The sequence below is a fragment of the Rhodamnia argentea genome, chromosome 7 (genome assembly GCF_020921035.1).
Source record: "Rhodamnia argentea isolate NSW1041297 chromosome 7, ASM2092103v1, whole genome shotgun sequence".
In the NCBI taxonomy this organism is placed as follows: Eukaryota; Viridiplantae; Streptophyta; class Magnoliopsida; order Myrtales; family Myrtaceae; genus Rhodamnia; species Rhodamnia argentea.
The window spans coordinates 8,560,262-8,617,772 of NC_063156.1; the positions used below are offsets into that span (position 1 = coordinate 8,560,262).

Consider the following 57,511-nt stretch of genomic DNA (forward strand, 5'->3'; position numbering starts at 1 on the left):
TGACAACAATGGGTGAGGACCCAGCAATGGAAGGGCAACAGAGAGAGTGTGACGAGGACTTGAGAAAAAAAAAAAGAGCTTTGGTAAGTTATTTCTCATATTTGTTTTTGGAATAGAGAAGTTACAATTTTTAGCTTCTTATTTCTTTTTCAAATTTATTTTTGAAACAAACATTTATTCCAAAAATAAAAAATAGAATTGCATTACTAAACGAATGTTTGTTCCAAACATTTGGAACAGAAATAGAGAAATAGAATGGTTGTCATGCGTGCTCTTATTGTGCATTTTTTTTTTGGGCATGCTATTTCCACTCCTTTTATGACTAAATCCATCCAATTTTCACCAAAAAGACAAAATCACCCTTTATCATTCAATTGCAATTTAAATTGGTGGTTCAAAGTTTATTAACTTTCCTTTTTTTAGTCTTTCTCTATCTATGTAGGATTTACCTACCATAATTAATAATTTCGTATGTTTAGCTTTTGCTTATTGTAGATTTTTTATATATATCAAAGGCACTTAGTTTTTTTTTTTTTAAATTGTGGTATATTGCTTCCATAAGAATTTTCTTTTGGTCAATTTCTAAGAAATCCAGTTCTTTTGTACGTTATCCATCAAATTTATGGATAAAATGTTAAGTAGATGAAATTTAATTAAATCAAAACATTATACAAAGTAAGAATTTGTTTTTTGAAAGTTCCAATGAAATATCATTACTTTGGATTGACAAAAACTAAGTTCATCTATGAACTATTCACAAAAAAAAAAAAAAAATACCTCATTGTGCACAATGTTTTTAGTGTATTCCTATATATTACTCTAACAATTTACATGCTCTGTATAAAAGTTAGGGGTGAGCATGGGCCTAGTGGGTAGGTTCCAAACCTAGATCCTAAAACCGATCATGTTATAACTAGTTCCAAATTTTTGGAACCTAGAACCTACTCTATTTATCTTGGAACCTGTTTTGGAACCCGCCCTGTTTTTTCGGTCCTATTTTTGAATCTACCCGAGAACCTGTTTTTTTTTTTTTTTTTTTTCAGCAAAATAATACGAGTAGCAATGAAATGATTCAAAGTAAAAAGATATAATAAAACTCACTATCCATCAAAAGCAACAATCCCTAATATAATTAATAGAAATTACAATCCACAAAAAAATAGATGAGGTGAGGTGAGCGAGACTATGATTTTTTTTTTTTTGAGTTGCTAAAAACCGGTTTCAAAATCCATCCGGTCCCTAGGTACTTAAAATCGAGAATCGGTCCGGTTCCAACTGGTTCCCAAATTTAGAATAGGTTTCGGACCGATTTGAATGGAAACCGATTCCCGGACCAACTTTTCGGATGGTCCGATTCGAGTTTCGGGTAAATCCGATCCGGTTGCACACCTCTAATAAAAGCATCTCACCAATATAGTAAGGAAAAAAGATAAGTTCTTTGATATGGTAAATGAAGAGACTTGATATATATATATATATATATATTGTAGAATGATGAAATTAATAAAAAGTTCAAGTGAGCTTTTGAGATAAGAGGAACAATAGATAAGTTGTTATATGAAAAGACTTTTTCAGTTTTATACTATATCATAAAAGGTATTTTTCTATTACTATTAGTGAGATAATTTTCCAAAGAACATGTAAAACGTTATGGGAATATCTTAGAGTGCACTTTCTTTAATACGTTAAAAAAATGTGCAATGCTTAATTATGGTAACTATCCTAAATAGAGAGGAGGGGGGGAGGAAGGGAGGAGGGCCATCCCTTTAAGCTACAATCGAAAGATTGAGGGCATATTTGTCTTTTTAATGTAAACGAGAGAGGATTTAGTCAAATAAGTTTTCTGTTTTCGTATATTTTCAGTTAATATAACAATATATGATTGAGAAGTACGGATTTGCTAAAGTGATCGCTAAAAAGCGAAATCGTCGGGCAAAGCTTTCATGTGGACGTGCCACGTGGCTCGCGTCATGCACATCTGGCATTACTTTGAATATAACAATAATATGGTAGTTGACCAGTCAAAATCGAGATAACAACTCGGATCCTATTCCTATGTTCGGGAATCTGAATCTTTCCGAATTCCGAGCATTTGCTTGTTACTAGCAGCGCGCGTTCCGGCTTGTTTGCGACATTCGAAATTTGTCGGAATGTGAGATCCTCGAACTTCCCAAAGTACTGTAAAGGCAAAATTGACACGAATAGTCCTTAAATTTTAATTTAATATGTAATATGGTCCACGAATTTTTAATTTGACTAATATGATTCATGAACTTTAGCCTAATATGTAATATGATCCATGAACATTTAATTTATTTAATGTAATTCCCGAACTTTTAAAACATGTTCAAATTGAATTAATGGAAGGATCGCATTGAACATATTCTTATAATTCAAGGACTAAGTTGAATATGTTTCAAAATTTTATGGATCATATTGATCAAATTATAAATTTAAGAATCACATTGCTCATTAGGCTAAAGTATAGAGAACGTATTGATCAAATTAAAAGTTCATGGATCATTTGCATTATTATCTTTACTACAAAATACATATTTTCATGTGAATTTAATTAAATAGAAATAAACAAAAAAAAATCGGGCATATCGAAACTCTCATTTTCTCGAGTTTTTGGCATGTTCCAGGATATGTAGAAGGCAAAGGTGATGATAGAAAATGAAATAGAAGTAGCAGAAAATAAAGAAGAATAGAGGACAAAAGCTGTATTGTGTTATATCTTTTACATGAACAAGACAACATATACATATTTGATATGAGAAACTATAGAGTAGGAAAATGATATTTTGTTCCCTGTTTGCGGACTGAGGATCCAATCTTATGGATTGATTGATTGAATCAATCAATCTATCGGTTTAAGTTTTGTCGCGATCAATCTGAAGGACCAAATCCCATCTTCAACGTAAGATTTCACCCGAAATTCAAATTCGCTCTTTTAAATTTTTGAATTTCAGAGCTTCAACAGACGTAATAGGGCTTAATTCTCCTCTCTCTCTTTTTTTTTTTTTTTTTTGCTTCTAAGAACAAATAAATTCTTGGTTTTTTTTTATCAAGACAAATAAATTCTCGTTATAAAAGGGAAAAAGAAGGAGACACAGCTGTGTTTTGCTTCCTTTCCTTTGACCACTTCCCCAGGTTAATTCAAGAAAGAAGCACGTGTGCGTGTGTTTTTGCCATGCGTGATGATACAACTCACGAGCTCAAACTGTCTCCCCCTTATTTTAAGGACGATTTCCGTTGCAACAACTTCCTCGAAAAAGATTCCCACCTGGAATCTCCACGAAAACATTCGATTTCGCCCTTCTTTACAGCGATTCTGTTCTGTTCCCTGTTGGATTCCCTATATATACGGTATCGCCCCCGCGCTAGCCCCCCCCCCCAGACTCCTCATCGCATCTCGATCTCTCTCCTCCTTCCCCAAATCCACCTCCGGCGATGGCGGCCCTGGCCTGCTCCCCCGCGGACCTCCTCCCCCTCCTCGGCGGCAACGCCACCTCCGCCGCCGCCGAGTACATCTGCGGGCGCTTCGATGCGGTCTCGAGCAAGTTCGTGGACACGGGCTACGCTGTGGACAACACCTACCTCCTCTTCTCCACGTACCTCGTCTTCTCCATGCAGATCGGGTTCGCCATGCTCTGCGCGGGCTCGGTCCGCGCCAAGAACACCATGAACATCATGCTCACCAACGTCCTCGACGCCGCGACCGGCAGCTTCTTCTACTACCTCTTCGGGTTCGCCCTGGCCTTCGGGACCCCCTCCAACGGCTTCATCGGGCAGCACTTCTTCGGCCTCTCCAAGTTCCCTTCCCAGTCTTTCGATTACGGGTTCTTCTTGTTCCAGTGGGCCTTCGCCATTGCAGCCGCTGGAATCACGAGCGGATCCATCGCGGAGCGCACGCAGTTCGGCGCGTATCTGATCTATTCCTCGTTCTTGACGGGCTTGGTGTATCCAATTGCCTCTCATTGGTTTTGGTCTGCGGACGGCTGGGCAAGCCCGGCGCGAGCGGATAATCTGTTGTTTGGATCTGGAGTTATTGACTTTGCCGGGTCGGGGGTGGTCCACATGGTCGGCGGCATCGCTGGCCTTTGGGGAGCCCTCATTGAAGGCCCGCGTATCGGCCGCTTTGATCATTCTGGTAAGCCGGTGACCCTCCGTGGCCACAGCGCCACATTGGTGGTCCTCGGCACGTTCCTCCTGTGGTTCGGATGGTACGGCTTCAACCCCGGTTCGTTCCTCAACATCCTAAAGGCCTACGGAGTGAGTGGCTCCTACTACGGCCAGTGGAGCGCCATCGGGAGGACTGCCGTCACCACCACCCTCGCAGGAAGCACCGCCGCCCTCACCACCCTCTTTGGCAAGAGGGTGCTCGTTGGCCACTGGAATGTCACCGACGTGTGCAACGGCCTCCTCGGCGGATTTGCCGCCATCACCGCCGGCTGTGCCGTGGTCGACCCCTGGGCCGCCATACTCTGTGGGTTTGTTGCGGCGTGGGTCCTCATCGGGTTCAACAAGCTGGCGGAGAAACTCAAGTACGATGACCCGCTGGAGGCAGCGCAGCTTCATGGCGGCTGCGGCGCATGGGGTCTTCTGTTCACCGGACTGTTCGCGAAGCAGGCCTACGTGAACGAAGTGTACCCAGGGGTGGAGAACAGGCCATACGGGCTCTTCATGGGCGGCGGGGGAGGCCTGCTGGCGGCGCAGGTGGTGCAGATCCTGGTGGTGGCAGCATGGACGAGCGTGACGATGGGGACGCTCTTCTTCATCCTGCACAAGATGAAGCTCCTGAGGATCTCGCACGAGGAGGAGGTCGCTGGCATGGACCTCACCAGCCACGGAGGGCTTGCCTATGAGTTCGAGGCTGAAGAGAAGAAGGAGATTTCATTCTGAGCGAAGATGAAGATTCCGAGCGTGGGCGTCTCGATGCCAAGAGAATTTGTCTCCTCTGCTCCAGACGATTGACGGATGTTACTTAGCGGTAAAGCTTCCATGTACATTCATCTGTCCAGAGCTAGCGCTGTTCCATTGCTATTCCTTTGTATGTACATGTCTTGCTGGGTTTTGCGGAAAAAAACGTCATGCCTATGGATATTTTCTCAGTTCTTCACCAAGCGAAGAAACAACTCATTCCTCAATTTGTACTCATAATCAATTAACGAACAGTAGTCTATACACAAGAAAAACCCGATGCCACAGATGAATTCCTGCTTCATTTTCGCGCAGCATGAAATTCGAGACAATTTGGCAATATTTGGATTCACCTCCAGGTGTTATCATTCATTGTACATAAACCTGAATCTCCAGCAAAGATCATCATAATCGGAAATCAAAATCATCTCTCTCTGATAGTCAGACCAATTCGGCCATAGTTGAAAGATCTATAGACTACAGTTTACCACTCTCAAGAGCTAGGCAATTAGGAAAGGCGCCAACAAGTAACATGGCAATTAGGAAAGGCGCCAACAAGTAACATGCCATCGATGATACTCATCTCACATGGTAAAAATAATTTCCCAGCCTTCTTATCTTGATCGGCACAATGTTACAAGCAAAAATCCAGCACTCCAGTCAATATTTCATGATTCACAAGAGCTGAATTGAAAATTTGACCTTCTGGTCCTATCCTGGTAACAGCCTAGACAAATCGATGATTTCCATTTAGGAGCACCGATGATAAGGCGACTCCTGATTTTGCGTGTCAATTGAGCAGGAAGAGATGCGAGAAAAGAACAAATCAATCACAAGCACCATGCCTACAGACTTTAAAATCAGGAGTGTGTGGGGGAATCTAGCGAAAGAGCCTGGGTACAGTTCTCTTGGGCACCTTGCCTTCGAGCTTCAGTCTTCTATATGCTTCTCTGATGTGGCACGGCCTGATTGGGCCTGATTCCTTCCTCTCACTCATGACAATCCTGGCTGCTACCACATTGTACGTCAATCAAGACAGATATGAGGCTAAGGTAATTCATATGTACCAAAACATGCTTCCAGAGATAGAAATGATACAAAAAAACAATTGAAATACCTGTTTCCACAATTTCTCCAACAAACATCTTTGCAATTCCCGACATCACAATTGTCATAGGCATTGTAACTTTCTGACTTCCCGTTATGCTGACCAGCAGCTGCATGCCAAAAGAAGAGCAAATCATCTCTTCAGGCTCTATTTCCAAGTTACAAGCAAAAGAGTGCAGATCAAACAAGCTGCATGAATTACTATAACACTCCAACCAAGAAAAATTCCTTGAAGCAAAACTCCCTTCACCAAGACCGGGTGGTGTCAAGAGACCAAATGTCGTACAGCATTGCCAAGTTTGGATCTATTTTTCCAGCATGATTATGCTTTTGAGAATTATGATATCAAAAATGGAATAAGAAAAAAAAAAGTCCTTAAGCATAGTAGAAGCTCTTCATTTAACGTCAAATTTTACAATATCTGAGCCAATGTGCAGTGATAAAGAGTGAATTTTATTTTTTTTTGGGTTGCAAAAACAGTTTAAGTGAAAGATGTGATAAAACGCAGCCAAAAATCACGAGTATAAAAAGAGTTTAGAAACTATACTCTTTTCATTGTAGCCTTTTGGAATCCTGATCTCCGAAAAGACTCGTATCTGTTCATCTGTTCCACTGTGAATTGTGACAAAATAGCCCTGAGAAAGAGAGAAGCGATAATCAATGAGCTGCAGAGGTACAGTAACTTAATAAGCTACTGGAGTATCAAGTCAGGAGACAACAAACATTCAAGTTACATTCTCACAAAACTGCATGGAGAATAATTCCTATTAATCCTACTTAGGAGATCTCAACGAATGGATTTCTTCTTATTAGTCTGGTGACAAAACAAGATAAATATATTAAATATGATACCACTAGTGTTTGCGATTGGTATGAGGAAAACATATTTTCTATACTTCATCAATAGCGAGGCAAAACATTACATGGGAAGAGTCACTCACATAGGATTTTATTGCAAACTTACACTCGAGTTATGGTCAATTCCTAAGGAAAAAAACACAGTTAATGCACAGAATTATCATCCTCATGAAAGATGATGATCCTTGAGCCAGCAACTATTACATGATTATTAGTATCAAAGTGCAAACCGGTTCGACCAACTTCGGATGACCCGGAATTCTATGTTCTGCAATTCTGTATCAGTAACTCCAGCAACAGATGTTTACTTTGGCCTGTTGCAATCTATTCAAAGCAATTATAGTCTAACGCCGAAAAGCAAAGCCAAAAAGCCGATCCCTTTTGGCTTGTTGTCAAATAAAATGTTCAACAAGCCAAGCCCTTTTGGACATAAAACAGCTTCAGCCAAAACAAAAAACTTCTGGCTTCGGCAGCTGCTACTAATAAATCGGCTCCTGTTCAGGCCACCCAATTGTCAGACCTAGACATGTTTGCTTTGTGGAAAACAGATGCTCTTGCTGAATGATTTAAAAGAAAGGCAATCTGCAGACTACAGTCTAACCACTTGAGGCTTGAGGTAACAAATGGCTTCAACTTACGGCAGGATGAAAGAAACTCATCCTCCTGCCATAGTGCCCACAATTCCAGAAGCTGATGCGATAATTGTTCCACGCCATATGCACAATTATTCAAGCCTGTTGAGATGTAAACTACAAATTACACCATTCCCTATCAGCTTTACCAGTTTGTACTCGATGTGAGAAGACATTCCTAAGCTAGAAATTCGTCCGACAAGATTCAAAACAACATCTCCCTCGAAGATTTTCTTTCTGTCCTTCAAGACTAATATCCAATATCACCTCACCGAAAACAATCCACCATGACCCTAGTGAGGTCAGAGATGAACTCAGGAAAGAGAGCACGTTTTCCTCTCGAGCAGGCAGAGAATTGGTTTGCAACCTAAAAAAGAGCTCACATTTTGTTCCCCTTCAGGAGAAAATTCTAGCATATTCTGAGAAACAATCTAACTCTAACGACCATATGCAGGCACCAGGAAAACCCAAAAGCAGGACTCGGAAGAACGAAGCACGGAGAGAAACTCACTGCATCTTGGCCATCTTATCGGGATCGCCACCGGGAGCGAGCTTCCCGAGCTCGACGTCCATGTTGTCATCCTCTTCCTCCTCCTCGTCCTCCCTGTTCTTGGCGGCGCCACTCGGGGCGGCGGCGGCGGCGGAGACGGCAGAGCTCGTGGGGAGCGCGGAAGTGGAGGGCGGGTCGAGGAGGTTGTAGTCATCGTCGTCGTGTCCGGCAGCGGCGGCGGAGGGGGCGGCGGGGGCGGCCGGAGCGTCGGGATCGTCGGGCGGGGCCGGGGACTCGGGCGGCGACTGTTCCTGCTCCTCGAAGGCCGCCTCGAATGGGTCCTTGAATTGCTTCATCGCCTCGCGGCGGGCGTGCGATTGGGAAGACGATTCGCCCCGCGAAACGACCGTGTGGATTTGCGTAGCGAAGAGGACGTCGCGAGCGAATTTGTGGAGATGTTAAAAGACCACGGTTTCCCTCTTCTTCTTTTTTCCCAAATAAAGTCCTCGATAAACTAAACTCGCATCATTAATCATTAATTAAAATGAGAATAAAAACAGAAAATTGGTAATTGTTGTTCTTTTTTTTTTTTCGGGGGAGAAAATGGGAAGAAAATTCAAATGAGGGCCCAAAAAATCCTCATTTTCTCAAATATGAGATCGAAGTGATCTTTATTTTAAATAAAAATCTAAAGTGTCATCATTATTTCAAATAAGTATCTAACCTCGTCGACCAGCCAACCGACTACATATTCCAGCCTATCGAGGATATTTTCGTCAAAATATAGTTTTAACTTAACTTTTAGTTAAATTAAATTAAGAGTACAAAAAAATTAAAAATTAAAATACAAAAAAAGGGAAATATTGGCGAGAGGCAATCCTAACCAAGAAATATTAAATGACGAAAATAACCCTAAACAACTGGTGAGAGGTCCTTTTTTTTAAATTGATATGGCCATTTAAGGCTCTTATTTGAAACGATATCCATTTCAAGCCCTTGTTTGATAAATGAAGGCACTTTAGGCCCTTCTTTGAGATAATATCCACTCCATGCCTTTATCTGAAAAAAAAAAAATGAAGGCATTTTAAATCCTTATTTGAGATAGAGCACATGAGTGTGAATTATCGTTAATTTTTTTTTTTTTTTTTTTTTGTGGGAGTAATTTAGGAAAGAATAAAAGGTGATTCAATTTCTGACTTAATATAGGCAGTACGATATTGGACGAACATGAAATTTCCAACAAAATAAAAATAAAAACATGCAAAGGATGGCTTATATAGAAAGGACATGAAAAAAAAAACATATTTAACCTTGATTAAACACGAGTAAATATGTAAAACCGGATACAATATCCAAGATAATTATGTCCAACCACCAAATCAATATCTTAGTTTGATTTACATCCGGTAGTTCCGTGTAATCTCGATTTGAACGTACATAGATGTAAATTTGGAACATAACCTTAGTACGCCGTATGGGGCATTTACATGTAATGTCGTATTTAATTGTAGCTGTTGTTTGGCCTGAACCGATGTGAGTCGCCCTAATCAGGCTTTGCTTCTCACTTCAATTGGACCGACAGCACCTCATCTTGCCCAGACCAGAACAGCTTGGTTGGGTCAAGATTTTGGGGGACAAATCGCTTCAATGACACCACGAACGGTTTGAGTCTGGACTTGTGGAAATGGAAACTCGCAATCACACGACAGAGCAACCAATCTGTAAACAGAGCCTCTAGACACCGCACCACATCCGCGGCTTATTTCCCAACGAGTGCCCTCTTTCGGATCATAACCCTGTGCGCCCCCAGATGATAAAAATTTACGGTCGCCACGGGACTTGATGGAAACATCACATTCCAACCCACAATCTTAAATGCAGCCATGCCATTGCCTCAAACTAACCCAACCGCCAAGATGATGCGCAAGATTGATCCCAGCGCCTAAGCCAAAGCCACCAGGTCTAACGCCTTCATGCGCATCTGCACTTTCTTCAGAAGAAAGAAATGACAACGGCAAATACAGGCCGGCACAACGTTCAAGCACTAAAAGCAGCAGGAAATTGCACGTAAGTTGCGTGCGAAAGCAGCAACACCAGCAGCCGATCCTCCGAGAATTACGTTAACGTTAAACACGAACCCCTATGTACAGGGGGAGAACTGCAGGCTTATTTACAAAGTACGTAGACCTCAGAGCATCCTATACAATTGCAACATTCCTAAGAAACCAACCTTTCCTAAAATCACTAAAAGGGCATGTCAACCAGCAGAGGGAAGGTAAAAAGAAAACCGAGCTGATGTACCTACTACTGTAAAATAGCAACTACTTTAGCCGGCCTTGCTTCCCTTCCCAAAAAATTTGAGGGGGTGACCACTTATGATTGCGTGACACTATTCCAGGAGGTCTCGAAATCAAACAAGAGCATACCAGCATCTACGGCTGTAGGCACAGGGGAAAAATTATTCTCCGGGGGTGGGTTCTCCAACCACCAATTCTCAAAGCCGACACCTGCTGCACCGATGTCGAAACTTCCAGTGACTGTGGTATTAAACTCTCTTGCAGGCTGTGCCTCATGGGCAGGCTCTGTACTCGGAACATGAATGCTCCCAACTGCAGGTGGAGCAAGAGGCTTGTCATCTGCTTCTAGGAACTCGTTAATCCAACTGAGGCTATCTGAGAAATTTGGAAATGTGCTAGGTTGGCTGTGATGCTGATGGATGTTTTGCCCACTGAGTGATTGATTACTACCCTGACCACCACTGCTGCCTTGAGGAGGAGTCATACTTGAAGAAACACCAATTAAGTTGGGTGAACAGCTGCTCAAATTAGTAGAAGATACTAGATTCAAACTGGAAGGAATATTCTGCCTTCTGATATGATTTCTATTAACTATAGTGTTGTGGATTGAATTTGTCGAAGACGGAAAATAAGACGGGTAACTGATGTTGTTTGGACCATATGCAGCTCGGCCTACTGCCAGAGAACTACTGACAGTCCCTGTCCTCTTATGTGACGTAACGGGTGAAACATGTTGAGACCCCAAGTAACTATCTCTATGCCTTCTATCCTTCTGAATGACAGGATCTACCCGATGCAACTGTTCTGATGACGAGAGTGGCTGGAATCTGCTTCTGGAGACATGCCCCGGATAGGGCCTCCTGCCATTTTGTATAGCACTTGAAAAACTTGATCTAGTTGGGGATGAACATGGCTGAAAAATCACTGGCCTTGACACAAGATTTTGTGGTGGAGAGTTGGTTGGCAGTTCGGTGTTTATAGGAGGCAGAGCTTGAGTAGGTTGTGCAAGCACCGTAGAGACAGGGTCAGGAAGACAACTCAAAACGGGAATTGGAGTAATTTTACCCTGCCTAAAGTCCTTTCTACAGACTTTCCATTTCTCCCGTTTGTCATTGGCATGACAATGGTCAGCTTCTGTCAAGCCTTTTCCCCAGTAAGCGCATGGTGCAGGTGAATCGCATACGTAACAATGGCACTGCATTATGCAATGCAATACTGTTAGTCGCAATGAAATGAATTAACAAATGGTATATGATAACTCGAGAGGGGCTATGAAAATAGTATCTGACCAAGTTACAGTGCTTCTCATGCAAGGTTGAGCTGAAAGGAAATAGAGCGCAATCATGCCTTGGATGAGGATAGTCTCTACATGCAACCTGCAACAAAAACACATTTACAGTGTTAAGTCAGTGAAAAGGCATGCGAATCTTCCCACTTGAAGCAATATGAGCTGGCATATTCCCCAAGTAAAAGGAATGCTATTTAATACAGTACAATGTAAATGGATTAAATATACACTGTGAATCAAACTCAAATACTAACCCATAAACCTATAAATGGTATCCTAGACTAATCAATAGAGCTTTTCCTCAGTATTAGCCATGATAGAAGCCCATCGATTCCCCAATCATATTCCATCCCCAAGCAAAGCACTTCATAACTTGCTCAGTGAAGCTCGACAAAAACACAAGAAAGGCAAGAACACATACTTCGTGAGGAAACTCCAACTACCGACCTGCTCTCGGCAGTATCTAATATGATTCTTCAACCCATCAGTGGAAGAGGAGAAACATAAATAAATAGCCAAATAATCATCAAAAGCGCTTATTCCACTACCCTTTATGAGCTGGCAGTCATGGTCTCTGCTCCCTCATAAGGGAATAACTACATGTGCAACAATACATTGAACTGCACAGCATGCAGCGGATCACAAATTTAATGCCATCTCTAGTTCTGCCTTGAGCAAACCATCCTTCCCTTGAGATACTTGATTTTCAGGAAGATCATCACTGTTGCTTTGGCTCTCATCTATTACTACAGGCATAAAGATGTTTGAAGTAATAGGTTGAGCATTTTGCAATCCCCATTCCACCACCATCAGGCATCAAAGAAAAATTCCGGATTCATAATCCAATCCACTAGCAAGAAAACAGTTAAATGCTTGCCAATCTACCGAAACAAACACCACGGTAATTCACAAACTAATGTTACGTGTCCCCCATAACCATACTTGATTATGCAGCACTTAATGAAGAAGGGTATGCATCCATATATAGAGGCAGCGCAAGATAACACTAAAGTACGTGCACAGCCAAGCCACTTATAGTAGATCTCTACGTAACTCAAAAGAGAAAAGCTAGGAAGCAGAATCTTTAAAGGCCTCCTTCAATGGTAGTCATGCAATAACTCAATCTCCACATATTTGACACAATCACATCATCCAAATTCAGAAGCAGCATTGCGCTCTCTAGCCAACCCCTCATCATGCCCAACTTAAGTTACGCATGTTAGCATGAAACCTATGAGATCAAGCAGAATATCTGTAAAGAGAACTTCTAAACCTCAATCCTGTTACATAAGCCAGTCCACACCGACTACTCATGGTAGAACTACACAAGAAGACATGAAGGGTCCATTTGGTCCACGAGAATTTTCAGAAATGTTAATCTCCATTATCAATTCAGTATTTTTTCGTTATAGTCTTCCCTTGGTTCTTGCTCCAAACCTGATAAAGACTATAGCCTAGAACAAAGCCAACACTATAAATTTTGCAGTGCTTTGGCTCTTCTACGTCGTAAATTCTCCAAAAGTGTTCTGAAATTCACCAATCCTACTGCTCAAATCATATCTCCTTTTTTCCCTTTGGTGCAAGTTAATTCTCTACTTAATCATACCCAATCTGACGTCTTTCGCATCATCTGTCAAAAAGAAGATGTTCCAGAAACTTGGGTCGTAGCATGCAGGGTTGTTCTCTCAATTCAAGCGGATTTTAATAGCGACAAACACGGTCCCTAAAACAGAAGCAAAATAAACACATCATGCCACATATCATGCTTGCTTCGACAGTCATGTCCTTGTCGTATTGATCTAATTTTTGCATCTCACCATGGCTTAGCCATAAACCATTATCACATTCATCATTTTAATAATCATTTGAATAAACAAACGGAAACACCAAATAACTGCATACCTGCCCCTTCTCTCCAAAAATGACCAGATCATCTGAACCTCCGTCCACTGCATCATCCGAAGCAGAAACGGACTTCTCGGGATCTCCATCCAACACTACGCAATCATCATCATCATCATCATCCATCACCAACTTGTTCGACATTGACTTTGCATTGACCTCCTTCACCACGACTACTTCATCCGAATCACCAGGTATCAGATCATCTCCTCCAAGGAGCTCTTCAAGCCAATCGTAACTCTCACTACCACTGCCTTTCGGCACGTCCGAGATCAACCCTTCCTCGTCGGAGCTGATATCAAGCACGTCGTGCCCCCCACTCGGGTCCATTCCGAAGGGGGCGAACACAAATCAGGAGGTTCTCGACAGATTCACCCCGTATGGTACCTACATGGATTTCGATTTCCCCCCGACAAGAAAGGGTACGCGAAAACTGCTACCGAGGGAGGGGAAAGACCTAGGGTTTGGAGAAATTACCGACATGGGTTTCGTCCCAACAAGCGGGAGGAGAACCTAGGACCGCATCGTGGGCATGCCTCCGAATTCCGAGCTCATCGCAGGTTGCGAAGGAGAGCGAGCGAATCCAAGAAGGGTCTCCGCGAGCAGCGATTACAGAGGGTTTCGAGGAGCGACTGGGCAGAGGGTTGTCGAGGGAAATTGAGGGATGTGGTCGCGATTTCGAAAAGACAAAGGGGAGAGAGATTGGTTGTGTCGTCCAGCAGTGAGCTTCAGAGGCGGAGGAGACAAAAGGTGAGAACTTTGGAGGGAGGCGAAGGGACACGCCGAGACAGAGAGAGAGAGAGAGAGACTAAGGCTTTGCGAGTGAGCGAGAGCGACGCAGAGAGAGACGAGAACGAAAGATACGGGAAAACGTTGCGAAATGTCACCTCGGACGCTGGCCAGCGTCGCAGCCGACACGTTCCTCCGATACGGCCCAGTAATTATAGGAATAATGACGTAAATTGTGCCTAAACTTTGATTTGATATGAAATGAATATCACGAAAAAATTTAAATTAATACACCTATAATAAATTTACTTCAAATAATTTTTTTGACTAAAAAAATCCTAAACGAATACAGCTATAATAAATTTATCTCAAATTATTTTTTCGATCATCAATAACCTTAAGTTGATACATATGTGATAAATTTACCCCAAATTAATTTACCATTCGTTAGTTTCCGTTGAATCGGACTAATACCACAAATAATCCCAAATTAATACCTTTGTGACAAACATATGGTAGAAACCCCAAACGTGGACAACTAATAATTGCCATGCGCCATCCAACTCAGCAATTTGACAATAAAATTTGACGAAAACTAACACGTGATAAATTTATCACGGGTATACCAATTTGAGGTAAATTTGTCAAGGGTTGACCAGTTTGGAGTTTTTGGTGATTAAAAAAATAGCTTTGAGTAAATTTGTCATAAGTGTACCAGTTTGGGGTTTTCGTGGTATTGACCCATTAATTAAACATGATCTCTAAGTTTTAGCTCAATATCCAACATTATTCTTAAATTTTTAATTTGTTCAATGTAATCTGTGGACTTTTGGTACATGTTCAATTTAATTCTTGAACCGAAAGAAAATTGTCAATGTTGTCCTTCCATTAATTCGAGTTCAAGAACAATATCACATCGAAAGTCCATGGAACATATTGAATAAATAAAAGTTCAGGATCCACATTTAACCAATTTAAAGTTTAGCAATCAAATTGTACATCAAGCTTTATTATCCCCGTTTATAAGACAGGCTCATTGCATTGCATGACAACAACGATACGATTTAATAGATTGATAACTATTACCCGTGTGCTATAAATTGCATCCTATGTTCGAGCATTTCTGTTCGTAGCTTATTTTATATTTGCTTGAATGCAACGCTTGTCATTGCCACATGTCACTTTTTATTGGCATCTTTATATGTGTATCTCACTTTTAATTGACAGGGTACATTACATGTCCATTACAAGAGCATGAAATACATTATCATATGGCATTGGGAAAGTTGATCCAATACACCAGCCTTCCATCTTTGGGACATATCCAATAGCATCATGGGAAATTGCTCAATCCTCGTCTATCGTACCTTGCTATAGTGTAGCTTGGGTATCCATTCGTTCAAGTTTTATATACATTTTGTTCTTGCGACACCGCAATTGATTTTGGCCTATTGGGGCCATCGTTGAGAAAATCACATTGAAATTCACGATTGATTGGTGCATAGGAGGCCAACCCTTTCTAAGATCTCCTATGAAGGTAAGCAATACAATTTTGAATTTTTAGCACGAAACCCTTGACGCTACTCCCCACAACCTTACTCGCACGACCACTCTCCAAGGCATTTTGTAAATGGCAAATGCTTGCTACGGAAAAACCAAAATATCCTCGGTCAATTGGTCAGCCCACTCCCTCGAGCCGTGTTGATATAAATTCCCAATTCGAAGTTCGGGTTGTGATCCCGAAAATAACAACCCATTGAACTCAAGCGCATGTTTTGTTTTGTTTTTTTTTTTTTTTTATAATGTATTGATTTTGTTTTTTATTCTGAAAACAAACACTTGTGCTTTTTGTATATAATGTACAAGAACTCAGTTGAGAACGATAAAACGGCTGAGGAAATGATGAAATTTTGTATGTTTTGACCTATCTAGAAAAGAGTACATAAGGTAATGAGATATATATAATATCAAATATAATCAATCAAAGACGTGCGCTATCAAAAAAGATATACTAAATCAAATAAATATCCTAATATTGGGCAGAACGACATCAGAAGTGTCGAAGTTTGTATACGGTGCGCACTTTAATGCAAAAAATTTTCACCGGCTCACTTAAGTGCCAAATAAAAAAAAATCGGTCATTTAAGTACCAACGGCGAGAGATTATAACGTGGTATTTATTATTAATTTGTTAATATTACGCAGCAATTTTTCTTTTTAAAATCAGTCCACGTGGAATTTTTTTCAAAAACTTCAGTCCACATGGACTTCTAAACTTAAAAATCAGCTAATTTTTAAAAAATTGAATTAAATTAAAAAAATAAACTAAAAAACCCGAAAAATTGAAAAAAAAAACAAGGTTTGGACTTGCAACGACGGTGATGGGCTTGCATAGCCCACGCTGCCGCCCCACCATCACCAGCAATGGCCGGCGAGGGTGGGGGATGACCGATGGGGGTTGTTCAGCCGACCCCCACCGATCGCAGGCGATGGCTTGACCTCGCAAATCTAGGTGTAGTCAAGCCTTACCATGCATGGGCAAGGCCAACTCCAATCGCCATTCAGATTCCATGCATTCGCGTTACTCCCTTGTCAAGTTCTCACTCCCCTCAACAAGAATTGGCCCCTCATTTCGGGGCCTCTCCCCTTGTCACTACTGACTTATGCAACCTCTTGTTGCATTTTGCATACGATGGTCCTCAGAAGAAGGTTGTCATTGGTGATGGTAGAGCTTTTGCGAATCACACGGGCGGGATTCGCACATTGGAAAAGTTATCCAAAATGTCTTAAATCTATTGCACTTTTGTCAATTCAGTTATAAACGTTTCAATTTTGCCAAATGAATCATAAATATTTTCACACTTTATTAATTAAGTACATCCGGCCAATTTCAGCTCGAAATTGTTGATGTGCACGATGGCCATCTTACGTTGCATGACCAACACTAACATTGACAATTTTTAATAGTATTTTATTCTTTTTGATTTATTTATTGCTTTTTTAATTCTTCTTATTTTTTCCTTTCTTCTTCGTTTTTCTGGTGGTCGGTTACTGGTCATAGGCGAGGCTAATCCTTGTTGGGGTTCGCCTAGTCCCCATGTAATTTTAATGCCCAATTCACTTTAATTGCAAGATTCTATTCCGTATAAAACATAATACAAAAACATAGAATTTATACATCTATACGTGATAAATCTAAACAAACTAGTCGCATTATAATTTTTTCCTAAGTATCCGGTAATAAATAATGATTTTCCCCGGGAGTTGATACCTTTAGCCGCTTTTTCTGGCGTTTAAAAGAGAGACTGAGATCTTTCAATGGAAGGGACGGAGGTGGAGCCTCACCTCACACCATCTCCACGTGCGACCCACAAAAGATTTGCCGCAAGCCCTACTGATTTAGGGCTTAATTAATCTTCAATTTCTTGGATCCTATTTGCATGGAGAAAGCAAAATTTAATCTTAAACGGGTCCTTAATTTATAAATAATATATAGATCAAGCGTATGATCAGATTATCCTCTCTCGTTAACTAAATGAGACGCATGCATGAAGATCTTGTACGTAATAAGACACAGAAAAACAGAAATGCATTACATATTGAACCTATCGTTGTTGATCGGAAGGGCGGAGGGCTTGATAGGTATGGGGTTCCACCCCGCCACGGCTTTGGGTTGGGTAGGTTGGCCATATTGTCCTCAATGCATGGGCAAGCAAAACTCGGCCTCCTAGCTAGTGAACGTGGGGCGGCAATGGCCTTCCGTTGGAGCCCCCCTTCGATTTAATTCTGCTCCCATTTTTTTCCTTTATGATTTTTCTTTTTTATTGAGACATTTTCTAACATATAGCGCATTTGGCGCCATGTCATCGCCATATGGCTGAAAAGTCATTTAAAAAACACATCAACAGGTTCTGTCGCCCAATTTGGATGGAGCTTAACGAAATTACTTGGTTGCATTTTTTGGCTAAATTTTAGAACTTGATTGAACAAACAGGAAGTTTTGGGGCTTAATCACATGCATTTGAGATATAGTAAATAGGGTGTGAAAATAACAGAACAAATCATGGTTATCATTTTTTGTATGCTAATCTGTTGCTTCGAATTTTAATAATTCACTTATGCATGCATTTTTGTAATCATATGACAACTTGTAATCTATTTCGATTATGTTTTGTACGATTATCTGTGCAAAACCCATGACCCATCTCCATTATTGTGTGCATAATGGGAAACATTCTCTTGCAGTTCTCTGTTTGAGAAATTACTACATAGTACACTATATTCGATCCATATAATCATAAGGAAAATGACATAAATGGCCAATAAACTTTCGTTCGATGTGTGCTGGTTCATTTGAACTATTTAATTTGTTCGATGTAATATATAAACTTTAGCCTAACGTGTAATATTGTCCTTAAATTTTTAATTTGTTCAATGCGATCCATGAAATTTTGATTCATATTCAATTTTGTTCATGGACTATATGAAAATGTCCAATTTTCTCCCTGCACTTGGATTAATTAAAGGATGATATTGAATATTTTTTTATATATTTTAAGGACTAACTTGAATATGAATAAAAATTTTAAAAATTATATTGAATAAGTTAAATCTTTAGGAACGATATTGCACATTGAGTTACGGATGGACCCAGATTTCAGACACTGATTCAACCGTTTTCTCCATAACCATTGAGTGATTTTCCGGTACTTGCGACTTGCGAGATGGGACCCGCGGGAGGGAATAACTGGAACAGCTTGGACACGTGGCGCGCGACTAAGCCCACGGAATTTTCAGCGCTTTTTGCCCAAAAGTGATTGGATCCCTTTGACTTTGATTACTCATTGTGATCCGACGGTGCCACTGCCTTTCCCGGGTCTCAAAGTCAAACTCGCCCGTTCTCGTTATCTGCAAACTATTACTCTGGCGCAAAAAAAAAAAAAAGGCAAAAGAAAAGGGAAAAAAAAAAAGAAAATAGCAAAATATCACTATAATTATCAAAATTGAATTATCTATAACAAATTGGTAATATTCTAGTTTCCGACAAAAAAAAAAAATGTCACTGTAATTATCAAATTGAATTATCTACAACAAATTGATAATATTCTAGTTCAATTGATACTATTAATGTCACTATCCCGCGATGCCGGCGAAAAAGGTGACGGGATAAATGGTGAATTTTTTTAAAATTTGTTTGAACTAAAACGGAAGCGAAAATTCACATTTTATTTTTCCGTTGAAATTTTGAAATACCATTTTAATTTGCGAGAATTATTAATAAAGAATTTATTGATTTATTACCTTTCCAAACAAATCGATAATATTCTATTTCAATTGGTAATATTAATGTCACTATCCCACAATGCCGGCGAAAAAGGTGACTGGATAAATGATGAATTTTTTATAATTTGTTTGGACTAAAACGGAAGCGAAAATTGACATTTTATTTTCCTTGTTGAAATTTGAAATACTATTTTAATTTTGTGAGAATTATTAATAAAGAACTTATGGATTATCACCTTCCCAACTCCAAACCTGTGCATAATTTGTAATTTGTCATGCGTGTACAAACTGCAAAGGCAACCTTCTACTTTTAGCCAACAAAAGAAAATTGTCTTCTTCTTTCTCTTTCGACATTACTGAAGCGGGTTAACGTTCGCAGGTATCGAATCGATCGTTTCGCATGGTTTTCGCATTGATTCGATCGTTTTCCTCTGTCGTTTCTGTCGCTGTAGCGCAGAGATTGCGTCGTGTCGCCACTTTATTTTGCATTTACTTCGCTGATTTCCTGCGTAATGTGTCCGAAATCTCCAATCCGGCGTCGGTTTCCGTCCGTTGACGTCCCCGTCGAACTTCGAAATCTCGGAATCCTTCGCATTCCGTAGGGGCCTGCAATTTATTAGGAATTAAATGTCGTGGATTATTTTTTTTTTTGGTCCGTTGGCGATCTCGCCGCATTGATTCGTCATCATTGTTGTTGGCTTTTTCGCTTTCTGAATCGAGAAAATGGCGGTGGGCAGGCTGTGCATTTTGGGTTCACCTGGCGGCTGAATGTGAATCGCCACCTTCGCGCGTGGAGTCGCGGTTTCGGGTCCCGACGGTTCGAGCTTGTTGGTGCAATCTCTGTCGTTTCTGGTGTCGCGATTGTGGTGCGTGAGGAAAAGAAATTTTTTTTTTTTTTTGAAGGAGCCACGTTATTTGCTTGGAGTGTTTCCCTCTGAAAGCGGTGGATTGGGCGGGAGCGAACGAGGGAGGCTGTTTGAAATGGTTTTGTAGGGATTGGTCGGCGAGATGATCATTTGGCAGAGGTGATTTTGTTGCTCTTATAATTTGAAAAATGCAAGCGAAAGAAGATGGTGAAGCACAAGAGGAGCGGCCTTCGTCACCCTATTATGTTCTGCAGCATTTCTCTGAGGAGGCGATTAGAGTGGCTAATGAAGCGATTCACAGTGTTTATACGGGCGGTTCTGGTGTCCAGCCGGGGCACAGGCGTAGCCAGAGCGATGTGATGCACAGGAGGAGCAACAATCTTCAGAGATGGAAGTCTCAGATGCAGAAGGCTTGGCGGTGGGGCAATAGCTCGGACGAGCAACGCCGACGGTCCAGCTTTAACCCTGAGGTATTGGCGAACCAGAAGCGGCAGTGGTATCAGCTCCACGCGAGACCTCTGGTACCTTATCTTTTCTTTCTGCCTTTTGCCTTCCTTCTTTTGAGCCTGTTTGCTTCGACTGCCTTGCTTAAACTTCTCTGAGTTAAAGAAAAAGACTGACATTTAGCAGTCATTGTTTTCTTATCAGTTAGATAATGCTGCAGAATTTGCCTTGTTGCCAACAAATGAGATGTTCTTGCTAATGTATCGGCCTACTTGCTTAAATGGCACACGGGCAATTTTCATCAATTAAAAAGTTACCTGTCTGGATAGTTTATGGCCAATGTTATACAAGAGTCAGCATCTTCACCAGTTTTCTGTTCATGAAGGCTGTACTTTTAAGGCTATGTTTGGGAAAAGAAAGACAAGGGTGCTGATGAAAATTTGGGTGCAAAATGGGAAGAAGTCTATTGGGAGAGAACTGTGGAGGGAAAATTTAATGTTTCTGATGCTTCTTTTCCAAATTCCATCTCCTTGGTTCTCCCAAACATAAAGCTAGTTAGCTAATCAATGGACGCTTGATGACATATGTTCATATCTTACCTTGTATTGCTGAATAAGCAAATCAAAACAAAAGGAAATTCACAAAGTGTTGATTTTGATTCTATTTCCCCCTTCATTAGAATTTATGCGTTGGGAGAAGACTGCATGAGCCAGTTTTCAATACATTCAGCATTTCTCATTCTGGAATGATATACAAATTCACTTCATACTTCTAAGGACTTTATGAATGTCAACAATCTTTTCTCGACTTTTAAGGGATCACATTGTCAAGAGTTCTGCAGTAAACCGTTCTATTTCAAGAAACTTAATTGAGATCAAGTATTGTCATGAAAAACTATTGTGAGATCTATTTAAAGACCCTTAGATGTTCTGAAGTTCTTTTACCTCTTATGATTTTGGACAATATCATTGTGCAGTTTCTCTCTCATTGTCTACATCATTTTATTAGTGTTTAGTTGGCTCTTTTTCGTCCTTGTTTTACATATTGTACATTCCCTCATTTGAGTGGGCTCTCTTCCGTCAATACCCCAGAATTCGTGAAGGCGAATGGCTATGCACTTTCTAAACTTTGTCTGTTCATTTCAGTAACTCAAAGTTGTTCTTGTAGGACAACGATGCTTATGTGCTGCCAACTTCCCTCTTTGAACATTTCATCCTTGCTGGTCTTCATTCAGATGCTAACTTGGAAGTTGTGGAGGATGCATTTATTAAGAGGAAAAAATGGGAATCAGAGATGGCAAAATCTGAATTAATAGACTCCAAATTGTTGCAGAATCGAGCGCCTTCTTTCCCAACATTGGAGCCTCAGGTGAAGTGTAAGGCTTAATAGCAAAATCACTGATCTCTCTTTCCCTCCCCAAAAAGAATTTGGCAGTCATGGCATATATCTCTTAAATCTACCATTGCAGATGCTCTTGACGTTTTAATTTGCTATACGGCTGACAATATGGCTTTTAGTTTGCCGTCGTGGGTTTGGATATGTGGCTCTTCTTTGAAGCTTGCAGGGCTTGTATGTTTTAGCTGGCCTCAGTTTAACACTAATAGATCGATTTGCCTATTTTGTGTTTACTTACTTTTGCTAGTTACTTGATTATTTTCTTTTTCAGGAGTCATTTCCTTTGAAGGCAAACTAATGGTAGTCTCTTTTTTCTCCTAAACACAGATATTGTTTAAATATCCTCCTGGCAAGAGGTTAGCAATGCGACAGAGGGATTTAGCAGCATTTTGTTTTCCTGGAGGTGTTAAGGTGTGAGTCTAAACATCTAAGGGTCTTTAATACCTGAATAAATTTGAATCTACTCTGTTAGTCATTACTAAATTCATATGTATTGGAGTTCTTTGATAATGTTTAGTGTTACATAAGGAAACTCCCTTGCATCTTTTGCCATCTTTTGTTGAGCGATCTTCTCTTTTGGCAGCCATGACTTTACTATGAACAATTTTGTTGCTTCAATTTTACCAGTTATCCTGACATTGCTCCATGTAGCTACCTCTTGATATGTTTCAAGCAATGCGTTTGACCTACATAATGAGGTTGTTTTATGACAATATAGCTTTTTGCCAAATGGATGTCCAGCATGGTATCAAAACTCAGTCAAGGGTTCCAATCCTAGCACTGACTCATCTAATGGTTCTGATTTTCACTGCTATTGTTCTGCTCCTTCCCTCTCCTTATCCACTATCTTTGTGCACATGAAAGTCATGCTTACCTGCGAAAATAAGTTTCAAGTGTATTTAAACATACATTATGGGCTCATCTTCAGATTATGATTTTGGGTTGAATGGTTCACTAATGATATGGATATGATACTGTATTAAATCAGTTGGCACCCAGTAGTGAGAGAGACTACTAATAAGATGAAGTGACTAGAACTTGGAAAGTGCCATGGTAAATAATCATTGACATGTTAGTTTTGATGGATATTAGTGCATTCTACCGTCAATATTAAGTGTTTGAATGACATTGAGAGAAGTACTTGATCAAAAGAATTAGCAAAAGGAAGAAGTTTCTTATGGGAGCAGAGTTGTTGCCAAATTGGTCCCGAAAAGAGAAGATCATAGATCGCCTCCGATCACAGATCTTCCAAGCATACAGAGCCAAAATCAATAGTACATTATGTGTTCATATGGAGATGCATGGGAGTGAGAAATGGTTAGCTGGTTGGCTAACTCTTTATGGCTACTGACACTGAAAGCTCCACTTGTCCTTTAGATAATCATGAAATATTTAATATCTCTCATAATAAACGGTTGGTCGCATGCTTTGAAGCTGGTTGATATTGAACTCCCATTTGTGCATCAACCTTTGCATATCTAATCTTCGCTTTACGTAATGGGTGCAGGCACAAATGCTGGAGAGAACTCCATCTCTAAGTGACCTAAATGAACTTGTCTATGGACAGGTACATAAGATTGTTGTGTATCCTATTCTCGCGGAAATATAAGTACACCCTTTTTGTAAGCACTAGCCCTATTGAATGATTTTTTTGGTCCATACAGTACGTTTCTTATCAGTGGCGTACTGAATATTCTCATTGATGCGCTCGAAGACCATTGAATGTAGAGTATGCTTGAAAAATGCATTATTAGGACTTTGAAATGGAAAACCTGCTCAAAATGGTGTCCTATATCTGTTCATAATCGATATTTCTTTCTCGTCTGCTTCATTCTTCGTGCTTTCATTCAGTTTTCCTTTTACAGAATAAAGTTGGTGGCAGCATTTTTTCAGTGACTCTTTCAAATAGAAAAGTTAGAATGGTGTCAGGCAGGCATGAAGTTTGTGTAAACAACATCACCATAATACACAAACCCACTAAAGAAGTAGTTTTTTTTAAGATCTCTCCATCATATTGATTTATCAATTAGGTACAAGGAGCTTGGTTTATGGTAGCCTCTGCAGATGCTTATGTGAAATTCTTTTAAGGCTGAGGTGGGAAATGATACGATCATCACTATAAGGTAGCGATATGGATTATTGTTAGGACTAGATCTGAGGAATGGATGGCCTCTATTTGGGCCTAGGAGGTCGCCCAAGCCACCTTGATAAAAAAAATGTGACACTATTAGAAAATTGGTCGGGATGGCTGATAAAGGGAGCCATTTTCATCGGCCTAAGGTTTACTTATCCTTTCCATCAAAATTATATCATGCAACTAACTAGATATGGCTACTTACTGTGTTAAAATTTGACATACTGAGATCTGTTTTGGAAAGTTAAGTGTCTTCTTTAGGTTTTTGGTCCAAGTGTCTTCTTTAGGTTGCTGTTAGGAAAGTTTGATGTCTCCTAGTATCGGCTATATACGTGCTTAATGTCATAAATTCTCCTGCTGGGCCTTCTCTCCTATATACTTACATACTTTCATTTTCTATCTTCTTATAATTTGCATTTGCACAATTAGTGTAATTTTTCTGCGAATAGCATTTTTATTCATTATATCTCATCTACGGGATGGTAAAGTCTGTTTTCGTTTAATTATTAACAAGTGAAATTGATGTCCGAAGTTCGCCTCCATGTATAATGTGATATTTTACATTTTGTTGAACTAACAGGAGCATTTGGGCCGGGATGACTTAGCATTTCTTTTCTCATTTAAGGTGAGTCTCTTGCTGTTTCTTTACCCTGTATACTGAATGGGATGCTCAATTTGTTCGAAACTTTGACTACACTTTGTATGAAGCACTTGGACTCACGATCTCTTCGTGTTAGTGACATTTATTACCATTGTATCATGTTGTTCGTGTGTTGTTCATTTCATTGTCATCATATAGGAAGAGATCCTAGTAGATTTCTGTATCCCGGTGGATGCTGTCAGTCCATTTTTTCTCTCATCGATTTATTTTATTTTATTTATTTACCTGTGCTGTGTTTTCTGAATTCCCTGACATCTACATGTGCTTAGATCTAGATGTCAATTACGATGGCAATATTTAGCAAAGACTTTTGCCGAAAATTGGAGTAAATTCTTTCTCTATTTGCCAATCAAATAAAAAAACTCTCCTATATAATCTATATACCCGACGTCCTTAGATCCTTGTTAGAAACATCTGAGCGGAACTGCAAGCTGTCATACTTGCTGCGTCCTCTCCTCCTTTGACGGGACATGAGAATGGCTTAGGCAGAGTTGTGACCAGTTCCTACTTTTTTGGAAATAGATTCCATCGATAAGATGGCAAGAAACAGCTATTGGCTGTTGTCTTATGTCACTGAATATTTATGCTGCTAATTTTGATCATCATGTTAAGAAAGTGAGATCACATGGTGGAGAGACACATGATCACGTTTTATCTAACCGGAGATGCACTTGTGTTCTCCCATATTCTTGAAAACAAAGAGTCTTCTGCCATGTTCTATGTTCTTGTTCTCAATAGTAACATATTCATACAATCAATTGGTTCTGTTCACAAATCTGCGGAAGTGCAAGGTTAATCTGAACTTGCAGGGGGTTTATTTTTTCATTGATACTTGTGTCCTCCCAGATTCTTGAATATGAAGAGTTCTGCTGTGTTCTATGTTCTTGTTGTCACTAAAAACATATCCATTCAATTAATTGGTTTTGTTGACGAATCTATCGGAAGCTCAAGGTTAGTCTGAACTTGCAGGAAGTTTATCTTTTCTGCATCATTGGATTGGCCATATCCAAGTGGCAAAATAACTTTGACAAGAAAGAGAAGTCATAAACCAACATAGATATCAATCACCTCAGGTGATCGGATGAATCATTTTACCATTTTCTGTTTCTAGTGATTGTGGAGAGAAGAAAGGAAATTTTTCATACGCTCTCGATCACCTGTGTACATGCATTCTAGTTGCAAAGAACAAAAAGGGTGATGTGTCTTCCTTAGAGAAAGGGCTAGTATAATTGCAACATTATATGACTTCCTTGGATGTGTAAACTTTTACTGCTCTCCTTTCTTTTGTTTTTGGGATTTCATTTTTTTCCCAGGATTGCTACACCCTTCTAACAGAATGTCATATACTTAAGCAGATGGCAGACAACGCAACTCTTTATGGAGTTTGTATGCTCGTACCAGAAATTGTTCAGAGACCACCAGGCATCGTTGGAAATTTGTCACCTCTTACTCAGTCATCTGGAGGATGTCGTTTTCTTGTCTCTGCTCCTCGTTGTTACTGTTTGTTAACTAGAGTTCCTTTCTTTGAGTTACACTACGAGATGTTGAACAGGTTTGCATTGCTATGGTTGCCTAAACTTCAACACTGATAGACAGAACTGGGAATAATGCTTAACTTTTGGCTTCTGTGGTTACCACATAATTCAATGCAGTATCATCGCACAGGAGCGTCTTGACCGGATCACGCGATTTGTTAATGAAATGACTCTCTCCAGTTATATTCCTTCAGAAACCAATGCACACGATATGATGAGTAAGAATGATGAGAATCATGACGATGATTGTCGTACAGATTGGATGGCATCTGCAATACCTCTTCACAGTGCTTTTGCCCTTACTGCTGCTGCCGCTGGTCTAGCACGAGATAGTGGTGTCTCATCCTCTTCAATTAAGATCCAGGAAACGCAGTCGCCTGAAAGTGCTACTGCGAGTGATGTTTCTGAGTTGAGTCATGCAAGGCAAATCGATAACTGTGTTGGGAGGCCTATGCCACATTTTGATGACAATACTTCTGAGATCTCAGAAACTCGTTCTGAGTGTCTGGAACGGATGTCTGAATGCTATGAAAATGGACATAACTCTCCAGAAGTTGGGGCATTCTTATGCCATAGGAACCCTATAATGGAGCGACTGGGGAGTTCTGAATCCCTTTACAGGTATTTAACATATAACACTAGCTGCATCCCAACTCCTAATTACGATGGATCCGTCTTAATTTCTCTATAGTAACTAGCAGTTTATACCTTTTTGCATCTCCAATTTTGGGACATCTTCTGTTATTTTTTACTTGCGCTTCTGATGCTCCAGTGCAATGACAGTAATGCCCTGTTGTTCTTTGGCAGTCCAGTGAGAAGTGTGGTATCAGAGGATGAGGATGATGATCTTTTTCCAAATTCTCAAAGGGAACTAAATGATGATGTAATACTGGAGTGGGCGAGAGTGAGTTTGCTATTCTCCCACATGTTTAGATAAATCAGGATTTATAAATGTATTGTTGTTAGTCTTCTTATCTCTTCGCTCTATGGTCTTTGTTATAGGAAACTAAAAATGATTTGCTCCAGATAGTCTGCAGTTATCATGCCTTGCCTCTTCCACCAAGGGGAGGTGAAATTGTTTTTCAGCCTCTTGAACATCTTCAGGCTATGTCATACAGGCGACCTCCCATATCTGCTGTTGGGCTAAGTAAACAGTTATTAGATTTATTGGAAAATGCTGAGGTAGCTTCTTTGTTTACTGATTTTTGTGCTTTTATATTTGATGGCTTACCATCTATGGTGTTATTACTGATTTGTCCAACTAACATGGCTTAACTTGATGAAAGGTCCATGCAAAGATAGGTTGTGCAGAGACAGCTCTCGCGCTCTCTGTATGGACAACTGCAACTATTTGTCGAGTTCTGTCACTTGAAAGTGTAAAGCCCTCAATTTACAAGTTCTTCAGTTATGTTCGTCAGATATCAAACCGTTTACTAGATGCTTCTGATGGTTCCGCAAGAAAGTATATGTTAACTCCAGAAAAAGAGTTCTCTTATCTTTATTGCTTCCGACCGTACATGAAAGTTAAGCTTGCTAATTAGCAGCAAAACTTATAGGGAGAGAAGAAGCTACTTTTACACTAATCCCATCAGAATCCAAGATTTAGAAATCATTACTTCTCTTCCATTCGAGATTTGCTAAGATTATTTGTATTAAGAAGTTGGATTCAATTCAATTCATGTATTCTCTTCCTTGGTAGAGAACGTAATTCCACCTGTTGTCCTCTACATAAACAATTTTTATTTTCCAGTCTTAGATGAATGTGGTTCGGCGTTTTAATGCATGGTGTCGGAGCAATCCATCATATCCTATGAATAAAAATTAAATCTTTTCCTTGAGGAAACCTTGAGTTTCCTTTGTTGGGTTCAATAGTACTTTTAATTATCTAGGGTACAAGTGACGATAGTCACCAGAAAGTAGTGAATGTAAGGTGACTTTAAACTGGTTTTTGAGTAGTTTCCAAGCATCTTTTGGACTCAAGTCTTTCATACTGTTCATGATCAATTTATGCTTGAGATTTAGATTCCTTGCACTTTGGTATTGCCTCTGCTTTTTAACTTTTTGCTATTTTGAGGCTTACATATACTGATCTTGGAAATGAGTTTGAATTTGATTTGTTCTCACTTTTCTTAACAGGTTTTATGGTTGGTTGCTGGTGTTCTATTAGAAAAACAGATTGTACTAGTGTGCCCCAATCTGGTAAGTCCAATGATGTTGTTGGATCAATATAAATTGAAGTGCGCTTTAATTTTCAATCAGCCATGATGGATTGTAACTAGAACTCCAATTGATGCAGGGTATTCTATCTGCTTCTGTGTTGTCTCTCATTCCCATGATTCAACCATTTGAATGGCAGAGTTTATTGCTACCTGTAAGTTTGAACTCCTTTTGACCAAAAAAAAAAAAATTTTTTTTTGAACTCCAGATTGTCTTGTGTCTCTCAAGCACTACTGCGATGAGTTGCATGCTGTATACCTAGATTTTGGCCTCTGAATATTGTTATTGATACGTTGTGAAGAATTGGATTTTAAGATTTACTCTTAGCTGTCTGGTTTTTCCTTGACATGAACCCATTGAGAGTACTGCTTGCAGTTTATTGCCTTCGTAAAGGGAGAGTCTTGGCAAATTAGTAAGTTACCCACTTGTGACTAGCAAGTTCATGGATTCGAGTCGTTGATACACCCTATTTGCTGAAACAAGAAAGACAAAGGAAAAAGCAAGGGCAAGGAACAATTAGGGGAAAAAAAAAAAGCAAAGGGAAAGTGATAGAGATCACAAATGCAAAATTTTGTTTCATAGAAGGCATCAGAATGATCTTTCTTTTTCTTTCATATTTGTTGTACTTTTATTATCTTCTAAGCTATTTGAATAATTTCTGTTTTATGTATATAAATGGAAATGTTTTTTGTACTATTTTCCTCATTTTGTGCTCAACAGGCAGGATGCCTTTTTTCCTTTCTTATCCCCTAATGTGTGACAGCAGAAAATGGAGTGAATGGTCAGTGAATGGGAAAACAACATATTCGAATTATTGACAGGTTATAGCTATGGATAGACATTAGCAATGAGGTTGAAAGTGGATTCAGATCTCTCTCTCAGAGCAGATGCAGAAAGACGATTCTTATATTTTCATTCAGAGACAAGTGTTACTCTCTATCTATTTGTTCTAATACTCCCCCATGTGGGCAAATCCAATGCTTCATTCGGGTCCATCTGCTTAGACTCCATTGGATGTAACATCTTCAAATACTGGATGCAGTTACTATTATTATGTCGGGCCTCCTGTCCTGACCACAAAATCAAGCCAAAAGAGATTCAGGTGTACCTCTCGTAGAACGCTGCATGGCTGGACAGTCACCTAAGTTTCCAAATAATTAATAAGCATAGGTCTGTACAAGACAAATAGGCTATCAGTTAGGTATATAACCTGCTATAATGGAGAGTTAAATGACTTAAGAGTGTGGCATATTCCAGTTATGCGGATAGTCTTTCATCAGCATGGAGCAAATACGGATCTCATAGACATATGTGCTCTTCCCAGCCAACAGCTTAACTGTTTGGGTTGGAAATCCTCTGACATGGTATTGAAACACCCATTTAGTGCTGTTAAATTGCTTAAATTCTCCTGGATTTTCAGGTCTAGAATACCTACAACACATGCAAGGCATTCTTGTGTGGCTATTATTTGGTGGTGACTAGCCTAATTCACTTGCTTACTTTTGCCTCCTGATAGCTTAAGCTTTGAATAAGAGATCCCTTAACCAGGATGTTAAGTTAAGACAAAACTGGAGTTCCCTCTTCTTGGGATTTATTTGATATTGATATTATTTATGACTTGTGATCTGTTGCATGAATGCACAACATGCCGGCATCAGTTTGACAAAGTCTTTGGTTTTCCAGATTTTACCATTTTGAGATGTATTGATTGTCTTTGTTACTTGTTTCTATGCGGAAAACCTTTTCCATGCATTAGCTAAATTTTGAGTCTGTGGTGGTTTTTATTGTGAATCTATATTGTTTGCTTTCAGGTTCTGCCTGAGAAAATGTTTGATTTTCTTGATGCTCCAGTTCCCTTTATAGTAAGTTTTTTATTTTTCCAACTCATCCTTTGGTAAGCCAGACTTGTTAATTGGAAGCATTGTGGGCTTAATGTTGTTATGATCCGACGGCTTTGCAGGTGGGCATACAGCACAAATTTGCTGATTTGAAGATGAAAACATCTAACCTTGTTCAGGTTAATGTGCTTAAGGACCAGGTTTGTCATATTTTCCCCCCTTTAAAGAGAAGCATGCAAATGTTTTTCCTCAGGGAACAATGTTCAATCATGTAGCCCCTGAATAACCAAAAAGATGGCACATGGTGATAAAGGCTTGGTTAATTGTTCTCAAATTCGTGTTGTCATAGAAGTTAAATAATAGTTTTTTGCGGCCAATTCTTTTCATTTGGTAGGATGGAGGATCCTTTAAAGAGTTAGCTTAGTCTGTGGCTGATGAAGTAGACATCTAAAATTTCAATTTTTCTTAGTTGTGGTTATGGTTGTAGTGGTTCACCACATAGTTACCCAAATTACTTTTGATCATATGCCATGACAAGACTGTTCACTAGAAGATAACAGACTATTAGACTTGAGCATTATCTTACTAGGACCAGCATGATCGAATTAGGCTCCATGTTAAAGTTCTTTACTGACCTGCTGCTGATCTTCCCTTGTCCGTACTAATCTATTATTTTTTAGAACAGATGTACAAGCGTGTGTTGAATTAGAGAAGCACATATCATATTTTATTTTCTCTTTTGGTGATTTACACTGATTTGCCTAGGAGAATGTATATTAGTACTAACAGAACTACGAAAGAACTGTAATGTATATGGACCAGCAGGGTAGATTCAGATGGGTTAATAGGAAAATTTTTGCAGTGATGTTCTCTCAATTTTCTCCTCTGTTTGATGAGACAAATACTCGGAGATGATTGTAATGGCTGGCTGGAATGGTATAGTCTGACAAATTGAACTCACTTTGTAGGTGAAAATGTGTCCTTTGCCAGCACTACCTAGGTACAAAGAGCTTGTTTCCGAACTAAAGCCAATCCATGCTAGACTATCTCGTGAAAGCTCAATTGCTAAAAGGCATCCTGTATATAACTGCAGTGAAGTGCAGGTACACATGATCCTCACAGAGTTTCTAATCAGTACTAGGGTGTATTTTTCATACTTCTATAGATTTGTTGTTGTTTTGGCATCACATGCCTCTGATTTTTTTATGTTTGATAGTCTCTACACTGGTGTTGGCGTGCAGGCAGAAGCTGCTAACAGGTTCTTGACTGTAATGAGGAACTACCTGGATTCACTTTGCTCAGATTTGAAGTCTTACACAATTACTAGTGTACAGTCAAATAATGACAGGGTTAGACCGAGTTTATAATAATCTTTTCCTTGCTGATTAAATGATAACTAACTACTCTGTTTGTGGAACCTATATTCTTATTGAGATTGGATTGCTTTGTACCTTGTCAGGTTTCTTTACTGCTTAAAGATAGTTTTGTTGATTCCTTTCCTAGTAGAGACCGACCATTTATTAAGGTAGGATCTGCTTTCCTTGAAATCACTATGCATGATGCCATACATATTTGGTGCATTATAACATCTAGCTTCAGCGTCTCATTTTTTATGCATTAGATTTTTGTCCAGGAGTTCATCAAGTAATCAGAAATTTTAACTGATGAAGCATCTAACCAGGGCATTCTTCAGTATTAAAATAAGACTACATGATTTTGACCCGTGCATCATTCACTTTGATTTAATTGCTTGTGTTCATCTTAAATTAACTGAAACTCTAGCATTTGTGGATTTATGGGTATTGATATCTGACATGTAACCTCCTTCATTCTTTAGCAACTTGAGTTTTTACAACAAACGGGAGTGCAATGAACATGGTATCGGCGTGATTGAATTCTTCTACTCCCCTTTTTACACATTTCTTTCTTTGTGCTTGGTCGGTTTCAACAATGCACTTATGCAGATGTATTGGGTTCATATACTTAAGTTGATTTCAAGGTTTCTCTCATCCTACTGGCCTTCTCTCAAACTATTTAGTAGTTTTAAGATATACATTATAATTCCTGTCATTATTCAACAGTTTAAGCCTTTGCTCATTCTGATCTGATGAGTACCAAGGATTCGAGTCATAAGTCTGTTCCAGCAAGAATTGTACAGGGGCGAGGTTATCTTCAGTCGTCCGAGATTTTAATGTGGGTGTTGAATGACTCTGGATAACCTTTGTGAAAAGTCAAGAGTAATATCATCGGACTGTCGGTATATATACAACTCATCCAGCTACCTGTGACACATTTTATCTAGGCGCAATTTAATTCCATGGGGTTTCTCATTTCTATTTTGTCACTCAACTGTTGCTTTAAAAATATCTAATTTGTCATTGTCGGGGCATTCTTTCATGATTCTAAATGAGGTTTATGGTCATAGAGTCTGACTTGGTACTGCTTTAGCATACTCTTGCTCATGATTCTCTTTCTTTTGGTCTATGCAGATGTTTGTTGACACACAGATGTTTAGCGTTCTATCAGATGCTGCTATATCAACCTGTGAGAGTAGGCATTTCTAACTTAATCTCGACACCAGTGTAATGCATCAAGTGAAACCTTCAACGTTCGTTAGAGAATCCTGCAGATATAGATAGGAGAGAGACTACTATAGCCAAAGGCTTTAAGAAGATTTTAATTTGTAGACTACTCTGCTCCTTTGTATGTCAAGGGCCTGCAGATATGTGCTGTTTGTACGTCAAGGGCCTGCAGATATGTGCTGTGCCAAGCTCTCATCAGCACATCGCCTTGCCTAAATCAAGCAATCATCATCCCAGTCTTTTATTTGGGGTCTGATGGCTGGGCTTTTTAGGTGTCTTCTGACTTGAAATTCTTGTATCCACTTTCACGGAAGAGCGTGGTTATGTACACCTTTTCCCTCCTATTTCAAGGCAATCAATCTCATTGGTATAAGAGCTGATTAGTCCTTCAACTGGAGTACATTACTCAAAATAGCTCCAAAATAAAGGAATTCACATGTTATAATTTTTCTGTGCTATGAATACTTCTGTTGATACCTAGTGTAGTGCTATTGCTAACAGCAATTTTCAACAAGCTTTCTTCTCCAGTTTGTGTTGAATCCCTTTACTTCCTTCTTGAAGAGTTAACAGTTCCAGTGAGGGGTCTATGAAATGTTTGCATCCTATGTAGCCCTTTTTTTTTTTTTTTTTTTAATCATCCTATATAGTTTCATAATCAAATGTATGACGAGCATGTGTTTCCCTCTTAAACTATATTAAATTGCATAAAAGGTTGAGGTTGATCTTCATAGTAGCTTCTTGCATTCATCCATTTGCTAGTGTAAGGAGGCTGTTCTATTTATCTTTGTGGAAACAAATCGCTAGTTAGTTGTACATTTCTAGGCTCTATATGACTAAGACTAGTTGTTGGGTTTACTTGTTAGTTGGAGATGTACATATTCTTTTTAATGGATTATAGAAACTCTGATATCGTAGCCAACCTGCTGGGCACTGGTTTCTATATATTTGTATATATGTGATGGAGATATATAGGTTGACAACATGTTATTGGTTGTGTATGATACTGTGTCTTCGGGTGAAAGGGCGGCTGTGTCATCCCCTATTCTTGTTGGATTCGGGGTGTGATGCATGCATTCTCATTGTCAAGGCGCGACCGGCTAATGAGATGTTGCTAACCAATCGAGTGTGTTTTTTGTCTGTTGCTGCTGATGAGAGCAAAAGGGGCATTTGCCTCCGGCTTCTAATACTAAATTCATGGAGAAATATGATGTATCAAAAGTAAATACATGTATTTTATTTCCCAAAATCGTTGGTGTTTGCCAACTTTGATATGATAGGTGCGTCTGAAGACTCTGATCCTAAGGGTAGATCGAGCATCATATAAATCTTTTCATTTTGCAATTTGATCCGATCCAAGACGATAAGATCATAAAAGTTTCAAATATGATATGCCAAAAGTAAACACGTGTAATAACCTCCAAAGATCTGTTCATTTTCTCAAGTTTCAATGACAGTGTCGAGTGCCTAGAATGCGTAGACAAACTTCAAGAGCCATGTGTGCACAGTAGTGCATGTCAAGTTAAATACATTGGATTGTTTCCGTATGGACATGCATTTATCATCTGATGTAGTTGATCAACGTCATAGTGGAGTTGGGCAAACAGACAAAACCATGCTATGTGAATAACTCAGTTGCCTCTACACCAGTCTTACAGTAGAGAAACAAGGATGTGACATGGCTGGGATTGTTAACCGTGGACCAGATAAAACAGAGGATGATCGACAGAAATGGTAACGCGGAATTTCAACAGCCCCTTGTCCAATCCTTACGCTTACATCCGTCAAGGTGGGTTCCATCACCCCTTCCAAGACTTTGATAGCCATCGACAACGAAGGCCTCTTTGTGAATTCAACTTGCAAGCACCATGCGGCGAGCCTCATCATGTCAACCACGTGAGGTTCGTTCAGTTTCATATCCTCATCGTTCTTATCGACCATATCCAGAAGCCGTCCTTTTTCCCACTTTCTTTTAAAAACTCCTGATAGGTACATGTCTTCCTAACTTTGAGATTCGTTGAAAACTTTCCGTCCACAAACTATTTCCAGAATTACCACACCGAAGCTATAGACATCCACTTTCTCGGTAGTTGTTGCATGTAGCCATTTTGGGGCCAAATAGTCCGGAGTTCCCCTCATCGTGGTCACAATTTGACTTTGGTCCCTAGCAATTGTCTTAGACAAGCCAAAATCTGCAACCTTAGCGTTAATTTTTTTGTCCAAGAGTATATTTTGGGGCTTTATATCCGTGTGAACTATCTTCCAACTACATTCTTCATGGATTCAACTTAGGTCATTTGCTATGTCAAAAATGATCTTCCTTCTATGTTGCCAATTGAGCACAAATAACTCATTTGATTTTTACGAAAGATCCGTTTATTTAGGGACCCTTTGGATATGCATTCGTAGACAAGCAGCTTGTGAAATTTCTTGGCACAAAAAACAACGAGTCCTACCAAGTTCACATGATGGATACTACCGATGCTCTCAACCTTAGCAAGAACAGATGTTTGGCATAAAGCATTGAGTTGCTTCACGGCTACTTTCTTCCAGTTGGCTAGTGTGCCCTAATAAACGAAGCTAAATCCACCCTCACCGAGCCTGTCGTTGAAATCCTCGGTAATGGTTTTCAAATCATCACAGATAAATCTCTTAGGTGATCCTGGAGATTGGTCAAGATCGTCCTCTTCGACTCCGTCAATACCTTCGACATCTTCAACGCCTTTTCTTCTACATAGGCCCTCTTGTCCGGTTGGCAGACCACACAACCACTGGAGCCACACTGGTGCTGTTGTTGTTAATGGAACGCAGTTCGGTTGGAACGACCAAAATGGCAAAATAGTAAACTTCCGAATAGGCTGGGCTATAGAAGCCACAGGCGAATGTCGTGCCATTATGGCTCCGCAGAAGAACTGGGATTATGTCAGCACCGTCCGGAGGTGGCCGGATATAATTGACAGCATATGCTGTGGCAATCCATGTGGTGTTACGGCCTGTGGTCGGATAGACGTCAAACCGAAAAAGTATGCTAGGACAAAAAGGCCGGAGGGCGTGAACATAGTGTGAGTACTAAAAACAAGAAGCTGGAGAGGAATGTGAAAGAGCAGAAGAAAACGAAAAACTGGATTCCAAGTGAAAGGTGAAACGGCCGTCCTTTGAAGCAGAGACATTGGGAAGTCAGTCACATTCCAGAAACCTAATTCCAAGCGAAAGCCACATTGAGGACGATAATTAACTCGAAACAAGAGTGCCGATGCGAAGACAAGACACTAACATTGGTTTGTCCAAGCTCCATCATCCAACAGAATTTCAAAGTTTCAGATAGAATCTTAGGGGAAGCAATCTTCATTAGGCATTATAGATTGCAGGTTTGCCGGAGCGACCTAAAAAAACAAAAAGGCCTTTGATTCTTGATCTCAATATGCTATTATGGAGATGGTTTCCATTGTATTAAAACATTACAAAGACTAGCATTTCATAAGGAAATAATATCACCCATAAATGAGACGATCTATGTATTATACGAGCTGTCAATCCCCTCATCTTAGTACTTCCACGAATTTGCTTGTGATTCGATTGACATCATTAGATTTTCCTTCACTGATTGATAAATTAGTGTCTTTACTTCGCCTCAAATTGGAAGTTGGAGAATCCCAAATTCCCATCTCCAATTCCCAATTTGCGACGTAAGTCGAAATGCATTTTTGGGCAATAGCTTCATGAAGAGATTGGTAATTTCATGAACAAACGAAACATATAGTCACTAGTATTTCTAGAGCCACTTTTTCTCGCCGATAAATTTTATATGATTAGTTCTTGCATGAAACACATGATTAATTGGCATATAAAGTCATGATAATATTGGTGGACTTGAGAGACGAAGACCTAAATCTCTAAGAGGTATGATATCTAAGTAATCTCTACAATTGTTGACATCATTGCATGATGCTCTGCCTTGACACTAGATCAAGTAAACGTTCGTTACTTCTTAGCACTCCAAGATATACAATTGCTGCCTAAGAAGATACAAAATCCCATAGTTTATCATCAAGTCAAGCAGCAACCTGCCAAATCTGCATCACACATGGTGTACTAGTCCAAAGTTGACTTGGACAAGATTCACATTCATCGATTTCTTGCGCCGCTGACATAGTGTAGAATACGCTCCATAATTTGAATATGACCCGCAGTAGACTAATGCATGAATTGACAGACAAAATTGACTGCATATGAAATATCTAGCCATGTGATGGTGAGATATCGAAGAGCTATGACGGTGCTTCTACAGTGTAGGATCCAAAAATAGTTTTGCATTAATGCTAGAATGAGAGCTACTGAACATATTATGGGTGTGAGAATTTGATTGAGCTAGCGTAGATTGTCGACATGAGCTATAAAGGGATGATCAGGTTAATTACCTTTTTTCTTTGACATTTTTCTGAATTCTGTGTTAATGAGTGTTCCTGATGCACATGTTTAAAAAAATTAATGAGGAGATATTCGATTTTGAGAGTACCGATTGCCCTAGTAAGTCTTTCGTCAATCTGATTAATGTAGATTTGCAAATTCAAGAAAATTGGGTCGGTTTCTGAAATCTACGTCGCCTAAGGGGGCCAAAAAGAAGAAAAAGAAAAGAAAAGGAAAAAGAAGTTGCCTTTCGAAACGAAAGTCCACCATGAGGATCATCCCATTCTCCACCTTTCAAATTCACCAGTTTAAACAGTTTTTCCACCACAAATCTTCAGTTCTGAATAACTCAGAGAACACACTTCGCCACTTTCCCCTTTCCTACTGTCCATAGTCAAACAAAACTGATGAAACACTGCTTGCCCAGCATCCTGGATAACCCAAAGTAACTCTATCAAGTTCCAGCTTTCCATAATGCATGCAACCAAAAAGCCAAAGGCGAAGTTGAAAATGAAAGGAGTAACAAAATAACGAAGCTTAGAACCATACAATTTCACCCGACTTCTTTCACGTCTATATTTCAACCAAAGAGCAGCTAGGATAAAAAAGGACGCAAAATGCACACGCGCACAACAGAAAGACCGAATGCCCCATAGGCAGATAGTTGCATACCATGTATAGCAGAAACTGCCCCCATTACAATGAAAAGCTTAGTTCCATGAACTTAATTGATCTGATGAAGGAGCAAAACAATTGATCCCATCTCTTAAACCACATAAATATGAAGGACTGCTATGCATCACGTCGCTAAAGGTACATCTCTCAGCAAAGGAAGCCTCCATGACTGAAGAAGAGCAGTTAAAATGTACTCTTACTTTTTCTCGAACCATACTAATATAAACTGCACATCATATGATCGAAAAGGCCAGCTAAATGCAAGAGATTCTTCCTAGAGAATTCCTGGTTTTAAACTGAGTTGATGTCTCCATTATTTTGAACCCAGCAGACCACTCAAATTAATTGAGTAAAGAAACCCATTCTTCGTTGACATTCCCACTAGATCAATACATGGTCTCAATAGTTGCTAGCTCTTCACATATAAGTAGTCCTATCCCTGGTTATCAAACAAAACATGGAATCAAGCAAATGCTGCCAAGTAGCCACGGGATAACACAAGACAGAACTGATGGACTAGTACGGTAAGCTGCACATTGACACTTCATAATCCAAACATTACCATTTTTCTTCCTCATGTGTCCAACGACTACAGCAATTATCCAAAAGAAGCACCATAGGATGGGACATCATTTTTCTTCATCTTCAGAATCAGATTTTGCAAAAACAGGCTCAGGTTGGGTTTGGGCATATGCAGGGGCAATGAACTTTGGATCTTTTTCTGCGACATCAGCATACTTCAGTATAGCTTCTCTAGGATCTTCTTCCATCCATGTTTCCTTAATCAAACCTCCTTGCTGCAATTGGAAGTAGCAATTATCCTCAGTTACCCTCAGAACCTAACTAAAACAGATAAGAATTGAAATGGAGGACGAAATACTTACCTTGAGAAGATATTGGGTCAATAAACTTCCCTTGGTTGTACCAATTCTTCCACCATGTCCAGGTCCATTCATGGGAACCTCTGGTTTATGGGATTTTAATGGATCCTTGAGGATCTTTTCACGTTGACGCTTACGGCTTGGCTGATCCCTAAACAAAGGCAATGCATGGGGGTTGTGAATGACAGGCTTTAACTCAAAGTCGTCCACAGATTTTTTCCTTGGCGCACGAGCAACACAAACAAGAGCTCCTCTCTCACTGAGGGTGGGATCATAAAGAACGTGAGTTCCTCCTTGGCTTTTATCCCCAGAACTTGCAAAGATCTATAACAAAGCAAAAGACAATGAGGGAGATGGAATAGTCATTGGTCACATCTTCGTAGGGAAAAAGCAAAAGATCCCGAGTTTATACACCTGTGCAGTAATTCTATCGAGTATTTTCTCCAGGTCGAACTAGCATATAGTTACATCTAGTACCTGGTTCAGCCTGGGGTGCCAGGCACACTGCACCACACTACAAGTAGGAGAAATCCCAATTCTTGATATAAGCTCAAGTTTAGATCGATCAAAGAAACACAACAAGCCTCCAGTTGTGGACTCCCTTTCAACAGAAGTTCCAGTCAAGAATAGCTGCTCGTCGGGACTAAATGCAATATTTGTCTGGGCATAGTGATTTGGAAGATCCTCAAAAACTTTGAGGGGATTTTTCATAAGGCGCAAATCCCACACCTAATGCGTATCAAACATAAGAAGATGAGATAAACTTGAAAAATTGATTGTAATTGACAATCAAAACTGAATGTGAGCTTCAGTCATATCCATGTAATTACCTTAAGTGAACCATCGTAGCTTCTTGTCAGTAAAATTTTCCCATCGCTGGAAAACTTAAGCCCAGTTATATCATCCGTGTGAGCTTTCTCGATGTGAATGTCCGGCCTGCTTCCCCATCCTGGCTTAAGTTTCCAGATCTGTCAAATCCGGCAGTTGACAAAAAAAAAAGTGAGTAGTAGATGACAATTAGATGGGAACATGTGAAATTTTGTGGAACCATTGCCAACTATTCTAAAAGCTTAAGCTATTACATGAAGGCGTGATTTAATATTTAATTATTTTGACACTCTCCCTCATACTTAGTTTGATCTTTTTGGCAAATACTAAGCGTGGAAATATTTAATTGGCGAGGCAAACGGGGCTTGGAAAGGTTGCTCTAACATCATGTGAGATTTTGAGGGAGCATTGCCAATTGTTCTAAAAGCTTAAGCTATTAGATGAAGGCATGATTTGATATTTAATTACTCTAACGAAACAAAATCGCCATCACCAGAGGGATAAAATCTTACACCCTAGCATCACTTCTCCCAATATGACATAAACGGGACATAATACCTGTATTGAACCATCCCCAATACCACCTGCAATGCATTTCCCCTCACGATCCCAAGTGCATGTTGTCACGGGTACTCTTCCAGGCCTTGCAAGCTTCGGTTTAATAACCTATATAATGAACAAGTTAGCAAAAGGCCCAATTCTAGTCCTTTATGGAAAATAACACAACAAGCAAAGAGATGCCTTAAGTGGCCAATTGTTTCTACAATTTGTTGCTAAACAGAAGTGGCCATACATAAGCTCAATGGAAGCAAGAAAAGTCTACAGTGGTTGCCAGATCATCAGAAAAGCAACTGAAGAAACTCATACAATGGCATAAGAAAAGTCTACAGAGATTTCATTGTAGGGATTGAGGTAAAAGTGGTAGCTCAAGATTGAGATGGAAGGGGGATGACAAAAATCATTGCCGGAAGCGGTTAAAGAGAAACCAGAACTTTCTGATTTAGAATTAACTTTTGTAGATTTTATCCATCATAATTGATTCCATGTGTGGAGGGAAACGATATCTCAAAATCTGAATGCTGTGATTCCTGTGAATAAAGACTATAGCTTGTTTCTGCCCGCCAGAACTTATTTCTTCATTTATATTGATGACCCACAAGTTAGACGGATCAAGTGGAAACTGAGGAAGACTGCCAGTAAAACTATATAAATTTCGACCAAAAAAAAAAAAAAACTATATAAATGCAGTAAGGGGAAAAATATAAAAAGCAAAACAGACCAGTAGTTCATCATCATGCCCTCTTGAAAAATTGAAGCAGACCAGCTATTAACAATTTACATCGAAAGCGAATAGTTCAACTACTGAGATATATTCCTACATAATCTCAGTATAAACAGCTCAATCAAGAGCAAAAAAGAATAAGACTGTCAAAGGGGAAACAACAAAAATATATAGCAGTGCAACAACTCAATAACCATGTCTTTACACAAACTCAAAGTCAGGATATGAGGAAAAAATACCTGCTTTTGACTTTTGAAGTCATTCACATCCCATATGCGAAGAGATCCATCCTCCGATGATGTTAAAATTGTCTCCTTTGTTTTAGGGTGCCACTCTCCCCAAGTCAATCCAGATATATGGCCCTTCGTATTTTTCAAGTCACGAATATACATGTCCCCCTTCACAAATTCACCTAATGTAAGCCCGTCACGATCATAGATCTGCGTCACCAAGGAGAACAATTGTCAGAGGAGCCAAGATGCACCACAGCTTTCAGGAAAATGATAAGTACCACTAAAGCTACCTTAGCTTGAGCTGAGCCAGTTACGCACAAAAATCGGTCTGCTGTCGGACTCCAGCTTAAGTTACGGAACTTGATGACCTTCAAATGGCTCCAAATCTCTAAATGATGATAGGCGAGAATTCATCCCTTGAAAGTCATACATCCGTACAGAGTAATCATAACTGCCGGACAGAACCCGAGAACCGGTGGGGTCAACAGCAAGAGTAGATACAACCTGTTAATTGCAATTTTGTGTAGAAGTTCAGCAAGTCAGAACCACAATGTCAGAAAGCTAACCACTACGAAGCTACAGGTTTCATGGGAATCACTTGATGCCATCTACAGGGTTGTTTCAAAATCTCCAGCATTTTTCAATGTATTCTTAACTCCAGTACTCTAGTCGCTGAGAAATCTAAAGCACATTCAAACTATCACAAACAATGACAATATGATTGTTTAACATGCTGGCATCGAAGAGTAAGTCGCCAGATGAATATCTTCATGTCAAATCAATAAAACTAAGAATGCTACCAACAAAGGGACAGGGGAGAGAAATAGAGATACCTTAGTGTGGCCTTTGAGCTCGATCTCATTGCTGAGAGGTATCCGATATTGGTTCTCCTCCTCTTCTTCCTCCCCTTCTTCCTCCTCGCCCGAATCTACATTCGGTGGCCGTGGCGGCCCAATCATTACCTCTTCCTCTTCCTCATCATCGCCATCTCCAAGGTTCCCAGGAGGAGGCGGCGGCGGGCCGACCATAACCCCGTCGTCGTCGTCGTCGTCATCGTCCTCGCCCCCGCCATCATCATTGGAAATCAATCCCGGCGGCGGGCGAGGTGGACCTATCACCGCACGATCACCGCCTTCACCATCGCCACCGCGGCGGGAGCCGATTCCAGCCTCGGGGTCAGGCCTAGGGTTTCCGGCGCGGACCGCCTCGAGCCAGGCTCTGGAGGAGGAGGAGAGAGAAGGCAGACCGCTGCTCTCGCCGGCGGCGGCGACGGCGGCGGAGGTAGTAGAGGGAAGAGAAGGGGAAGGAGAGGAGGAGGAGTCGGGGTTGGGGTTGGGGTTGGGGCCGTGGCGGCGAGTGGCGCGGTGGACGGATTCCAGGGAAGTTTGGGGCTTGGACTGCTTGCCGAAGGTGAGAGGGAACTGAGCTCTCACGCCGTCGTATATCTCCGCTTCGTCCTCCATAGCCGTAGCTCACCGAAGGAAGAGAGAGAGAGAGAGAGAGAGAGAGTGTAGCGAGCTTGAGAGTCGTCTCGCAGGCTTGCAGCTTCTTCTTCGTCTTGCGGAAGTTTAACAAGGTACCGCCATGGAAGCCCAGGAGAAAACAGAAATTGGGGTTTTATATGTTTCGTCGCTCTAATTTTCTATTTAAGCTTTTAATTTCATGAATTTATCCACTTTATTATCTGTAAATCTCTCCAACTTCAATTTTATTTTGGCTCAAACTCGTCGGAAAATCTATTGGAGTATTGGGGGCGGTCTACACCTCACGGCTCCCGACACAGCAGGAAACGAAATCATAGGCACGTAAGTTGAGAGCTATACCGATTATTAGAATTTAAGATCAGGCTCGAAATAAATAGGAATTGACGACGTAGCCTCAAATAAAATATATTTTATTTTAATATTATCTATATGATCTTGTTATTACTTAAATTGCGTTTGTTTTAATGGAAATGTTTTCTGAAAATTGATCAATTTTTTTTTTTTTGAAACAAACGCATTCTCAAAGTTTAGTGTTCAACAGAAAAAAAAAGTCTAATGAACATAATAAAAAATATGCAAATAATATCACTTTTATTTATATCGATAAAATAATATTAATAAAATGTAATTTGATAATTTAATAGGAGATATACCGATAAAATAGTAGTAATAATGTTCAGTGGGTTTACATATATATTGAGATCTGCAGTCATTTATATTTTTTTTATTAGGCTTTAATATTTGAAAATGTAGCTTTCCTTTTTTCATAATTGTGAAGAGAAAATAAAATAAGTGCTTGAATTTAACGAATTATAAAGCCACAGCGAAATAACCTCTTCCCACGTAATCCGCTGCTCACATCGGCCGCCGCGCTGTAGCTCCCATTTGAGCCTCCGGCGCGAGGACCCGCCCAAAGCTCTCGCCGGAGCAACCGCGTGTCTCCGGTCCACCGCTGCATCAACCGCCTGAACTAGAGAGATACATCACCACCAACGGTACTCTCTCCCTCCCCTTCTCTCTAGCGCTGCCTCCGTCTGTGATTATCCTGAAATTATCACCGCGTTCGGCAAGTTTCGCTTTCCCGTTTTTTTTGTTTTTTAAATGTCCCCCTGATTGATCTGATGAGTCGTGGAGTCTATTCGGAGGTTCTTCGGTAACCTAGGAGAACGTTGGTACGCAGTAGCGAATTTTTGCTTCTCTCTGGGAGTACATGTATCCTGTTCAAATCCGATTGATCTTCCTTGTCAATGCTTTCCAATTGAGATATGCTGGAACTCGATCTGTTAATGGTGAGAGTGAACCGGTTTTCGGCTAATTAGTAGGATTTTATGCCTATGCCTTTCGTTCAAGTTGAGTTAATTAGGCTTTGGCCTGCTTCCTTTGTTTCAATCGCGGATAAAAGAATGGGATGCCGCCACATGAATTATCCATCAGCCTTAAGGATTTTTTTTTTTGGTAAGGTTCAAAATCAGGCTTAAAATAAATAGAAATTGACGAGTGCCTAAATAAGATATAGTTTATTTTATTATTATCTATAGGATCTCTTTTTTACTTAAACTGCGCTTTGTTTTTATGGAAATATTTTTTGAAAATTCCATCAGCGTTAAGGATTTCATTTTCTTTAAACATGTTAAACAAGAAATGTCCATTCGTGTGCATCCGAAAGGTTACACTCCACGTCGTGTTCCTAATTGTGCTGAAATTCCACTCTTATATGCCTCCTCGTTTCAAAACTGAGAGAGATTTGATGTTCAGAAATCTGCTGTGAAGTAATACGAAGAAATTCTTCTTCAATGCCTGTGTGTTGGAGATTAGTACGCAAGACTTTTGAGTTTGACTTTACAGGCACAAGTTCCAGTCACCTTTAGCTTAAAAAAGTTGTCTTTAGAGTTTCCTGGTCTCGCCCACAAGACATTTATGTATGGTCTTCCTTGTCCCACCCACAAAGACACTGTAGATTGTATATTACTAGCTGAACAAAATTCTATGCACGTTAAAGCTGTGGCTTTGTAGGATTTGAAATGGGATGACAACTCGTTAGATCACAATGGAACTTCCTCTTATTGTATTCACTTCTTTTTTTCTCAAGTTTTATTGTTCTCTTCAAACAAGTTTCCTTCATCCTTGATACTCATATTTTAGATGACCTATTTGTCCGTATTTGCTTCTTAAGTGGAAAGATAATTGATCTGTGATTTTTCGATTTGTGCTTGTTGGTGATCTGCGATTAGATGTTGAACCCTCATATTATCTTCCAATTTTTCTCATGTTGCTGTAGGGGCTGCTTGAGTCGTAGACAATATGCATCCCCCTCTAACATTGCACCGTCATCCAATGTGTGCTGAAGTAAGTCTATTATGCTTTTCAGTTTACTTAACAGCTTAAAAATGCTCCTGCTATCTGTATTTTGTTGGTTTCTGAGGATCAATGGCTTAGTTTGGAAGATTCTCGTCAAGATCTTGTGTCACCTCAATTTGTGAAAAAAATTAATGCATCTTTACTTTAATTTGCCTGAAATATGCTTGTTGTGCATGGAAGGGCTCTCCGGCTCCTTTCTTCTTTTTTATCTTTGTAGGATAAGTGGGATTGTTCTTTCAAAATTCACCTCAAGTTTTCTTAGGTTAGTAAGCGGATATGCTTTTGTATTTCATTCTTTTAGTAACACCGTGAATAGTATCAAGGACAGAAAGCACATTTTTCCAAGAGGTACTATTAAAACTTGATGTTTTAGTTTTAATCATCATTTTTCTGCATGTGTGATCAACTTGCTGGACATAAGACCACAGTGATTCTGTTAGCAGCAGTTTTAAAAGGTTAAAATCAAAGAAATTCTGTATATTATGTATTATGTCCCCTATAATAGAACTACTGGACTGGATTGTCCTGATGCCAAAGTATTCTAAGGAAGTCTCCTGATCTTTTGTAATTTTTGGGATCAGTAGCTGGATCTTTTCATTTTCCTGTTTGCTCCGTACTGAATGCATCTTAGTGGATTCTTTTCTATGATCTCATCATGGATGATGAATCTGTGCACAGAGTCATTTACAAGATTGATGGAGCTATGTTACTTCCCCCCCTGGAAAGGTTGTGAAAAAATCTGTACTGTCTTGTTAAAAAATTAACCAACATTTTCTAAGAAAGGTTGCTGTTCCAAGTTTGAAAGAGGTCTCTCTGTGATTCGATCAATTAAAGGATATTAACTTTGGTTACCAAGAAAAGGAAAATTGTATTTGCAATAACCTTTTTTGGCAGTGAACTAGAAATCCCCTAATCAATTTGCTAACTATTGATTAAGCACATGCCCGCACTGCATAAAGCACAGTATTTTGGACACACACTCGATACTTCGATGGGGTTCATCATCAGGCAAAATGCATAACTTAAATGCATAAATCCCAGTGACAATCGTTCTGTCTTTAGTTAGAAAACTGGACAAGTGCTAACTGAAGTTTTCATTTGCTGCAGATAATTGAACAGTTTCAACAGTGTCACTTAGACCATCCCCTTGCAAAATTTTTCGGCGAATGTACCGACCTAAAAATAAAGCTCGATCGCTGTTTTCGGGCAGAGGTGAGGCTTTTATTTTAGTGAAAAGGTTATCATTCAGTGTTGTGAACTTTCAATTAATTTTGTTGCATGATTCCAATATTTCTATAGAAAGCCGTGAAACGAAAGGTGAACTTTGAAGAGAGCAAGAAACTGAGAGAGAGGCTGCAAGCTTATAGAAAGGAAACGGCTGAGACAAGTCAATGAACAGAGATACTCTGCAAGATTAGTCCTTAGTAATGGAGTGACTTCTAATTTGAATCAGAATATTGTACAATTGAGGGAGTTTGATTTTTGAGAATTTTGCGCCAGAGAAATTTGTAACAGCATATTCTTCTCTGTAGATTCCTGGAAAAATAAAAGAAGCTTCAACACCATAAACACGAAATTTGTAGGGAAACTTTTGCATGGAAAAAGAGAGCTCTGGAAGCTACAGTGGGGCAAATCTTCAGGATGTTCCTACATGTAGTACTAGGCATGCTGAATTGAAGAACATTTACGGAATAATGTCAACATGATTATGAAAGTTTGAAACCAAAAGTGATGGTTCTCTGCCCTTTGGCTTTAGACACATTAATTGTTTGGTCAGTACACTTCTGTCTATTGGCATGCTCTATTCTTCGCGTGCATTGATTCATGCGGCGGTTGTGGCTCGGTCTTTGTATCCTACTTATGTTGTTCATTCTTGCGCGTTAGATTTTACAAGTTCCCTTGGTGGACAAGATTAGCGCATATTTATCCAACACACAAGCTCTTCCCTAGTAAGGAAAGATTCGCTTAGGCGACGGAATTCGAAGCTAAGGAGTAGTGATGCTAGGGAGGGAACCAGATGAATTGCATATCACTACCGTTTTTTGGCGTAACCCGAATTGCGTAGCCCCACCCAATACTGATGTCATCTTACTTCTTTAACGTTCAATCTTCATCAAGCCAAATTGAGAATGAACAGGACGAAACTAAGTACTCTTTTGATAGCGGATGTTTTTGGTATCATTGTCCTTGTTCTTCTCTTTGCACAAGCTCTGTGAGATAAGTAAATGAGAACACTTGTTTGAGGAGATCCAGTAAAGGAAAATTTGCTTATCTTAAGCAAACAGTACACATTGAAAACGAGTGCCTGTTATTTTTTTTTTCTTTTTGGTAATTTCAAGTAAATTTGAAACAGCATAAAAAATTTCGAAAGAGTTCAAGGACGTGATCGAATCAATAGAAAGTTCGGGGGCGATACGGGTCATTAAATAAAAGTTTAGGGTTTTAAGTGCATCGGTCGAAAGTTTAGAAGCCACGTGACCCGTCAGGCAAAAATATGGGGATTATTTGCGATGTCACGTGATTCACGTGAGTAGGAAAGGCCAAATTGAAATTGGTCTTTGGATTTCACGTGGTCAACGCATTGTCGCGAAATTAATGCACTCTTCGCCGCCTTCTCCCACACATACCCGTCTTTCCCTCCCTCCCTCCTCTCCCGGCACACGCACGCTCGCCGTTGAGACTCGCCGCCGAGATGGAGAGCCGGCGACCGCGATAAAGCCGCATTCCTCACGAGAGCGAAGAAAGGCCAACCGGAGTCCCGTTCTCGACGTTCCCTTCTCACCCCATCGCACTCTCTTCTCTCTCTCTCTCTCTCTCCTTCCTTTCAACGTTCTGCTTCATCGGAGTTATGTAAGTGATGGTCGCGGTGCTTGGTACATTGCCAGGAGTTACTGCTCGGTTCGAGTTCGTTTGCGTGATGAAGAGTGTCGGTGATGCTGATCCAATCGTTTATCGTCTCTTTGCTTCGGTTGTTGCAAAATGCAGGGAGGGAGAGTTGAAGCCGATGGATGCGGAGCAGCTGAGAGAGAATGCACATAGGATGGTGGATTTCATCGCGGACTACTACAAGTCCATCGAGAGCTTCCCCGTCCTCAGCCAAGTCGAGGTTTCCGTCCCCTTCTCGTCTCCTTCATTTCGCATCTCCATGTTATAGTTGACTGGGAGTTGTTGCGCGTGCGAGAGAGAGAGAGATGGTTACTACGCATATGGAGTTTCTACGGTAACTTTCATAAATGGTGCTGATGAGTGATGACAGATAGACATATATAGAAGTGGGAAATGCTTTCATGTACTATCAGGGATGGTACAATCTCAATCTAGATTCACGTACCATGGCCGCTCGTTTTGCATAAAATGCTCGTTAATTAACAGATCATGTGGTCAGAAATAACTGACGGTAATGTCCTACTGTCACGCTAGCAGCTTACTATAGAAGTGATAGTGGTCCCAAAACTTCGAGTTAAACCTTTTCTTTTGTTTCTTTCTCTAAGCACGTGAGAGTTATGGCTAAGAAAGTCAATCTGGTTCCTCCATGCAGCCTGGCTATTTACATAAACTTCTTCCAGATTCTGCGCCTGATTGTCCTGAATCGTTGCAACAAGTTCTTGAAGGTGTGGTTCTCCTGCTGCTCTTCTTCATAAGATCATGATGGGTCAAACTTGGGCAGTTTTCATATGGATTCTTAACTTATACTTGCAGCAATATTTCTAACTTGGAAATCCCGGATTGCATTTTTTTTTTTGTTCAAAACTTGGAGTGTACCTATCTTTTGCAGTCAAATGGGTCTTTGCGGATTAGATTGTATATGAAGGCAAACAGAGAGACCATGTAACGCTTGCCAATTGATAAGTTAGTTAAAGTAGCTGTTAATCTAAATAAAGTATCTCTCTTTCTCTATTATATGACTGCAGATGTACAGGCAAAAATATTACCTGGGATGACCCATTGGCAGAGTCCAAATTATTTTGCATATTATCCTTCTAACAGCAGTATAGCCGGTTTCATGGGAGAGATGCTCAGTGCTGGCCTCAACATTGTTGGCTTCAGCTGGATTACTTCCCCTGCTGCAACAGAACTCGAAATGATAGTTCTGGATTGGCTCGCTAAACTTCTCAATCTGCCTGATGACTTCCTTTCAACAGGTCAGTTTGTGTGCTAACAATCTCGATGGCATCAAATGTCCTGGTTCTTCTTAAATTACCATATGACATGAAAATAAAAAAATTACTTCTCTTCATTTAATCAGTCGGTTGCAGAATCACTTCTGTCCTGCTCATGATGAGTACTGAAGAAGAAATTGAATAAACTATTGCATTTTTGGCTTCAATGTTACACCATGAACGGTTTTCATTTCACATGTGAAATGTATAATAAGATTTGTGGACGTGATCTACATCCAATGAAAAACGGAAACATCCCCTGCCATTCCTTATTTAGTTTGCATATTTGATGATTTCTGCTTTCTTATGAAGGTAAAGGTGTTATACTTTCTGCAAGTTATTTCAAATTGTATGTAATGAGTTAAGAATGAGGGTCATTAACTTGATTATGCAGTGACTATAATGCATACAACTTCTGAGAAATTTATCTTCTGCATTTAAAGCTGAAAGTTTTAGCTTATAGAAAACTGATATCATTGAAACCAGGGATATAAAGCAATGGAAGCTGCAGTATACTTGACATGCTAGACATGCGCCAAATATTTCAAAGCCTTCAAAAAACCTCTTTCTAAAAGTCCAAAACTACGTGCCATTTTGGATAGCTTACTAACAAGTATGACGATGCAGGACCAGGTGGTGGGGTAATACAGGGTACTGCAAGTGAAGCTGCTCTAGTAGTTCTATTGGCTGCTCGAGATAAGTTCTTAAGTAGAATAGGGAAAAGTTCCCTGGATAAGCTTGTTGTTTATTATTCTGACCAGACCCACTCGTCCTTGCAAAAAGCATGCCAGGTATTCTTGCGGGCACTCTCTTGTGTATCCCTGGGAATAATACAAGACAATTTCCTCATGAAAGAAGCCAGTGGCTAGTTCACCTAGGAGGAACTAATCTCTATGGTTCATTTACTAACTAAAATATATGATTGCTAATGCATTAGGGACCTACTTCTGTTCTTCAGCTGATATTTGATATACGACACAGGATAGGATGCTTTAGTGCTGAAACATGAAATGGTCAAACCAGGAAAGTAGATCTATGAGTGATATTATACTTGATTTGGTTATAACTTTATGAGGATATCTTGTCATTGGATTTAACGGGAAGGCCGAGAAATGTAGGGTTCAATATGTATGAAGGAAAGGCTAATAGGTTTTCCAAGAATTCTGAGAGGAGTTTTGCAAAAATCCTTAAGTTTTACAATGTTGTAGTCTTTAATTTTTGTGTTGAACATTTACACTTTTCTTTCAAATAGTATGCTCAAACATTTAGATGTGTTATCAGATTAATGTCCTGGCCCGAATTTGTGGAAAGTTAAACAAGAATGTTATCTATAAAAGCAAGCATTCTTAAGCTTATACCGGATAGGATGATTTTCTGCAGTCCTGTAAGGAGAGCTTTATAGCTCTGAGATATTCCATTTGATTAAGCACATTTTCCCTTTAAAGTGCTGGATTTCAGTCCTCGAACCCTTGATGCCCTCAAAATTTTTCACCAAAAATGTTTCTCCTTCCCTCCTTGTGCTGTTTAGATCTTTTGCTGCTATTTTATTGGTAAATGAAACAACATTGTGGTTGTGAGTGTTGATGCAGAAGAAGTAGAATGCATCTTCTTCCGCAGCATACACCAAAAAAATGGTAGAAGCTGCAAAAATGGTTCTCTAGATCATCTATTTATCTTCAAAAGAATATAGGCTGGTTAGATTATGAACTTGTATTAGTTGAGCATTTTGTTTCTATATTTCATGGCAGATAGCAGGTATCTATCCAGAGAACTGTAGGGTTCTACAAACAGATGCTTCTACCAACTATGCAGTCTCTCCTGATTTACTTAATGAAGTGATTTCTCAGGACCTATCCACTGGCTTAGTTCCCTTCTTTTTGTGTGCTACAGTGAGTAATGAGCTTGGGATTTGTTCTCATGTTTCTCTTTGTCCATTGGCTTCTTGATGCAGCTACATATTAAGCTATTAAGTGTACTGGAGGCTGAGTTCCTATTGGGCTGGTCAAGATAGTAGGAGAACATAACTGAAAAAAATTGCTTTGTGTAAGCTAATTAGGTCGATATATCAAAAAGCATGCTTTTCATATACTCAAATACTTTGACAGCCATATACACCATGTAAAGTGTCACCATGACTTTACAATGATATTACATGTTTGTTAATTAAACTGTTAGTAGATGGAAGGATGAGACAGTTAAGTGTGGAAGAATCAATGGACTGTTATTGTCCCTTGAGTTGACTTGGTATGCTGAAGTCTTTTGTGTTAAATCTTTATTGTTAAGTTTTATAGTAGAGACAATTTTTTTTTTTTTTTGGCTAGTGATTGCTATCTAGTTTGAATTCATTTTCTACTTACCTACACTAAAATATCAATCAAGTTGAGAATCTTCAATTTATGTTCAGGTTGGTACAACCTCTTCAACGGCAGTGGATCCCTTGCCTGCACTATCAACAGTTGCTAAGGTGAGGGCATCTGATATTGTATGGTTGTGTGCTTCTTATGAAGGTCTAAATTTTGGCCTAAGTTGTCAAACCTGGTTTGCAATGTCTTAAGGTTGATCCAGCATTATACTTACTTTATGCTCTACATGTCTTAAATGCTTTGACTCGATGCCACATTCCAAGAGGTTAAACTTATTGCTTAAAGTTGAGGTACCCAATATCGAATATATACTCCAACGTTTTATCCTACTTTTGCTCTTTCCTTGTTCTTATCTGCTTATAAAGAACTATTTATTTTCAAACACAAGTTAACTAGCGTTTTTGTATAGTATGAGAGCTGATCAGATCAGGGTTTACCAGAGCAATCTGTTTAATAACATAAAGGTTTTTTTGCATTCTGGTTTTATATATTTTTATTTTTATATATTTATTTTTATTTTTATATAATTATTTCTTTTCTCTCAATTGGTCTTGCTTTTATTTTATTTGTTTTTGAGTTCATCGACCACCGACCCCAACTAGTTTGGGATGAAGGTGATGTAGATGTTGATGTTGATGTTGATGATGGTTTTATGATCCATTCATTGTATGAGAAAAGCATCTCTCAATGGGGAATTTTACAAATTTTTTCAGAGAAATGGAATGTGGTTCCATATTGATGCTGCATATGCTGGAAGTGCTTGTATTTGTCCTGAATATCGGCCTTACATTGACGGCGTTGAAGATGCTGATTCGTTCAACATGAATGCGCATAAGTGGTTTCTGACAAATTTTGATTGCTCGGCACTCTGGGTAAAAGTAAGCCATATGCTTTCTAAATGTCATCTATTGATGAGATTGATTCTCCTTATCCTTGTGTTTGCGATGACTCTCCTACTTGTCTATATCCTTGTTTATACTGCCCTTTTTCTTTTTTATCAGTTTGAACAGAGGTGGCAGGTCTAAATCCTGTAGTCAAAGTGAACTTGTTATGCTTAAATTGTCTTCCCTTAAGATTCTATCGAAGATATCCTTTAATATAGTCAATGGTACTGTTTTAATACAATTACATGGCGCTGAATGAGTCTTTTTCATCGTGAGCCGTGGCTAAGCATGTGAGAAAACAGAGCATGCAACACTTTGAACTCCTCATGGGGCAAGTGACAGCGTTACCACTGTATTTTTTTCTTCTTCCGAATAATGCATTCTAGGGAATGATTTTATTGTGTTTTCCACTCAAATGGTCAGTCAAATTACAAATAACGGAGGATTGGAGCATGGTTTTTATTATTTGGTTATCCACTTCGGAATATATTTAGCTGTATCTCTTTTAGCATGAGCTTTCAAGGTTCCTTGAGATATAAGATTCATTGTCTTGTCTGTGTTCTAAAAGAATGATTCCTAGTATAGTTCATCTAATAAGAATGCAATAACATGATTAAGATTGATCTTTCTAATAAGTGAACATATTGACAAAGTTCATTGACCATTTTTGGCATCTACGGAGCCACCCATTCCTTTGTTGGGTAGTTGTATGTGCATCTTCTCAATCGATAGATCTTGCCCCGTTGGCTAAGGGAAAGAAATTAGTAGCATCTTGCCTTCATTCCTGCTACAGATATAATCGAGCGCTTAGACCTGATTGAAGTTCACATGTACTCTCAGTACAAAACTCTGCCACAGAGACAGGAAAGTTCCTTGAGATAATGATGGGGATCAAGGTGGTAAACATTGTTACCAAAGAAGTGGCTTGTTTGTCTTGGCTGTGCATCTTTCTGAGGATTAAGGAACTAGGATAAAGCAAATTTTCCTATGTTGAGGGCATCATTTTTTGCTAATATTTCTAGTCTCATACACAAAGTGCTCTACATTGCAGACCAAGAAAGTTCTCCACAAGTCATTTTCCATGATGTTTAAACTATTATCAAAGTTCCTTATTGTGCAGTCATTAAGTCTATCGGAAATCCTTCTTGACAATTCTGCAGAAAAACTCGGCTGTTACAAAGTCTTTGAATATATGTGAATTTGCTGATTCTTGTCCTCCTTTGGACATTGACATCCTCGAGGAACATTCTTTTATCCAAATAGTGCAATTGCATGTCATTTGCCTTTATGTTTCCTCTCAAGTTCTATTTGTTTTTTTTACCAGGACAGAAATGCATTGATTCAGGCCCTTTCTACCAATCCAGAGTACCTAAAGAACAAGGTAATGTTTTGCGAAGATTTATGTGTCGCTATGTCCTTGAAGTTTCATGGAAAAGTAGATATTGAATTGGTCTACCATTGGCTCATCACTACCCTCTCTTTTCTCATTATTGCATTGTCCTTTATGCTGCAAATTTTTTCAGTGCATTTTCCCCAAACCTTTAATGTTAAGACAGAAATGCAAAGATCCACAAGTATGTAGTCTATGCCTTACGTCTTGGCTTGTGTTTCTTATTTTGATCTTTTTATGCAAGAGAACAGGAAATTGCATTATACACCAGAAATAATCGCATTTTTACCGTATGCACTTTAGAAAGTTTTTATGAGTAAAGTACAGATCAAGGGGTCTGCATGTCTTCTAGAACTAATTTGATCAAATAGCTCTTAGATTGCTTTCTTCACTAAAATTTCCTCATGAGCTTTGGAAACAACTACCATGCGTCTGTGAGACACTACAGAGGTTAGGTCTTGTCTTATGTCAACACTAGGAACATTCAGCATTTTGAAAACATGAACTTTTTTAGTCTCGGGATTTCCTGATTTCAGTAGAATCCACGTTCTTTTGGAACTGTTGTCCTCAATATAAGATGGATAAGACGGTGCCATACATGTTATATGCTAGTAGTGCTGCATAGAATTGATTTGAACTGGAAAATGTGGAAGCTTCTTCTTTGTCCTGTTTTACAGTGACAAGACTATCTGCAGGCGTCGCAAGCAAACATGGTTGTGGATTACAGAGACTGGCAAATTCCTCTTGGGCGTCGTTTTAGGTGGATTTTCTCGACATTTTCTCAACAAGTGCTCGGGTTATGTATGTGATGTGCCTGTGGGACTGCATGGATCGTTCATGAGATGATTTCTTAGTTTTTTTCCTATTAGCTTATGGATTACGTTGTGTTGATTTATGCTGTTCTTTATAGATCACTGAAGCTTTGGATGGTTTTACGGCTGTATGGTGTAAAAAATCTTCAGAAGTACCTCAGAAACCACATTGAGCTGGCCAGACAGTTTGAAGGTCTTGTCAGCCAAGATCCTAGATTTGAGGTAACTGTGTCTGGTTTCTAGGAAATGGTTTTCTCATAAAACGCGGTACATGTTTCTTGACTAATTTGACACCAGCTACACACGCCCAAAGGCAGTCGATATTTAAACATATTCATTCAATTTGGAGGGAGAGCGAGAGCGAGAATCATCTCTAGAGCTTGATGTTTTACCAATTGTAATACTTCTTTTCCACATTGTATGAGTAGGTTGTCGCCCCTCGAACATTTTCATTGGTCTGTTTCCGTCTACTCTCTCCTGACAATAATGGAGATACAGGAAACAACTTGAACCGCGATCTATTAGATGTGGTAAACTCAACTGGGAAAATCTTCATTTCTCACACTGTAAGTTCACTTGTTTTGTCGCAGCATCGAAAGATAGCAACGCCCTTTTGGCATTCCTGCTTCCTCGTGAAGAAAAGTTACCATCTTTAAGTGTGATGCTGATGCAGGTTCTCTCGGGTAAGTACATCTTACGCTTCGCAGTCGGGGCTCCATTGACAGAAGAGAGGCATGTTAATGAAGCATGGAAGGTTCTGCAAGATGAGGCATCTAAGCTGCTGGCTACTGTTCCAAATAACTAAGATGTTCTTGTGCGACATAAATCTCAGGACCGACTCTAATGTTTGCAGAGACCTCAAGGCTTCTCTCCTACTGGGAGAAAATTCGTCAGGCAATTTTCTTAGAGATGATATGTCCATGTTGCTGTCCTCTGGGTAGCCAAAAGTGTACTAATTCAATCGAAAGCCGATCTGTCAAGCGGCTTTAAAGCACGTACATTCTTTTAACGGCGAACCGGACTCGACAAAAGAGGAGCCAGGACCAGCGCTTGTACCGCATCGCTCCCAATAGTACTGTTGCGATTCTGATTAAGGGTGTGAAATTATATATTTGAAGAAGGGTTGTGATTAGGGAAACAAGTGTGAGTTTTGAGTGTCCAGTCTGGTTCAATCTCTGGTTTAGGCTTTGAAAACCTTTTTCCAAGACATTGTTTCGTTCAAAGACTGGAAGCTAGTGAATGGGCTCTATTCTCTCAAGTGAGTTATGTGGCCTTTTTCCATTGTCAGAAAAGAAAATCTCCCACCAAGGAGGTTCATGGTTAGGGCATATGTAATTATGCATGATAGGTCGATTAAGACAATTCAATCTCGGACGCATGTCATGTGGGAAAATTGTCTTGTTAATCTCGAATCTATTATATGGATGTCAATTTAGTCTACTCAAAATCTTCAATGTAATCCTTTCAATCAATATTTGCCGGAAATTACTGATATGGCAATGTTCCATGGAGGGTGGCTTATGATGACCTTAGCGCCACACTAGCAATTTCCGGCGAAAATTGATAAAAAAGAGTATATTGGAATCTTGCGGAAAAGGCCCAAATATCCAAAAGGAAAAAATCGTCGCCAGAGTCCGGCAACCTCCGCGGGTGGCCCTCGCTTTGAAAATCTAATGAAGCAAAATCTCAATAGACGAGACGATTTGCAAACCGATCGGCCCAAGAATCAGATAAGCCAGAAGGAGAGATATAGATACAAGAAACAATGCTTGGATGGAGGAAACACAGCCGAGAAGAATTGGAAGCAGAAGGAAGCGGAAGAAAAAAGAAAAGACAAAATATAAAAAGAAAAAAAAAAGAAAGGACCAAAATATAGAAAAAGGGGAAGGCGAAATATAAATAGAAAAAAATTAAAAAATTAAAAAACGAAAATATCTTTCGATCGTGCCCTTTTTGAAATAGAAAGGGCTATTTAGATTTTATTTGAAATAATGTTTACTTCAGGCTTTTATTTAAAAAAATGAAAGCATTTCGGATCATTATTTAAAATATTTTTATATTTTTATTCGTGCTATATTCGAGATAAAATGACGTCATCTCCGGTCAAATGAAATTGACCACCCTTGGTCTACGCACGTAACGCATGCACGCATCCAACAAATATCGAACGGAAAGAGCATGGAGTCCACACAATTCACCAAGGCCACTCTGTCCGACACGTCATCGTCATCTCCGAACGTCCATGTCTTTTCCCTCCTCCGCCCTGCGCGAACAACCCGCTCACTGTTCAGACTCGCCAACTAGGAGAGACGGTGATTGGGATAGAGCACAGTGAATACCAGCCAGGAGTCCCGCCTCTCGAGTTCTCCGTTGCACCATTCTTTTTGCGCCTCATCACCCCCTCTCTTTATCGCATTCTTTTGCTTCATCTGAATTATGTAAGTCATGATCGCAATGCTAACTACTGTTGTACCCCAGGAGTCTTGTGGGGTTCGAGTTCGTTTCTGTGATGAAGTGTGCGTGCGTGTGTAGGCGTGTTGCTGATGCTGGTCCAATCGTTTTTTATGTCTCTTTGC

General features: G+C 39.7%; 8 protein-coding genes and 1 pseudogene across 17 annotated transcripts in view; 5 read left to right on the plus strand and 4 right to left on the minus strand.

Moving 5' to 3' along the window:
- Window positions 1-3,348: 3,348 nt before the first annotated feature.
- Window positions 3,349-5,126, plus strand: LOC115752474 (ammonium transporter 1 member 4-like). Its single transcript, XM_030690677.2, has one exon. It carries the CDS (start codon window positions 3,454-3,456, stop codon window positions 4,903-4,905), a length of 1,452 nt encoding a protein of 483 aa, XP_030546537.1. The 5' UTR covers window positions 3,349-3,453; the 3' UTR covers window positions 4,906-5,126.
- Window positions 5,127-5,512: 386 nt separating this feature from the next.
- LOC115752475 (transcription initiation factor TFIID subunit 11) lies at window positions 5,513-8,470 on the minus strand. The gene is made up of 4 exons (XM_030690679.2): window positions 8,032-8,470; window positions 6,578-6,665; window positions 6,041-6,140; window positions 5,513-5,931 (listed from the first exon to the last, which is right to left on the minus strand). Exons 1-4 carry the CDS (start codon window positions 8,364-8,366, stop codon window positions 5,804-5,806), a joined length of 651 nt encoding a protein of 216 aa, XP_030546539.2. The 5' UTR covers window positions 8,367-8,470; the 3' UTR covers window positions 5,513-5,803.
- Window positions 8,471-9,415: 945 nt separating this feature from the next.
- Window positions 9,416-14,387, minus strand: LOC115752473. Of its 3 annotated transcripts, none has more exons than XR_007199397.1 (4): window positions 13,498-14,387; window positions 11,597-11,683; window positions 10,315-11,502; window positions 9,416-9,686 (listed from the first exon to the last, which is right to left on the minus strand). XR_007199397.1 is itself a non-coding variant. In XM_030690676.2 (3 exons), exons 1-3 carry the CDS (start codon window positions 13,825-13,827, stop codon window positions 10,384-10,386), a joined length of 1,536 nt encoding a protein of 511 aa, XP_030546536.1. In that variant the 5' UTR covers window positions 13,828-14,387; the 3' UTR covers window positions 9,416-10,383. The 3 variants fall into 3 exon arrangements, 1 of the variants encoding a protein (XP_030546536.1); XR_007199396.1 differs by having other exon boundaries at window positions 9,416-9,742; window positions 9,782-11,502; XM_030690676.2 differs by having other exon boundaries at window positions 9,416-11,502.
- A 5,391-nt stretch (window positions 14,388-19,778) lies between these two features.
- On the plus strand, window positions 19,779-33,793 carry LOC115752524. 5 transcript variants are annotated; one of them, XM_030690745.2, is made up of 19 exons: window positions 19,779-19,888; window positions 20,247-20,896; window positions 21,987-22,187; window positions 22,542-22,625; window positions 23,722-23,781; window positions 24,929-24,973; window positions 26,365-26,561; window positions 26,662-27,165; window positions 27,352-27,448; window positions 27,547-27,726; window positions 27,831-27,920; window positions 28,681-28,743; window positions 28,841-28,915; window positions 30,573-30,623; window positions 30,722-30,799; window positions 31,568-31,702; window positions 31,841-31,948; window positions 32,059-32,124; window positions 33,089-33,793. In XM_030690745.2, the coding sequence occupies exons 2-19, from the start codon at window positions 20,564-20,566 to the stop codon at window positions 33,161-33,163; spliced, it is 2,442 nt and encodes an 813-aa protein (XP_030546605.2). In that variant the 5' UTR covers window positions 19,779-19,888; window positions 20,247-20,563; the 3' UTR covers window positions 33,164-33,793. The 5 variants fall into 5 exon arrangements, with proteins under 5 accessions (XP_030546605.2, XP_048139092.1, XP_030546604.2 ...); XM_048283135.1 differs by lacking the exon at window positions 19,779-19,888 and adding an exon at window positions 19,897-20,107; XM_030690744.2 differs by lacking the exon at window positions 19,779-19,888 and having other exon boundaries at window positions 19,897-20,896.
- A 1,386-nt stretch (window positions 33,794-35,179) lies between these two features.
- On the minus strand, window positions 35,180-36,072 carry LOC125315895 (annotated as a pseudogene).
- Window positions 36,073-38,263: 2,191 nt separating this feature from the next.
- Window positions 38,264-43,087, minus strand: LOC115752453 (WD repeat-containing protein 70). Its single transcript, XM_030690647.2, is given in 9 exon segments — window positions 38,264-39,057; window positions 39,145-39,465; window positions 39,619-39,870; window positions 39,972-40,109; window positions 40,528-40,635; window positions 41,491-41,691; window positions 41,775-41,840; window positions 41,842-41,988; window positions 42,318-43,087. Coding segments are annotated over 9 exon segments (2,031 nt in total). The 5' UTR covers window positions 42,948-43,087; the 3' UTR covers window positions 38,264-38,889.
- Window positions 43,088-43,787: 700 nt separating this feature from the next.
- LOC115752457 (COX assembly mitochondrial protein 2 homolog) lies at window positions 43,788-47,054 on the plus strand. 2 transcript variants are annotated; one of them, XM_030690654.2, is made up of 4 exons: window positions 43,788-43,963; window positions 45,248-45,314; window positions 46,434-46,538; window positions 46,626-47,054. In XM_030690654.2, exons 2-4 carry the CDS (start codon window positions 45,270-45,272, stop codon window positions 46,719-46,721), a joined length of 246 nt encoding a protein of 81 aa, XP_030546514.2. In that variant the 5' UTR covers window positions 43,788-43,963; window positions 45,248-45,269; the 3' UTR covers window positions 46,722-47,054. The 2 variants fall into 2 exon arrangements, with proteins under 2 accessions (XP_030546514.2, XP_048139150.1); XM_048283193.1 differs by lacking the exon at window positions 43,788-43,963 and having other exon boundaries at window positions 45,158-45,314.
- Window positions 47,055-48,057: 1,003 nt separating this feature from the next.
- Window positions 48,058-55,879, plus strand: LOC115752456 (phenylacetaldehyde synthase-like). Its single transcript, XM_030690653.2, has 12 exons — window positions 48,058-48,432; window positions 48,865-48,937; window positions 49,238-49,468; window positions 50,114-50,277; window positions 51,235-51,375; window positions 51,891-51,950; window positions 52,563-52,727; window positions 54,058-54,114; window positions 54,819-54,883; window positions 55,034-55,157; window positions 55,364-55,501; window positions 55,609-55,879. The coding sequence occupies exons 1-12, from the start codon at window positions 48,184-48,186 to the stop codon at window positions 55,738-55,740; spliced, it is 1,599 nt and encodes a 532-aa protein (XP_030546513.2). The 5' UTR covers window positions 48,058-48,183; the 3' UTR covers window positions 55,741-55,879.
- Window positions 55,880-57,147: 1,268 nt separating this feature from the next.
- LOC115752454 (tyrosine decarboxylase 2-like) overlaps window positions 57,148-57,511 on the plus strand; it is an 8,641-nt gene continuing 8,277 nt past the window's right edge. The window contains exon 1 of one of the 3 annotated variants that reach the window (XM_048283144.1): window positions 57,148-57,288. Coding sequence is in view for 1 of the 3 variants with exons in the window: in XM_030690649.2 (XP_030546509.2) it covers window positions 57,372-57,373 (2 nt within the window). In the remaining 2 variants the exon portion in view is untranslated. Of the gene's footprint in view, window positions 57,374-57,511 lie in introns of all 3 variants that reach the window. The other 2 variants (XM_030690649.2, XM_048283143.1) reach the window with 2 other exon arrangements.

What these genes read in the sequence shown, in the direction of transcription:
- LOC115752475 (XM_030690679.2), bottom strand. Translation starts at nt 8,366, where the DNA reads ATGAAGCAATTCAAGGACCCATTCGAGGCGGCCTTCGAGGAGCAGGAA. An exon ending in GATAAGATGGCCAAGATGCA is followed by an intron (nt 6,666 to 8,031) that starts GTGAGTTTCTCT and finishes TCTCTTTCTCAG; the next exon opens with GGCTATTTTGTCACAATTCA. An exon ending in AAAAGGCTACAATGAAAAGA is followed by an intron (nt 6,141 to 6,577) that starts GTATAGTTTCTA and finishes TTTGGCATGCAG; the next exon opens with CTGCTGGTCAGCATAACGGG.
- LOC115752474 (XM_030690677.2), top strand. Translation starts at nt 3,454, where the DNA reads ATGGCGGCCCTGGCCTGCTCCCCCGCGGACCTCCTCCCCCTCCTCGGC.
- LOC115752473 (XM_030690676.2), bottom strand. Translation starts at nt 13,827, where the DNA reads ATGGACCCGAGTGGGGGGCACGACGTGCTTGATATCAGCTCCGACGAG. An exon ending in TTTTTGGAGAGAAGGGGCAG is followed by an intron (nt 11,684 to 13,497) that starts GTATGCAGTTAT and finishes TTTTTGTTGCAG; the next exon opens with GTTGCATGTAGAGACTATCC. An exon ending in ATGAGAAGCACTGTAACTTG is followed by an intron (nt 11,503 to 11,596) that starts GTCAGATACTAT and finishes TGCATAATGCAG; the next exon opens with TGCCATTGTTACGTATGCGA.
- LOC115752524 (XM_030690745.2), top strand. Translation starts at nt 20,564, where the DNA reads ATGCAAGCGAAAGAAGATGGTGAAGCACAAGAGGAGCGGCCTTCGTCA. An exon ending in AGTTCTGAATCCCTTTACAG is followed by an intron (nt 27,166 to 27,351) that starts GTATTTAACATA and finishes GTTCTTTGGCAG; the next exon opens with TCCAGTGAGAAGTGTGGTAT. An exon ending in GGCAGAGTTTATTGCTACCT is followed by an intron (nt 28,916 to 30,572) that starts GTAAGTTTGAAC and finishes GTTTGCTTTCAG; the next exon opens with GTTCTGCCTGAGAAAATGTT.
- LOC115752456 (XM_030690653.2), top strand. Translation starts at nt 48,184, where the DNA reads ATGGTCGCGGTGCTTGGTACATTGCCAGGAGTTACTGCTCGGTTCGAG. An exon ending in CCGTCCTCAGCCAAGTCGAG is followed by an intron (nt 48,433 to 48,864) that starts GTTTCCGTCCCC and finishes TCCTCCATGCAG; the next exon opens with CCTGGCTATTTACATAAACT. An exon ending in CAGAGTACCTAAAGAACAAG is followed by an intron (nt 54,115 to 54,818) that starts GTAATGTTTTGC and finishes GACTATCTGCAG; the next exon opens with GCGTCGCAAGCAAACATGGT.
- LOC115752457 (XM_030690654.2), top strand. Translation starts at nt 45,270, where the DNA reads ATGCATCCCCCTCTAACATTGCACCGTCATCCAATGTGTGCTGAA. An exon ending in GTCATCCAATGTGTGCTGAA is followed by an intron (nt 45,315 to 46,433) that starts GTAAGTCTATTA and finishes CATTTGCTGCAG; the next exon opens with ATAATTGAACAGTTTCAACA. An exon ending in ATCGCTGTTTTCGGGCAGAG is followed by an intron (nt 46,539 to 46,625) that starts GTGAGGCTTTTA and finishes ATATTTCTATAG; the next exon opens with AAAGCCGTGAAACGAAAGGT.